This window comes from Thalassophryne amazonica, chromosome 18, assembly GCF_902500255.1.
Source record: "Thalassophryne amazonica chromosome 18, fThaAma1.1, whole genome shotgun sequence".
Taxonomy (NCBI): Eukaryota; Metazoa; Chordata; class Actinopteri; order Batrachoidiformes; family Batrachoididae; genus Thalassophryne; species Thalassophryne amazonica.
This window is the reverse complement of record NC_047120.1, coordinates 8,042,996-8,115,084: the sequence shown is the minus strand read 5'-3', so window position 1 is coordinate 8,115,084 and position 72,089 is coordinate 8,042,996. Positions and strand designations below refer to the sequence as shown.

Here is a 72,089-nt window from a genome sequence, read left to right as displayed (position 1 = left end):
TGAATGTTTTTGAATGTTCACAAAAACGAAACAAGCAAACAAAAAAGAAAACTTATCTGAAAATTTTGGATAAAGGACAGTTAAAAAGCCACAAGGAGTGACTTTACCACGGGGCAGAAACGTGTAAAATATCACTATGATTGTTTGTTTTATGATAAAAGCACCAATTTTGCACAGGCACTGTATGAAAAACATATTTAAAAAGAGTAACTATGTAATGCCATGATCATTTTTCCCCTGAGGGTAATAAATGGCCAAGTCAAAGATGGCCACCATACTGTTCCCGAATATCTTCAGAATGGTCTGTCAGTATTACTACAAATCAGAAACACATATGAAATCTCATTTTCTGTCATTCTGGCACATTGTTACATTGATGAACTGTACTCCAAATGGCCCTTTTTTAATGGGTTAATACAAGATGTCAGGAAGCCAACTGTGGCGTGGTACGACACACAAAAACAAACCACGCAAATCAAAGAATAAATGTGTTTGACAATGATATCATATTTGTAAAGAACTTTTAATAACAAAATCTTTGAAACATAAAACAGAATAATCATTTAGTGTTGCAAATCAATATGATAAACTGGGGGAGACCATCACCTCCCCACCTGTAGGGGGTGTTGGGGTGATGGTCTTGTGGTTAAGTGTTGCGCTTGAGACCAGAGGATCCTCGGTCCCAAAGCCAGTCTGACCAGACTATTCCTACTGGCCCTTGGGCAAGGTCTGTAATCCCCAAGTTGCTGCCGTTGTGTAGTGAGCGGCTTGTATGGCAGCACCCTGACATCAGTGTCTGTGTGAATGTGAGGCATAATTGTAAAGATGGAAACGCGCTACATAAATGCAGTCCATTTATAAATAAATGAATATTTTTGGCACACAAATTATCTGAGAAAGTATGACAAAGTCATGATCAATCAAAAGGACCGTGACACCATTAATAACACATTTGATCACTTTAACTGTGGTTGGAATGGATTCATTGTGTAAGAAACCAGAAAGCAACCCTTCATACATGTCTATATGATATACAGTAATAAAGGCAGAACATTTTGGAGGAATTTGGTAATGGCCTCGTGGCCATCTTGGAGTTTGTTTTTTATTACCCTCAAGGGTAAAAATGCAACGGTATCTGTTTATTATAATTATACACTAAACAATGTCTGTGCAAAGTTTATTGCTTTTCACATAAAAGGCACAATCGTTTCACATTCTGCCCCACTGTGATTCAGCGCAACGTGGATGAAGGTCTCCACCGGTTACATACCTGCAAACAAAGAAACAAACAAACAAACAAGAGTCAAAAACTACTGAAGTCCTGAGACAGAAACTTTGGCATCATTGGGAACTGTTTGTTTGCTTGTTTGGGCTTCATGAAGGAAACAAACAAACAAACAAAAAGAACTCCTCATAGACAATAAGTGTTTGATTCCATTATTTTGTTTGAGGATGTTCAAGGGATTCTTTTTTACTATTTAACTGAGGAAAATTACTTCTGATTGGCTTCTGAATCATGGACACTTTGGACAGAGACACGCCCGATGGACCCCAGGAGCCTCATTATATTCAGCAACAAATCATTTCACGTAACTATACGGAGGTCTGAAGTCCTGAAAGCAACAAGTGACAGTGAACAGGCGAATAACTGAGACATCATTATGCACAAAACACACAAAACGTATGAGCAACAAGAAAACCTCAGTGACACTGACCTTCAGTGGGGATAAAGACTAAATCCAACACAGACACCAGGTCACGGCTTGTGTGGTTTTTGTCTGTCACAGATCAGTTCCCGTCATCCTGATCCAGTCTGAAGAGCCCGGCTGAGAAAAACCCGTCTGAACCTACAGCAATGTTTATTTTTTCTTTCTTGTCTTGGTGAGACGTCCAGCATATTATCAGAAACATTTTGCTACATCATTTACAAATGTATGTCATTTACAGAGTATTTTGTTTTTAAGTATATTTATATAAAACAACACCACATACTGAAAAAAGAGTTGAAGTTACATTCAGCAGCTGAACCAAAATCAGAAACGGATGAATGTGAAGAGGATAAAACATCACACAAGCAGAAACCTCATCGGATGCTGACAGTGCATTGAAATCTGCATCCAAGTTACAAATCAAAGGCAATCTTATGTTAAGAGTTGCAGATCACAAATAGATATATCTATATTCATATATAATTTTTTTTTTTTCTTACTGGTACTACAATAACTACAACATTAGTAAATGGCTACAAGTGACTCTGATCATGCCTGACAGCATGTTATTAGTACGACATTTAGCTATAGAAGGGCCTCACTAGAGAGTCCTATAAGTAGAGATGCTCAAAGACAAAACAACTGTTTTCTTGACTTTGCAGAGGGTTTTTCACCTCTTTCTCTTTGCATTCCCATCTTGGTGGTATGAGCTAAGGATGGGTGTCGAGATGATGGAAGAACATTCCGTCCTGCTCGTGGACCCAACCCGACTCAACACAGTGCACCAAAGCACTTACTGCACAGCACAACACCACGAGGACATATTTGGTCACGACTCCAAGGAAAGCAAACCTCAGGAAGAGGTGACTCACTCCAGACCCACCAACCTCTCTGCTTCGCTCACATGTTGATGAAAGCAGTGCGATCTGCCAATTGTTCATCAGTTCACAGACTGATTCACCTCAGTAGCACTGAAGACCAACAATTACAATTTTCCTCACTGTTGTCATCTACTTGTCATTCTGGTTTTCTGGTAGAAGAAACATCATCCTAGAAGAATAAAGGACATGGCCGACTGACACCCCTCTACAAACTGACCAGTTAGAACATCAGAGTCAAAATATGCCCATGGTTAGGTTGTGAGATCTGATGGGTGCTTTCCCGTTGCCTTATTGTCACTGACATGAGTAACTTTCAGGTCACTGCAACAATCCAAAGAAGCTGTGTGATGAAACATAATGACGCTTCACTGAGAGAAAAACCTAGAGCCCTAACTTAATGACATAAGTGGACTAGTGGAGGAGTTCAAGTATTTCAGTGTCTTGTTCACGAGTGGGGGTGAGGTGGAGTGTGAGACTAACAGATGGATTGGGACTGCATCTGAGCTCCTGTGGACACTGTACAGGACTATCATAGAAAGAGCTGAGTGAGAAGGCAAGCCTCTGGATTCTCCAGCTGATTTGTACTCATAATGACCAAAAGGACAAGGTCATGAATACAAGAGGCAGGAATTAGACTCCTTCTTTGGGTATCCGGGCTCACAGTCAGGGACAGGATGACTATCTTGAATATCCAGGAGGCACCTTGAATACAGCTGCTGTCTGTTCACATGGAAAGGAGCCAAATGAGGTGGTTCAGGCATCTGGTGAGGATGTCTCCTGATTGTCTCCCTAAGGAGGTGTTCTAAACATGTCCAACTATGATGAGGCCCCAGAGAAGATCCATGACATACTAGAGAGATTAGATTTTCCAGCTGGCCTGGAACTGCCTTAGAATCCCCAGGAATAGTTGCTTGGTCTACTGCCGCCTTGACCCGGATAAGTAGCAGAAAATGAATGAATGAATGAATGATTGACCACATTAGGTCATAAGTACAAAAGCTTTGTGGGAGCGTACAGCTGATATTTTCAGGGACAGGTGCTGCAGGACTATGTCCAACTCACAGACTAATGAGTCACTTTGGAGTGGACGGGGCCGGGGGAGTGGAGCTGTTACAGTGGCAGTTGAGATAAATATTTTACTATAAGTAGCAAGATTTTTCAAGGAAATTTTGAAGGGGTGGTTTTCAGTTACAAAACAATAATCCACAACAACTACAACTAATCTGCGCTCAGAAGCAGATCATGGACTTTGTGCTTGATTGTGCTTGAATTTGACTTGAGTTTCTGCACCGTGACACCACTGAATATCATCCAGAGGTGTACCGTGCGCAGCCTAGTGGCATTTATGTGCTATACATGGAGTTGAGGACGCAGGCAATGAAGAAGCTAATGGTAGATGAGAACAGATTTGTTTGAGGAATCTGTAAGCAGGTGACAGTTTCTCTTTGAGCGGGCTGAGGGTCAGTGGACCACAGGTGACGTGAGCTATGAAGTGCCTCCAAACCTGCATCTCATCCCAGCACAGTCACCACAGACTTGACTGATGACTCTGATGCACTGTCCTGTTTTGCCACCTACTTTGTGAGGTTTAAAAGGTTGACCCTCCTGCTAGGATGTTGGATGACTGATGGCAACATTCTTGTGGGTCATCATCCACTCAGCTATAAACCACCACAGGCAAAAGGGGTGAAACAGCTGAAGGCAAATCTGCAGGGATCTGTGGTATTGATATTTCAGGCAGACGTAGCTGTTTTTGTTTTTTTTTTTTCTATTTGGCCCACAGGTAACATTCCAAGAAACTACAGATCCTATCTCACTGGGCTGCGACAGTGTGCAAACGTCAGTTGGGAGGGATTTCGTGTGATGTTCGCTGAGTGGTGATCTTCCCTCACTTGACTCGCAGGGTGTCACACGCATCACACCTGGATTTTGAACATTTCAGAGTTGGAGAGTCAACAAGGGTCCTTGCCACACAGTCTCACACACTCAGTCATGGGGAAGCCCTCTGAGAGTCGTCCCCGCAGATCATAATGTATGAGAACAGTGAGAGAACTTTGTGAGGGGTTGAAAGGATGAAACTACACTGTGAGTGACTGGAGACAAAAATGAGGATCTGACATTCACAGTCACACACGAGCTGCCCTCGGAGCACACCAAAATAGTGGAGATGATCGAGAGAGACAGCACTTCTGGAAGTGGCTGAGGGAGTGCAGCAGCCACAGCTCATGGTCAGCGGGCTGGACACACCTGTCTAAATCAGGACCTCAATGGAAGTAAGTCTTATGCTGACAATCGTGAGCCACGTGCATGCATGGTGAGCATGCACACAGAGGTGGGCTTCAGTACAGCAGTGGACCAATACTGGTCATTCCCAAGAACCAAGGAGGACATCTGTCCATAGGAGGGTGTAGCACTAACAGTGCATGATGGTGCCAGCCAGGAGCTCTTTGATGGTGTGGACCACTGGACATTACATATTAGATCCTGTGGGGAATCATTTTACAAGTGGGTGAGTTTTCGTTCTTCTCCGTGAAGCCACTCTATGCTTTGTTATTATTATTTTATTTTATTATTATTTATAGGGTTGTTCCTTGCTGGTGTACAGTACGTCTCATGTCCTCGGTCTAATTGATAACGTCATATCTCCTCTGGGATGCCATGATGCATACTGTCCTTTTCCTTACCACGCTATACAGACAAAACATAGTTTTGCTTTTACATATACAACGTAAGCAGTCACTGCATATAAATGTCAAATGCAACATTTTTCAACCAATCATATACTTTTACTGATCCACGCGCAGGGCAATGGCCCACCCATCTGGGTGTGGGTCGAGTGCAGGTGGAAGACGTAGGTAGAGAGCAGGGTGAAGGCAGCTTGCAAGCTGTCGTAGCAACTCTCTGTTCAGTGAAGGCATCTTTTAATATGACATCTAAAATTGAAGTCCGTTTCCTGTCAGTCTCTGAGTCTTTCAGTCTCCTGAGTCTCCTGAGTCTTCTGAGTTCGCTCCCCACATGAAACTACCGGGAGGCAGGAAAACCTCCAACACTGGGTACAGTTGGGGGAATTTCCACAGTGCCTATTCACCTACTAGCAGGATAACAGCAGAATAATACCAGCTGAACACTCATAATTTCAGCCGCGAGTGGCATTATACATCCATGAGAGTGACGCATGGCATGTGTGCATCTGCAAAGGCTGAGCTCAACATTCACAGAGTGCCATGCAGCATTCAAGCAGCACTCACCTGATATGTATACAAACATCGTCACCACAAGTTCTTGCGAGACAGCAAACTGTAAATTTGTCGCTCATTCACACGTTTGGTGACTAATCTGCATCTCTAACTACTCACCTAGCAGTCGCAGCCCAGTGAGATAGGACCCTAAGCAAGGAATTGTTGTCACTCTCTAGAACATCTTGAGATGATTGCTTGAACTGCAACAACTACAGTAGCACTACGCTTGCCTAAGGGTCATTGACAAGAGGATCCAATGTCACCTGCTTGCACAGCCAAAAGAAAGGTTTGGCTGCATCCTACCTGGGCAAGTACATATTGATCACATGGTCAAGGTCAAGGTCAACTTTATTGTCCCATTAGGGAAATTTGTCTTAATTTGGTGACTCACAGCCTATCTTCATTTTTGCAGTGTTTGACTCAGTTGACTGGGCTGCTCTGTAGGACATCCTGAGGCTTTAAGGGACCTCCACTAAGTTGCTGGAAATCATAACCACCCTAGCATGGGCAATGTCTCGGCAGCATTGATGTCTGGTCAATGCTTGCATGGACTGACTGTTGTTGATTCCATGACTTGTGTGTCTTTGCCAGTGAAGAAAAATTTACTATACTTTACCTTTGTTGATGATGCAGTGATCTTTATGGAACTGATGGATGTCCAGATTCAAGCACTCAAGAAACTTAATGAGGAATCGAAGTGTTTGGGTTGGTGATGGTCTGAGATCAAGACTGAGGCCCAAACATGACTTTCTACACTTATCTACCAGCAGTATGATGTAAGTGATGAATTTGTTGAGACCTATATTACAGTAGAAGTTACATTCATGTCTCTTGGAGGTTGGTATATGAGGCTGAGAGATGTCTGGGATCGATTTTGGAATAATGACTTCTCTGCACAGAGGTATGTGGCGGTATGGGAGGACGAGTTTCCAAGTCCTTGTAGTTCTGGTTCTGGTTGTAAGACCTGGATAAGTAACCTACAAAAGACAATGATTTATGTACTGCTTGCAGGGTGAGGAAGCATGAGTACTACGGACATGTGATGCTTTTCCTTTTACACGATCCAGGCGCCTTAGTGCCGAAGACTCCATGTGCACTTATAACATGTCTGTGGCAGATAGACACCTACTTTCTGGAAGTGGGGATGGACTGGTGGTCATCCTATTTGCCAATCAGAGTCCATATTGTGGTAAATGGGGACATGTGACACCAAAGAAGGCTCCCAGAACTGGTCTGGTCTGACCTGATGTCACCTGCACATAAAGCACTGCTTTCAATAAAATGTCAAAGGTGTCTTTACTAACCACTCTGCACTTAGTGTGAGCTGCAGATCAAAGGTAAGAATCATCTAACAAGAACATCCCAATCAGCAGCAGCCCAAACCTCTGTTGGAATAACTACTATCAGCACTTTAAGCTTATGTTTTGTTTCTGTTTAAATTCATCTGTAGTCTGCTTTATGTGTTTCACAAAGTTTGTTCACGAACATGTTTTAGTGCCACTCAATAATCTCTGTGCATTCATAGCAAGTTTGCAGCTTGTTGAGAAATTTCCAGACTTATTTGTGGTGTCTAACAGATGTGGGTCTGCAGGCTCCAGAAAGTCAAAGATCTCATTTTCCACTAAATACCAAAAGCTGGCTTTGTGCTGCTGAAACATGTTCATATCTCTGTCCAGATGCACTGCCAGGAAATCCAACCCTGTCTTACTGTTGACTGCAAGTGTTTCCACAAACACAGGGCCCATAATGTTGTTATTTTTGTGTCTTAGAATATTCATATGCTACCTATTAAAAAAGTATCCACAACACAACAGTCTGTTACTGGAAGACAGGAAAACCCTTTTTTTTTCTCTTTGAAGTCTCTTCTGTCAACCAGGAGTGAGGACTGAGTCATCAACATTTAAATCTCTGCCCCCACTCCCCCATCACGCACTTACACGGCTGCCCTCCTTACTGTGTCCCTGCCCTCACTAGTACCGTATTCCAACCCTTGTCATTACTGTATCCCCGCCCTCGCCATTACCGTATCCCAACCCTCACCGTTACCGTATCCCCGCCCTCACCAGTACCATATCCCAATCCTCGTCATTACTGTATCCCAACCCTCACCGTTACCGTATCCCCGCCATCACCAGTACCATATCCCAACCCTTGTCATTACTGTATCCCCGCCCTCGCCATTACCGTATCCCAACCCTCACCGTTACCGTATCCCCGCCGTCACCATCACCGTATCCCAACCATTGCCATTACTGTATCCCCACCCTCACCATTACCGTATCCCAACCCTTGCCATTACTGTATCCCCACCCTCACCATTACCGTATCCCAACCCTTGCCATTACTGTATCCACGCCCTCACCATTATCGTATCCCAACCCTCGCCATTATCGTATCCCTGCCCTCACACTACCATATCCCGTCCTCACCATTATCATACCCCTGCCCTCACCATTACCATATCCCCAACATCACCATTACCATGTCTCTGCCCTCACCATTACCACGTCCCCGCCCTCACCATTACGTATCACCACCCTCAGCATTACCATGTCCCTGCCCCCACCATTACTGTATCCCTGCCCCACCATTACTGTATCACTGCCCTCACATTACCATATCCCCACCCTCACCATTAACGTATCTCCACCCTCACCATTACCGTATCCCCGCTCCCACCAATACTGTATCCCTGCTGTCACCATTATTGTATCCCTGCCATCACCATTACCATATCCCTGCCCTCACCATTATCATACCCCTGCCCTCACCATTACCGTATTCCCACCCTCACCATTACCGTATCCCTGCCCTCAGCATTACCATATCCTTGCCCCCACCAATACCATATCCCCACTGTCACCATTATTGTATCCCTGCAATCACCATTATCATATCCCCGCCCTCGCCATTACCATATCCCCACCCCCACCATTACCGCATCCCTGCCCTCACCATTATCATATCCCCACCCTCACTATTACCATATCCCCACCCTCACCATTATTGTATCCCTGCAATCACCATTATCATATCCCCGCCCTCGCCATTACCATATCCCCACCCCCACCATTACCGCATCCCTGCCCTCACCATTATCATATCCCCACCCTCACCATTACCGTATCCCCACCCTAACCATTGCCATATCCCTGCCCCCACCAATACCGTATCCCCACTGTCACCATTATTGTATCCCTGCCATCATCATTACCCTATCCCTGCTCTTACCATTACCATATCCCCACCCTCACATTACAGTATCCCCACCCTCAATATTAACATATCCCTGCCCTCATCATTACCATATCCCCACCCCCATCATTACAGTATCCCTGCCTCCACCATTTCAGTATCCTTGCCCTGAACATTAACATATCCCCACCCTCACATTACCGTATCCCTGCCCTCGTCATTACCGTATCCCCGTCTTCATCATTACCGTATCTCCGCCTCCACAATTACAGTATCCCCTCCCTCGTCATTACCATATCCCCACCAGCAGAGGGTTGGGCGGTAGGTGGTGGTGCATTGTGGGAATCGCAGTCAGTCGGGCAGCTAAAATCTCTTGAACTTCACTCCTGCTTCCAAACTCACACCCTACCAAGTCTCCCCATTTTTAAACATATTACACGCATAGAATATATAATATTTATGTACACACATTTGTTCTTGTTCTTTTTGGAAATCCTAAACTTAAAAAAGTTTACAAAAATAAAATGTTTTATATTGGCCTCTCTTTGGGCTCTCTTCAATGAGTCATGTTTGTCAGGGGTATAAGCCAACAGGTTCCAGGCCCCGAGTCTGCAGGCTCAATGGTCCAGGCTCAGTGGTCCAGGCTCAGTGGTCCAGGCCTGGTGCACATTTCAGGCCCAGTCACACGCTTGGCTGTCCCTTTCACATCCTCTTTCTTCTTCTTTCTATGTTGTTCTTCCTTTTTTTACTTGTCCATCCTTCTGTGTGTTTTATTTACTGAAAAAGGGGAAAAAGCATGTCAGTATAAATGTTGAACAGTGTTTGTTTGTATACAGAATACAAAAACAAGAGATGACAGTTATCTGTGCAAAGTGGTTGCAAAGTGTTTCTGGCCCTCGACACAAATTCCTAGATTATTTTTTGGCATTTCAAAGCACAAATAAAATACCTCAGGTTGGTTTGAATAAAACACAAAACATAATATACACAATGCATACAAAAAGCCTAATTTTTATTTTTTATTTTATGGCAATTCAATTCAGTTTAGTTCACTTGTATTATATTCAGTTATACAGCACCAAATCACAACATAAATCAGCCCAAGGTGCTTCACAAGGGTTATTATTATTAATAATTTGATATAAACAGTCAGCTGTACGTATGTGGCTCTCCTTGTATTTTTGTCCATCTGTGTGATTACCTGTGGACCTGAATGTGTATCAGCTAATAAGTAGAATGAGATGGAGCATCACATGGTCATGGCACAACATCAAGAGCTAATGCTGAAGAGATCAAAGTACTGATCTCTGCACTGTAACATTTTTATGAACAAAAGTCCTGCTTGCTACACAGAGAAAGATTAAATATCTAAGAGCGTGACAAGGCAGAGAAAATGCAGAGTGTGTGGTGCTTAGAGTGGCAGGGATAGATTCAGATCCCTGATCCAACAGCAGCAACACCAGTGGTGGGCACAGCTAACGAAAAAGTTAGCTTTGATAACAGCTAATCAGCTAACTGAAAAGTTATCTTTTATAAAGCTAAACCAATAAACCACCCCAAAATGTATCGGAAGCTACAGCTAACCGATAACCTTCAGTATTGTCTCCGGTACACTTGCAACTACTAAGCTGATTTTGAGTTTTAACACTACAGTGGCTTCTGGTAGCATTAAAGGCAACCACAGACCCAAACAATGAGTCAGTATTTCTGTCTTTGTGCACCCTGCCCACTGCTGGAAGTACCTGTTTACTACATATTTTGCAGCAGTGAAGCTCAGCTCTACACACATACAAAAAAAACAAAAAAAAAACATCATTATTCCTAAACAGAATATAGCAGTGCCATCGTGAGGCAGAGGTCTTGGAAAATAAAGCAGTTTTGACTTGTGGTTTTGATTTTAAAAAGATGAATCCGGATAGAATAACTCCATTAATATCAATTCTGTCATTTGTACAAAGTTAAAGTATAACACATATCTTTTAATTTTAAATAATGCACTAATTCTGAAGTTTTGTAACAAACACAGACAGATGCCAAAGGGATTATGGGTAAATGAGCCTCCACTAACACTGATTGGTTGACTCATTCATTCTATGTAAAAACCATGTAAATGTGCTTTTGTAAAATATGCCATTTTATTCATATGTAAAAAAAAAGCGCCAAAAGTTAAGTTGTGATTAGACAATCGTCTGATATAACCGGGGTCAAAATGCATAGAACACTGCCATGTACTGGAGCCCAGACCCTCAGACCTTACCCATAATCCTTTGTGTGCCAGTTTTTTTTTTGCACGCCAGAGAGTTGCTGCAGTTTAAACAACAGAATCCACGACAATTGTAAAATGACCATGATACAACCAAAATGTACATTTTAATTCTTTAGCTGCTGCAAGAGGCTGCAACAACTCTCAGGCACGCAAAGGGTTACTGGATATCGCAATACTTAGGGCGAATACTGCCATGAATGCTACCAGCCAGTAGATGGCAGTAGAGACCATGAAAACGTGCCAAACAATTATTCTAAATAATCTGTGTGCTACATTTGATCTGTGTGGAATTTAATAAATGCAAACCAAATTTCAGACACCTTATATATGTTACTCTGGAACAAAGATGACAAACAGTGTTGCAGGACAATAAGCAGGACATTATTGGAAACAGGAATCGATTGCAACTCACAGTGATTCCAACTGAAAATAATGGAGAAGCAACCTGAGCTTCTTCTGGCATTTTTACATAAAACAAACATAATAACGTTTATAAACCGAGAATATATTCACGTGAGTTTTATACACAATATACAAAGAGTTTAATGCTGTTGTCAGTGTGGAGCATGATCAGAGCATCTTAAATGCATTTCTCCTGTCGTGACTGTACTAAGATTACACATAATGCACCTGGACACAGGATGTTCACACTAAAACCTTCAAAATTAATGCAGTACTTTAAAACTAAAACATATAGCTGATGTTTTCATTATATAAAACTTCAGAAGTGATGTTAATTTAAATAACATGTCCGAAATTAGTTTGGTTAAAATTTTAACCATAAGTTAAAACTGTATGCCTCTGGATGACTTGGGTGATATTGCTGGTGAGTTAGTATGGTGTCAAGATTATCTTGTGACCAGTTCTTCTCTGACTGCAGAGGACAGAGCGGTTTCTCCTGAAACCAGCACTTCTCTATTTACAGAGAATAGAGCTGTTTATCTGCTGCAAAACATTTAACAGGTAAGTTCTAAAATTTTTAATATCAGACATAACAAAGGTTTTTAATTGTTTCAGAATATCCACTTCAGCTGCAAAAACATGTTAGCGATCTAAAAATGATCGGACCAAAACGTACTGGAACATAATTGGTCCGATGATGGTTTATGTGAAAAGCTAATCCGATAATGAAAACATTAGCTTCGATGATGAACTGTGTCCACAACTGAGCAACACTAAGGTGGCCCTGAGCAAGGTCGTGAATCCAAAAGGTGCAGCTGAGTGTGTTACATGGTAGCACACTGACATCAGTGAGTGAGTGAGTGAATGTGACATTGCAAAGACAGAAAAGCACTTCACAAAAAGAAAAAAAATGATAGCAAGAGGTGAACATGGAGGGAAGCTCGTCAGCTGAAGGCCAAAAGCCAGAATGGAATCACTTTTAGTGATTCTGCTTGTCAAACAATGACAACATATTTGAAAAGAAAAGTTCTCTTTGAAGAATGGTAAAGAATGGTAAAATAGACGACATTTATATGGCGCTTTTTCATCACATTCACACTCACACACTGATGTCAGGGTGCTGCCATACAAGGCACTCACTATACACTGGGAGCAACTAGGGGATTACGGACCTTGCCCAAGGGCCCTTAGTGATTTTCAGGTCAGGCTGGGATTTGAACCGAGGATCCTCTGGTCTCAAGCCCAACGCTTAACTACTAGACCATCACCTCCCTTTGTGTGTGGTGTTCATCAAGCACAAAAACATGTCTTACTGGTTCACTGGTCTATTTCTTTTGTATTTACATTTGTATAGACATCAGTGAATAATACATTTAGGGGCAAACGTCACAACCCTGCTCCTGAAGGTCACCTGCCCTGCATGCTTTCTGAACTGACCTGCTACAATCACAGCTGATTCATTTAGTCTGGTGTTTCCTGGCCCTCCACTGGCTGAGCACTTGTGACCTACGTAAATAACAGTGGATGATGCAGGGAGAGGCGGAAAACAGGAGCTCTCCAGGAACCCAGTTGGTTATGGACTCAGTCCATATTCAAGGCCTCTATTAATGAGCTGTGGCCAGATGGCTGTTGGAATTTTTCATGAAGGCAACCCAAGAAGCTGTCAGGCTGAAGAAGGAAGCCTTTCATGTGTGGTTGGCACAGAACAAAGGTAGGTAATCCACGCTTCAGTGAGTGAACGTCCTATTACATACAGCACATCCGGAAAGTATTCCCAGCGCTACGCTTTTTCCACACTTTGTTGTGTTACAGCCTTATTCCAAAGTGGATGAAATTCTTTTTCCCCTCACAATTCTACACACAATACCCCATAATGACAATGTGAATTTTTTTAAAGATTTTTGCATATATATATATATATATATATATATATATATATATATATATATATATATATATATATATATATATATATATATATGTAAAGAACAACATCAACAACCAAACAAAACTAAGAAATCACATGTACATAAGTATTCACAGCCTTTGTCATGAAGCTCAAAATTGAGCTCAGGTGCCTTCTCTTTCCACTGATCATCCTTGAGATGTTTGTACCTGTCTCTCCTCTTGTGTGTTGTTTGTCTGTTTTCCTACCAGGTGGCACGCTGCAGAGCCGAGGAACACCTGTGAATCATCTGCTCCTGACTGTGAGCGGGTTACTTAAACCCAGCTTAGGGCTCAGTGTTTGCCAGAATCTTGTCTTTGCTTGCGGCACCTCATTCCTGATCGCCCCTGAGTCTGATGCGAGAACCTTCCGAGAGATTTCCCTGAGACGCCCTCAGCGTGAATTCTGACCGCAGCTTCTCTCTAAGGTAACCTGGCCACTCTATTTCCCGTAATAGAATACACTGATCTTTGGTGTTTCCAGGCACATTCCTGTGCAGCTTCCAACGTCTACTGGTTTTCACGCCACTACCTGCAAACTACTACATCACTTTTGACCACACTGTCCCGTAGACAGTGTTGTCTCAGTCTGCCCTCCCAGACCGTTATTACTGCCAGTGTTCCTTCAGTACGTACAGAGCTCGACAAAAATCTTTTTCTAACTCTGCCCCTTGACCCTGGAGCACTCTACAACAGGATCTGAAGTTGTGCAGTTTGATTCCAATGGGGGATTTTGAACATATTTGAAGGACACTTGAAAACCCCTGGAAAAGTGTTCCGGTTTTTATTATTTTAATCTGCTTCTGTTTGGCACTTTGATTTTACTGTTTTATACTGACACTGTACTATATTATACCTCTGTCTGTAACTGAAACAAGTCTCTCCTGAGAATAACACTTTGTGTCTCAATGAGACAACCTATATAAATACAGATAAAGAAAAATAGGATGCAATCTCAATTCAAACTATTTAACTGCTAACATTGCACCAGTGGACTCAGAAAATGTTCACAACTGGTTTATCACATATCTCACCGACAGAACTGAACACGTCACCCTGGGCAAAGCTAAATCACATACCCACAACATCACTTGTACTGTTCCTCATGGGTCGGTGCTGGGCCCCAGCCCTTTTCACCATCTAAATTCTCCCCCTTGGAAATGCCATTAGCAGACATGGGGAATATTGTTACCTTGTTATGCTGATGACACACAGCTTTACCTCAGGACAACCCCCCTTTTGTGCTCCCTGGCCAACATCCACAATGACTACCTGCCCGTAGGAGACAGAGGAATGGAATTGTTGAGCTTCCTTCAGCTGAATAGCTCCAAAACAGAAGCCATCCTAGTTGGCACACCACATCAGCACAACTCTTCCACCATCATGATGATTTTACTGTTTTAAAAAACTTTTATTGTTGCCACTGTTATTTATCGTGTGATTATTTATTTATTTATTGATTTATTTATTTTATGTCTTTGTACAGCACTTTGGTCAACTTTGTTGTTTTTAAATGTGCTCTATAAATAAACTGGATTGGATCAGATCACAAATATCACTTTCTCTGGCCAAACTATCTCCCTTTCCACATCTGTCACCAACTTCCCAGGAAACAATTTGATGCTTTGAAAACATCTCAGAAACATTTCGGTTTGGTTGGTAAAACATTTTGGGGAAATGTTTTGAAGACATTAAAGTGTAAAATCTCTGAAACATTTTGAAAATGTTTTGTGGCAACACACCCAAAACATTTTGTAAACCTTTCTCAATCAAAAAGACCCTTCAGCTGATCCCTTGTATGCACTCGGGGTTGCCACAGCAAATCCTGAGGTGGATCTGCATGTTGATTTGGCACAAGTTTTACACCGGATACCCTACCTGACGCAACTCCACATTACATGGAGAAATGTGGCAGGGAACTTCTGCACTGAAACCAAGCACACCAACCACTTGGTCACCACCCATACCACAAAATGTCCCCTGATCAATATTTCAATAATAAAATCTCACTGGATTATTGATATTTACCTTTATTATAGTAATTTATATCCATCATTCCAACAAAATGCCGATCTGCACTTGTATGAGTTGTGTGTTTTGTCTCTATAAGAATATTCCATCCATCCATCCATTTTCTTCCGCTTTATCCGGAGTCGGGTCATGGGGGCAGCAGCTCAAGCAAAGCCGCCCAGACCTCCCGATCCACACACACCTCCGGGGGAACCCCAAGGCGTTCCCAAGCCAGCTGAGAGATGTAGTCCCTCCAGCGTGTCCTGGGTCTTCCCCGGGGCCTCCTCTCAGTGGGACGTGCCCGGAACACCTCTCCAGCGAGGCGTCCAGGGGGCATCCGGAAAAGATGCCCGAGCCACCTCAACTGACTCCTTTCGACGTGGAGGAGCAGCGGCTCGACTCCGAGCTCCTCCCGAGTGACCGTGCTCCTCACCCTATCTCTAAGGGAGTGCACAGCCACCCTGCGGAGGAAACTCATCTCGGCCGCTTGTACTCGCGATCTCGTTCTTTCGGTCATGAGCCAAATCTCATGACCATAGGTGAGGATCGGAACGTAGATCGATCGGTAAATCGAGAGCTTTGCCCCCCTACTCAGCTCTCTCTTCACCACGACGGTCCGATACAGCGACCGCATCACTGCAGATGCTGCACCGATCCCTCTATCGATCTCACTCTCCATCCGTCCCTCACTTGTGAACAAGACCCCGAGATACTTAAACTCCTCCACTTGAGGACACTCCACCGACCTGAAGAGGGCAAAGCACCTTTTTCTGATCGAGAACCATGGCCTCGGATTTGGAGGTGCTGATTTTCATCCCGGACGCTTCACACTCGACTGCAAACCGTCCCAGTGCACGCTGAAGGTCCTGATTTGACGAAGCCAACAGAACCACATCGTCCGCAAACAGCAGATTTTCATCCCGGACGCTTCACACTCGACTGCAAACCGCCCCAGTGCACGCTGAAGGTCCTGATTTGACGAAGCCAACAGAACCACATCGTCCGCAAACAGCAGAGACGAGATTCTGTGGTTCCCAAACCAGACCCCCTCTACACCCTGGCTGCGCCTAGAAATTCTGTCCATAAAAATAATGAACAGAACCGGTGACAAAGGGCAGCCCTGGCAGAGGCCAACGTGCACTGGAAACAGGTTTGACTTACTACCGGCAATGCGAACCAAGCTCCTGCTGCGGTAGTACAGGGACTGGATAGCCCTTAGCAAAGGACCTTGGACCCCGTACTCCCGGAGCACTCCCCACAGGGTGCGCCGAGGGACATGGTCGAATGCCTTCTCCAGATCCACAAAACACATGTGGACTGGTTGGGCAAACTCCCATGAACCCTCGAGCACCCGATGGAGCATGTAGAGCTGGTCCAGTGTGCCGCGACCAGGACGAAAACCACACTGCTCCTCCTGAATCTGAGGTTCAACCATCGGTCGAATTCTCCTCTCCAGTACTCTGGAATAGATCTTACCGGGGAGGCTGAGGAGTGTGATCCCCCTATAGTTGGAACACACCCTCCGGTCCCCCTTCTTAAACAGAGGGACCACCACCCCGGTCTGCCAATCCAGAGGCACTGTCCCCGATCGCCACGCGATGTTGCAAAGGCGTGTCAGCCAAGACAGCCCCACAACATCCAGAGACTTAAGGTACTCAGGACGGATTTCATCCACCCCAGGAGCCTTGCCACCGAGGAACTTTCTAACCACCTCGGTGACTTCGTAATGGGTAATGGATGAGTCCGCCTCCGAGTCCCCAGTCTCTGCTTCCTCTTCGAAAGACGTGACGATGGGATTGAGGAGATCCTCGAAGTACTCCTTCCACCGCCCAACAACATCCCCAGTCAGGGTCAACAGCTCCCCAGCCGCACCATAAACAGTGCTGGTGGAGAGCTGCTTCCACCTCCTGAGGCGCCGGATGGTTTGCCAGAATCTCTTCGAGGCCGACCGATAGTCCTCCTCCATAGCCTCCCCGAACTCCTCCCAGACCCGAGTTTTTGCCTCTGCGACCGCATGGGCTGCGGCACGCTTGGCCTGCCGGTACCTGTCAGCTGCCTCTGGGGTCCCACCTACCAACAAAGATAAGTAGGACTCCTTCTTCAGCTTGATGGCATCCCTTACTTCCGGTGTCCACCACCGGGTTCGGGGATTGCCGCAGCGACAGGCACCAGAGACCTTGCGACCACAGCTACGAGCAGCCGAATCGACAATGGAGGTGGAGAACATGGTCCACTCGGACTCCATGTCTCCAACCTGCCCCAGGATCTGGGAGAAGCTCTCCTGGAGGTGGGAGTTGAAGACCTCACTGACAGAGGGTTCCGCCAGTCGTTCCCAGCAGACCCTCACAATACGTTTGGGCCTGCCAGGTCTTACCGGCTTCCTACCCTCCCAGCGGATCCAACTCACCACCTTCCCCTCTCTTCACTCGAGTGTCCGAGACACGTGGCCAAAGGTCAGATGATACGACTACAAAGTCGATCATCGACCTCCGGCTCAGTGGTGTCCTGGTGCCATGTGCACTTATGGACTCCCTTGTGCTCGAACATGGTGTTCGTGATGGACAAACTGTGACTAGCACAGAAGTCCAACAACTGAACACCACTCGGGTTCAGATCGGGGAGGCCGTGCTTCCCGATCACCCCCCTCCAGGTCTCACTGTCGCCGCCCACGTGGGCGTTGAAATCCCCAGGAGAACAATGGAGTCCCCAGTCGGAGCGCTATCTAGTACCCCTCCCAGGGACTCCAGGAAGGTCGGGTACTCTGCACTGCCGCTCGGCCCGTAGGCCGAGACAACGGTGAGAGACCTGTCCCCGACCCAAAGGCGTAGGGATGCGACCCTCTCGTTCACCGGAGTGAACTCCAACACTTGACGACTGAGCTGGGGAGCAATAAGCAATGCGACCCCAGCTCTCCGCCTCTCCCCGTGGGCGACGCCAGAAAAATGAAGCGTCCAGCCCCTAGCCAGGAGTTGGGTACCAGAGCCCAAGCTGTGCGTGGAGGTGAGCCCGACTATCTCTAGTCGGTATCTCTCAACCTCCCGCACAAGCTCAGGCTCCTTCCCCCCTAGCGAGGTGACATTCCACGTCCCAACAGCCAGGGGCTGTGCGCATGGACCGGCCGCCGGGCCACCCGCTCTCGGCCGCCACCCAATCCTCTCTGCACCCAACCCCCATGCCCCCCTCTGCAGGTGGTGAACCCACAGGAGGGCGGGCCCACGTCACTCTTTCGGGCTGAGCTCGGCCGGGCCCCATGGGCTAAGGCCCAACCACCAGGCGCTCGCGCGCGAGCCCCAACCCCAGGCCTGGCTCCAGGGTGGGACCCCGGCTCCGCCATACCGGGCGACGTCACGGTCCTTGATCTTTTACTGGTCATGGAGGTTCTGAACTGCCCTTAGTCTGACCCGTCACCTAGGACCTGTTTGCCTTGGGAGACCCTACAGGGAGCACAAAGCCCCCGACAACATAGCTACTAGGATCATCCGGGTACGCAAACTCCCCCACCATGATAAGGTGGCAGCTAGAGGGGGAGCACTTGTACAAGTGCACCGATCTGCACTTGTATGAGTTGTGTGTTTTGTCTCTATAAGAATATTAGTTTGTCTATATTGTCTGTTTTTTCTACTGATCTCTATATAACACTGGATCGCTCACTGGCCAATATTTTTGAAGCAAACTGGCTGCCATATTGCCACTCCGATGTCCTGCTCTTGAATGTTCTTTTCTATTCACCTTTAATGAGGCGCACAGACTTTATTCTTTGTAATTTATTAAAAAATACCTTCATGTGCAGCTATAAACTGTGCAAATCGCCAGATCAAAGGCTGTGGACGAACATTTCACCTGTGAGTATGATTGACGTGAAGTAATGAACAATAATTTGAAGAGTTCTATCCCTTATTCCAGTATATAGTCAAATATGATAATAATAATAATAATATGTGGCTTATTAACTCAACATCTGTAGCCACATGTTGTGTAGGAGGAACTATTTTAAGATCAACTTGTAAAGTCCAGCAATTGCTCCAGAGCCTGTATTGTTGGTGTGAATAGTGATGCCAACGGCCCGAGTGACCTTATTTTATGGCCGCAATGCAGGTGGCTTGCACGCACAACACGTGTGTGATGCATTCATAATACACCCATAATACTGCCATGATAATCTTAATGTGTCGGATCAGTTTCCTCACTACATGCATTATATAACCGTGATTGTTCAGCATATATTCACTATATATTAAACTATGCAACAAATTTTTATTTTTGTTTTGTTCCTGGGTACACAGTGTGTTTTCCTAACCTGTTATGCCTTAAATAAATAGAAAATAGCTGTTATTCCACAGAAACTTTGCTTCTGTGATCAGGACAATGATATTTTGAAATTTGTATGTTTTCAAGAATATTCTCGATTCACCTTCACTACTACTGAGTAGTCTTCTAGAATATTCTTTAACTGCTAGAACTGTCCAGAATTTTCTAGAAGTTTCCAGAATTATCTAGAAATTTCAAGAAACTTTTAGACCTTTCTAGAATGTAAAAAAAAAATAAAATCAAAGTTTGTGCTGAATGTAGTCATTTTTACATAGACTTTAGACATAAGCAGTTGAAATATAACATTAGAAGCCAGGAACAAAAACTGTGTTACATAGTGTTATTAATATACGAGCTCTATTAGAAAAGTATCCGACCTTATTATTTTTTTCAAAAACTATATGGATTTGAATCACGTGTGATTACATCAGACAAGCTTGAACCCTCGTGGGCATGCGAGAGTTTTTACACACCTGTCGGTTGCGTCATTCGCCTGTGGGCAGGCTTTGAGTGAGGAGTGGTCCACCCCTCCCATCTAATTTTTCATTGTTTAGGAATGGCTCAGAGACTGCCGCTTTGCTTGAGCAAAATTTTTTCAGAAACTGTAAGGCACATCCGAATGGACACCATTCGAGAAATTCAGCTGGTTTTCGGTGAAAATTTAAGGGCTGATGAGAGATTATGGAGTGTTACTGTCGCTTCAAGGACAACCCACGGAGCCGGAGGACGCGCCGCGCTCCGAGCCACCATCGTCAGCCTGTTTCGAGCTGAAAACTTCCAAACTTAAGCCTCTGTTGACCCAGGACGTTGTGAGAGAACAGAGAAGTTTCAGAAGAGGTCGGGATCAGCAGTTTATCCAGACATTCCACTGTTAAAGGAGATTTTGTAATGAAAGACGTGCGGACGGATTCGCGCGTCGGCAGGCAGCCGCTCATGTCCCGGCGCCACAGAGAAACACCTCCGTTGGAAGCATTACGGGACAAGTTTGAACATACCCAGCTGTTAAACAGTTTCTCGGATACTCACTCGACTGAAAACCATCGAAAGCCGCCTGAATTTTACGAATGGTTATCAACACGGAGGTGTTTCTCTGTGGCACCGGGCCATGAGCAGCTGCCTGCCGACGCACGAATCCGTCTGCACGTCTTTCATTTGAAAATCTCCTTTAACAGTGGAATGTCCGGATAAACTGCTGATCCCGACCTCTTCTGAAACTTCTCTGTTCTCTCACGATGTCCTGGGCCAACAGAGGCTTAAATTTGGAAGTTTTCAGCTCGAAACAGGCTGACGACGGCAGCTCGGAGTGCGGCGCGCCCTCCGGCTCCGTGGGTTGTCCTTAAAGCGACAGTAACACTCCATAATCTCTCATCAGCCCTTAAAATTTTCACTGAAAACCAGCTGAATTTCTCGAATGGTGTCCACTCGGATGTGCCTTACAGCTTCTGAAAAAATTTTGATCAAGCAAAGCGGCTTTCTCTGAGCCATTCCTAAACAATGAAAAAATAGACGGGAGGGGTGGACCACTCCTCACTCAAAGCCTGCCCACAGGCGAATGACGCAACCGACAGGCGTGAAAAAACTCACGCATGCGCACGAGGATTCAAACTTGTCTGATGTAATCACACGTGATTGAAATCCATATAGTTTTTGAAAAAAATAAAAAGGGTCGGTTTCTTGTCTAATAGACCACGTATCTGTAATTCATACTGGGACATTTGTCATTTTTGGCCATTTTTGTTGCAGACAACAATGAATGCTGGTACTTTGTGTACTCAAGTCATGGGTAATTAATCCTCTCCCCAGTCGGACAGGGCCCTAAGATAGCATCATGCCACACGAGGTGGAATACTTCTAATTTTGAACTACGCCATTTTCGTTCTAGACCTCTAGCCTTATGCTTGAGGTCACACAAGTAATCATTGAACCAAGGTGACTGTGTTTTGGGGGGGGCATGGTTTTAATATAGGTGGTGCAATCATGTCAAGTGTAGTTTTGAGCATTAACTGTCCACAAGGCTGTCTACTGATTGAGCATTTTACAAATGTGAAGCTAAGATATCAGGCAGTCAAGTTCAGTTATAGTTGAAGAGTTGATGTGTCGCCACAATGATAAATAAGGTTGTTGTTCCACTAAACACGGCAGCGAAACTGTAAACATAAGTAAGTGATCAGAGGCCACTGATGCAAGTGGCATGATGTCAGTATTTGTGACAGCAATACCACGTGCAAGAACCAAATCCAGGGTATTTCCACTCATGTGCGTTGAATCCTGAATGCATTGCTGGGATCCTAATACATCCATAATTTTGATAAATGATTTGCAGTGGGGATTAGAAGGCTTATTTATATGAATGTTGAAGTCACCAATAATCAGAATGTTATCTACACTAGGTGACAAGTTAGAGATGAAACCAAATTCATCTAAGAATTCAGAGTAATGGCCAGGGGGCGTATATACATTGATAAAGTAATACAGCTGATTTTCTTTCTTGTGACCTTGGCAATACGTAGCATCATGGCCAGAGTGGAGAATCAGATGTTCAAATGAATTATATTTGTGACCCCCAACAGCTAATAGACTAAAACTAATTTATTAATCACAGCAACACCCCCGCCTTGCTTTGCATTATGAGGGACGTGACTAAATGTGTATGCCAGTGGGTAGGCCTCAATTGAGGGGAGAACAGCTGTAGGTTTAAGCCAGGTTTCAGATAACCCAATCATTACTTAAGTGATGATCCATAATTACGTAGATCATTAATCAGCTATGATAGAATAGACTCCTGTTCTGACTCCTGTCAATGAAGAGTTTTGGTTCCCTCTTGTGGTGGTTTGAGTTACTGTGGCTTTAATTACCAGACAGTCTCAGTGCTCTGACATTGTGTGCAAGTACTCCTCCACAGAGAGCTGGTTGTCTGAGCCCTGGAGCGGAACCAACAGTGAGTTTTGAATGCAGTTTGTTATTTTAGTTGCTTAATGGTGTTAAAGATTTTATATATATATATATATATATATATATATATATATATATATATATATATATATATACATATATATATATATATGTTATCACTGTTAAACATTTGTACCTTTGTCTTCTTTCTGATGAAAATGTTATTGTGCTGCTTTGTACCTGTCTGTCTTTAAAATAACCCTGATAATGTACTTGTTATTCAACTTTGTCTTAAGTATGCTGAGGTCAGTCTGAACTGGGAGTGAAGATAGTATGCTGAGGTCAGTTTTGACTGTTGTGAATTTATGATGCAGAACAGATGATAAGTGCAACAGAAGAGCCTGCAAGAACGGGATGTGCTGACCTTTGATGATAAGATTAAAGGAAAGAAACTGTTTCTCCACGCAGCTGCACTTATTGACGCATGTGTTTGTTTTACTTGAAGAAACTTGTCATGCGTTCTCCCCCCCCCCTTAGGACAAGTTTCACGCTGTGGGTAGGTTTTCCTAATAAAAAGAGTGAGCAGGCGCAGCAGTCCTTAGTGCTTTCAGTGGTACTACGTGTACGGACTGTTTGCACTCCTCGCGAGCTAAATTTGACTTTCTGTCTCACTGGTGTTTTTTGACTCTGTTTGTCTTGTTAAAAGTTTTAAGAATGTTTGGAGGAGAAAATACCCAACAAATGGCACTGTGGTGTTCAAGACATTTATTTTTAAGTTATAAATTGTGCCAATACAGCTAATGCTAAGTTGCTATGCTAATCTTTAGCAAGATGCTAGCTAAGCTGTTAGTGACTAATTTGTTTATTGCCAAACCTGTTTCATGTGACTTTCCTGTGTGAGCACAGGATATTGTGGGAAGAGGTTTAGTTTAGGTAACAGTGTGTTATACTTACCTGATTTTCAACCTGAAAAAGGAAGGAGAAAAATGTTGTTGTGCTGTCAGTGTTTTTGCACATATTTTATTTTGATTGTAATGTTTGTTACAATTGTAATGATTGTAATGTAATCTGTCCAGGACAGAATAGTAAAATGTTGCCCACTCAAGACAGCTGAACAACTGTGAACAGCACGCAGAAACATCCCAAGATGAGCAGCAGCTGCCAAGAGGAGCGTGAGTCTCAGCTAGAGATAAGATCTCGAGCCTCAACTTCACACAAGTCCTCCAAAGCATCAACCCGGATATCTGTCAGCGCAAGAGCCAGAGCTAAGGCTGAAGCAGCAAAAATTAAAGTGTGAAAAGGAGGCAGCTATGATGAAAGAAAAGGCTTCAATTGAGGCAAGTCTTCATGTGTTAAAACAAGAGAAAGAAGCTACTGCAGCATCAAAAGAGGCAGATATATTCGAAGAAGCAGCAGCAGCAGCACTGGAGCATAAAGAAATCAAATCTCTTGGTGATTTGCAGGATTTAGCTCTTAACGATCCAACGAAACGTACCAAAGACTATATAGAAACACAGCCATTTGATACTCATGTGCCAAAAGAGCTTCAAGATGCTATGCCTCTGCCACCAGCTGTTCATCATGAAACAGTGAATACCCAACCCTTTAGCTACAAGGCACAAGGTTCACTATATGAGTCCTTTCCAGAGGAAAATGCACACAGACCGATTAATACTGGATGCCATTATCCTCCCCCAGCCCCAAAGGTATTTTTGCTAAAGCAAAACTATTCAGCTGTTAGTCCTGACTCTAAAGGGAAAAATACAGCATCTGCTCTTCCAGCCTCTCCAACAACTCAAACTCATGTCTTAGCCCAGTATCTTATGAGAAAGGAGATGGTGAGCTCTGGACTCCTGGCCTTTGATGATTGCCCAGAAAATTACTGGGCATGGAAAGCTTCATTCCTAGCAGCCACAAGGGAGCTAAACCTATCTGAGCAGGAAGAGCTCAACCTACTGGTCAAATGGCTGGGGCCCAAATCATCAGCTCAAGCAATGCGGATAAGGTCAGTGCATGTAAACAATCCAAGAGCAGGTGTTTCTATGGTATGGGAGCGCTTGGAGGAAACCTACGGAAGCCCAGAGGTGATTGAAAATGCTCTACTGAAAAAAACAGATACCTTCCCAGTTATCTCTAACAAAGACACCCACAAGCTCAGAGAGTTAGGTGACTTGTTAAAAGAGCTGCAAGCTGCAAAGGCTGAGGGATTCTTGCCTGGACTTATGTATCTAGACACAGCTAGAGGTGTGAATCCAATCGCTGAAAAGCTTCCCTTCTCACTGCGGGAACGCTGGATCACGGAGGGATCCAGATATAAAGAGCATTATCATGTGCCTTTCCCACCATTCAACTTTTTTGTTGACTTTGTATGTTCCCAGGCTAAGACTCGCAATGACCCCAGTTTTGCATTTAACCTGTCCTCTACCACCAATCAATACAAGGTTGAAAGAGAACAAAAACACTTCCAAAAGTCAGCTGTAACAGTTAAGAAAACTAACGTCACTGCCAGAGTTAACGCACCTCTGGAAAGCACAGCTGCAAAGAAAGAAAAGAAAACTGAACCGAACAAAGAATGTCCTATACACAGCAAACCTCACCCGCTGTCAAAATGCCGTGGGTTCTGAGGAAAACATGTTGATGAGAGAAAAACATTCTTAAAGGAGAATTCAATCTGCTTTCGATGTTGTGCCAGCACTGAGCATATGGCTAAAGATTGTAAGACCACGCTTAAATGCACTAAGTGTGAAAGTGACAAACATGTCTCAGCGATGCATCCTGGTCCTGCCCCATTGTCATTTGGTGGGAAGGCTGGAAACTCACCTGGGAACGAGGAAAGCGGGGAGAGTGAAGATCTTGCACCCCCTGTTGTTACCTCCAAGTGCACTGAGATATGTGGCGATGTCCTTTGGCCCAGGTCTTGTTCAAAAATCTGCTTGGTTAAGGTTTTCCACGCCAATCAACCAACTAAGTCTCACAGAGTGTATGCAGTGCTCGATGACTAAAGCAACCGGTCTTTAGTGAAAACAGAGTTTTTCACTCTATTGAACATTAAAAGCAGTGCATCCCCCTACACTCTAAAAACATGCTCTGGCACAGTGGAGACTGCAGGGAGGAAAGCATGCAACATCATTGTAGAATCGCTTGATGGGAAAACCAGGGTCACACTTCCCACCTTTTTGGAATGTAACTACCTGCCGGACGACCGATCAGAGATCCCAACTCCTGAATGCACCCAGTATTTTCCTCACCTTAGACCAATGGCTGATAAGATCCCTCCGCTTGACCCCAGTGCACCAATTCTGCTGCTGCTAGGCAGGGATATTTTGAGCTTGCACAAGGTACGTGAGCAGCGTAATGGCCCTCACAACACACCATGCACTCAATGTCTTGACCTTAGTTGGGTCATAGTGGGGGAGTTGTGCATAGGTGGTGCTCACAAGGCCGAGGAAGTCAATGCCTACAAGACACATGTCCTTCAAAATGGACGCTCCTCCTTCCTCAAGCCATGCACTAACAATATCCATATCGAGGAGAGGCTCAAAGGAACAACTATGTGCAGTCTTCAGATGCCATCCCACAGTGAGTTCTTCCAAGAGACATGTAGAGATGGTCTGGGAGAAAGTGTGTTTCAGAAAACGCCTAAAAATGACAAACCAGCCTTGTCGGTGGGTGACAATGAGTTTCTGAGGATAATGGAAAAGGAAGTGTAGGGACAATGAAAATCACTGGGTGGCACCACTACCCTTTCGTCTCATAAGCCCCTACCAAATAACAGAGAACAGGCCTTGCAGAGACTCCTCTCTCTCCAGCGCTCTTTCAGAAGGCGACCTGACATGAAACAGCACTTCTTTGACTTCATGCAGAAGGTCATTGACAATCACCAAGCAGAACAAGCTCCTCCACTACAGCCAGGACAGGAGTGTTGGTATTTGCCAACTTCTGGTGTCTACCACCCCCAGAAGCCTGGAAAAATAAGAGTTGTTTTTGATTCCAGCGCTGAGTACAAGGGGACATCATTGAATGATATGCTCCTCAGTGGACCCAATCTGAACAACACTCTCATAGGTGTTCTACTAAGGTTCAGAAGCAAGCATATTGCTGTTATGGTCAATGTAGAACAGATGTTCTATGCGTTCAAGGTCAGAGAGGACCACCGCCATTTCCTTCGGTTTCTGTGGTATAAAGATAATGATCCAAATAAGGAAATCATAGACTACTGGATGACTGTGCACGTGTCCGGGAACAGCCCTTCACCAGCAGTAGCAATATATGGACTGAGGAAAGCTGCCGAGCATGGAGAAGCTGAGCATGGTAGAGATGCAAAACAATTCGTCTTCAGAAATTTTTATGTTGACGATGGACTTGCCTCAGTGGCCAAGGAGGACGAGGCTATCAATCTCCTGCACCGAACTAAGGCCCTGCTTGCTGAGTCCAACTTAAGACTTCACAAGATTGCCTCAAATAGCCCAAGGGTCATGGATGCTTTTCCTGTGGATGAACAAGCAAGTGACTTTAAAGATCTAGATTTGGGAGCAGACCCCTTGCCCCTCCAGAGGAGTTTGGGTCTAAACTGGGAACTCCAGATCGACAGTTTCACCTTCAGAGTGTCAAGAGACATTAAACCATTCACTCGGAGAGGCATGCTGTCCACTGTTAATAGTCTTTATGATCCCCTTGGATTTGCTTCTCCCGTCACTGTCCAAGGCAAAGCGTTGGTGAGAGACGTTTCCTTAGAACAGTATGAGTGGGATACGCCTCTCCCACCAGAGAAAGTGGTGCAGTGGAAAGAATGGACCAACTCCTTAACAGAGCTGGCACAGTTTTGCATTCATCGAATATACATTCCAGTCTCTATGTCATGTTGTAAACGGATAGAACTATGTGTTTTTGCAGATGCTTCGACTTTGGCAATAACAGCTGTAGCCTACTTGCATGGTTTGGATTCTGAAGGAAAATGGCATGTCGGGTTTCTTATGGGAAAATCCAAGCTTGCTCCTTACCCCATGCATACCATACCACGCCTGGAGTTGTGCGCAGCAGTCTTGGCAGTCGAAATGGCAGAGGTCATCCAATCTGAAATAGATGTAGAGATGCAAGCAATCAAGTTCTTCACAGATAGTCATATTGTGCTGGGCTACATCTACAACAGTTCACGAAGGTTCTACACCTATGTGGCTAACCCTGTAGCTCGCATTCGAAGCTCTACTGAACCAAAACAGTGGCACTATGTGCTGACTGACCAAAACCCTGCAGACCAGGGAACCAGACCAATTCCAGCAGCTTGCCTCTCATCATCCAGTTGGTTGCTTGGCCCCCCTTTTTTGAGTCAGCCAAACACAGATGAAGACGGTGAAGCAGAAACATTCGAGCTTGTTGACGCAGACAAAGACAAAGAAGTCACCTGTCTTGTAACAAAGGTCACAAAGCAGTCTCTTGGTTCATCGAGATTCAAATGCTTCTCTACTTGGAAGAGTCTTGTAAGGGGTGTGTCAGTTCTTATTCATGTAGTCAAGTCATTCTCAAGAAGAGAGAAGAGTTATGGTTGTAAGGGATGGCATCACTGCAGTCAGCTACTCACAACAGAGCGTTCCCAAGCAAAGTTGGATATATTCAAGGCTGTGCAAGAAGATGTGTATAAAGAGGAGTTGAAATGCTTAACTCAGGGTACCGAAGTGTGCTGCCAAAGTGCCCTTGCAAGGCTAGATCCCTTCATTGACAAGAGCGGATTGATTAAAGTTGGAGGACGGATACATAGGGCAGCTTTAGAAGACAAAGAGAAACATCCACTCATCCTACCAGCCAGCCATCATGGCTACTACTACTCTTCTGGTTCGACACTTTCATGATAAAGTAGCCCACCAAGGTCGCCACTTCACCAAGGGTGCTTTGCGCACAGCCAGTGTCTGGATAGTAGGAGGGAAGAGACTCATCACTAGCATCATATTCAAATGTGTCACCTGTAAAATGTTGAGAGGCAGGAAAGAGGTTCAAAAGATGTCTAATCTGCCCGCTGACAGGTGGGCAATGGACCCACCTTTTACTCATGTAGGGCTGGATGTTTTTGGCCCGTGGAGTGTTACCACTCGGCGGACACAAGGTGGAGCTGCTGAAAGCAAGAGGTGGGCAGTCATTTTTGCTTGTTTAAGTACAAGAGCCGTGCATCTTGAAGTTATTGAATCAATGTCAACCTCGAGCTTCATTAATGCCCTGAGGCGCTTTCTCTCCATACGTGGGCCTATCAAACACCTGCGTTCGGACAGAGGCACGAATTTTGTTGGTACATGCAGAGAACTTCAAATTAACACAGACGACCCTGAGATCAAGAACTACCTGCAGGAGCAGAGATGTGCATGGACCTTTAATGCTCCCCATTCCTCGCATATGGGAGGAGCTTGGGAGAGGCTAATAGGAGTGGCAAGACACATCCTGGATGGACTGCTAGTGAAGGATGGAGCTATCAGACTGTCTCATGAAGTCCTAACAACCTTGATGGCTGAGGTTATGGCCATCATGAATGCTCAACCGCAGGTCCCAGTATCATATGATGCTGAGGTACCTGAAATGCTCTCACCTGCCACTCTGCTCACCCAGAAGACGAGTGTTAATCCTGCACCCTTGGGGGACTTCGAATTGGATCATCTTTGCAAGGTACAGTGGTGCCAGGTCCAAAGCTTGGCAGACTCCTTCTGGAAAAGGTGGAGATTGGAGTACCTGGCAACGCTTCAACCACGTAAGAAGTGGACCTCAATGAAGCCTGACCTCCAGGAAGGTGACATTGTTTTGATAAAGAACAGTCAAGCGAAATGTAACGAGTGGCCTCTTGGACGAATAGTCAAGGCCATTGCTAGCTCGGACAGCAAAGTTCATAAGGTCATAGTGAAGACTCTTAGTCAATGGGTACTTAAGGAGTTCCATAGGCCCATTACTGATGTTATTTTACTTATGCCACAGAAGAAAGAGTAAATAGTGGTATAACACATTTATACCAAGCGGGGAGTGTTCTGACTCCTGTCAGTGATTAGAAGAGTTTTGGTTCCCTTTTGTGGTGGTTTGAGTTACTGTGGCTTTAATTACCAGGCAGTCTCAGTGCTCTGACAATGTGTGCAAGTGCTCCTCCACAGAGAGTTGGTTGTCTGAGCCTTGGAGCGGAACCAACAGTGAGTTTTGAAAGCAGTTGGTTATTTTAGTTGCTTAATGGCACTGTGGTGTTCAAGACATTTATTTTTAAGTTATAAATTGTGCCAATACAGCTATGCTAATTGTTAGCAAGATGCTAGCTAAGCTGTTAGCTAAGCTGCTATATGACTAATTTGTTTATTGCCAAACCTGTTTCATGTGACTTTCCTGTGTGAGCACAGGATACTGTGGGAAGAGGTTTAGTTTAGGTAACAGTGTGTTACACTTACCTGATTTACAACCTGAAAAAGGAAGGAGAAAAATGTTGTTGTGCTGTCGGTGTTTTTGTACATATTTTATTTCGATTGTAATGTTTGGATACATGGACTCTTCCAAGTCAATGACTGTGTCTTGGACTTAACTGAAAATAGAGACAGCATGGTTCAGCTTATGGAGTGATGAGGTTGCTGGACAGATGTGCTTGATGATGCAAATATCTTTGCAGGAGAACTAGGGAATAACCTTGTTGTGTCTGATGATTTGCGGATGTTCATGTTGGTTATACGGTCGCAAAAGGAGTTTTACGGATATTTGCGACCATAATCCAGCATGAACGTCCACAAACCATCATACACAAGGGGGTTATTCCCATTCTAATCCAATTCCATCATTTGCATGGTTTATATTTCTGTAGGTAATTCGGTCGGCGAGGCTTACCGTCGAGGCAGCGTCACTCCAACAGCACTCGGTAATCCATCAAATGTGAAAATCCATTAAATCCATCAAATGTGAAATGGTAATTCTGTATCAGAATCCACATCAATACTTTCATATGGTATCGTAAAATTACCCATTTAGGCATCGTCGTCGCTATGCAGCTTTCTCTTACTTTTGTTGTGTGGGCCGCCAGAAGAGGAGGTACTGCTGGCCCACCACCAGAGGGCGCCCTGCCTGAAGTGCGGGCTTCAGGCACGAGAGGGCGCAGTCGCCTCACAGGAACAGCCAGGGTGACAGCTGTCACGCATCACCTGCAACAGCTGTTACCCATCATCTGATCAGCAGGGGAATATCAGCAGGACGACGCCTCCACCTCTTTGCCGAGATATCGTTCTACCTGGAAGGTAACGTGCTCAGCTGACTGGTTAACAGTGATCTTTTGTGACTTTTGTGAGTTGTTTAGCTGACTCCTTTTCCAACGAGTGGTGGAGGTAGTTTTCCTGCCGTACGGATTCCTGGGTGCAGACGCACCCACATTTAATCGTTCTTTTGTTCCTCGCCAGCAGTACCAGGTCCGACACGCGAAGGCAGTGGCCACCTGGGAGTTCGGGACTTGGCGGCTCCAGTATTCCCGGGGTCTGGTGGCGGAGGAAATCGTGTGGTTCCGGTTCTGCTTTGGACAGACGTCTCCTATCTTCGAGCCTGCCCACACGACACCTTTTGTGATTTGGCTTTTGTCTGTTGTTGTAATCTGATTGTATTTGTTGTGCCCATTCACAACAGTAAAGTCTTGTTATTTGACCTCATCCATTGTCCGTTCATTTGCGCCCCCTGTTGTGGGTCCGTGTACCTACACTTTCCCAACAGGATATCTCGGCCAAAGTCATGGACCCCGAGGGGCGTCGACCGGCCGTTGAACGGCCAATGGAAGAGCAGGGCGCACAGGCGTCTGCAGGAGGAATGATCGGTGAGTTGCAGCGAATCCTCACCGCTTTTACGGCTCGGCTGGATCTGATGACCGAGCAGAACGTCCTGCTTAACCGCAGGGTGGAGGCTCTCGCCGCGCAGGTGGAAGCGCGCCCTCAGGGCGCTGCTGCGGCTCTCCCTCCTGTCGATCCTGTGCGCAATAGTGACGTTCCACAGGTCGTTCAACGACTCCTCCCACCTTCCCCTGAAGCATACATAAGCCCTCCAGAACCGTACGGGGGTTGTGTGGAGACATGCGTGGAATTTCTTATGCAGTGTTCGCTCGTCTTCGCACAACGTCCCGTCATGTATGCGACTGATGCTAGTAAGATAGCTTATGTGATTAATCTGCTTTGCGGCAAGGCACGCGCTTGGGCTACAGCGCTCTGGGAGCAAAATTCACGGCTCCTTCTGACATATGATGGGTTTGTGAGGGAGTTCAGAACAGTGTTCGATCACCCAAATAGAGGAGAGACCGCTTCAGCCGTGCTGCTGTCAATGAGACAGGGGCGCCGGAGCGCAGCTGCTTATGCAGTCGACTTCCGCATCGCGGCTGCGAGGTCCGGCTGGAATAGCACCGCCCTCCGCGCCGCCTTCATAAACGGACTATCGTTGGTCCTGAAGGAGCACCTGGTGGCTAAGGACGAACCGCGGGATTTGGACGGGCTTATTGATCTCGTTATACGATTAGACAATCGGTTAGAGGAACGCCGTCGGGAGCGAGGCGAAGGACGTGACCGGATACGCGCCGCCCCTCTCCCTTCCGGGTTCGAAAAGGGGCCGCCCTCCCCACGCTCCACAGCCGCAGCGCTTTGTGGGGCAACAGCTCCCCCTGTTGACGTTGTTAGGGAAACGCACAGGGCCAAAATGGGGAGGCTGATCCGTGGAGAGTGTTTTCTCTGCAGCTCAACAGAGCACACACAGAGAGACTGCCCCAAACGGCCAAGACGTCAACACTCGCCCTTAGAGACTGGGCTAAGGGGGGGTCAAGACATTCAAGTGAGACACACACAAATTGCCACACAACTCTCAGTCACGATCCTGAGTGGGGATTTAACCCTTCAAGCCCGAGCACTGGTGGACACGGGGTCAGAAGGGAATCTGCTAGATAGCAGATGGGCAAGGGAGGTAGGGCTCCCTCTGGTGGCGCTTCCTTCGCCATTGCAGGTGCGGGCACTAGATGGCACCCTCCTCCCTTTACTCACACACAAGACACAACCAGTAACTCTGGTGGTGTCTGGAAACCACCGGGAGGAGATTGAGTTTTTTGTAACTCCTTCTACCTCCCGCGTGATTTTGGGCATCCCATGGATGTTAAAGCACAATCCCCGGATCGATTGGCCGTCTGGGGTGGTGGTTCAGTGGAGCGAAACCTGCCATCGGGTGTGTTTAGGATCCTCGGTTCCTCCCGGTTCCCAGGCTAAGGAGGAGGTCAAAGTCCCTCCCAATCTGACGGCAGTGCCGGTTGAGTACCACGATCTTGCTGACGTCTTCAGCAAGGATCTGGCACTCACCCTTCCCCCGCACCGTCCGTACGATTGTGCCATTGATTTGGTTCCAGGCGCTGAGTTCCCGTCCAGCAGGCTGTACAACCTCTCACGACCTGAGCGCGAATGAATGGAGACCTACATCCGGGACTCATTAGCTGCCGGGCTGATCCGGAACTCCACCTCCCCGATGGGGGCAGGTTTCTTTTTTGTGAGCAAGAAAGATGGCGGACTTCGTCCATGTATTGATTACAGGGGGCTGAATGAGATTACGGTTCGCAACCGATACCCGTTGCCATTATTAGATTCCGTGTTCACCCCCCTGCATGGAGCCAAAATCTTTACTAAGCTGGATCTTAGAAATGCGTATCACCTGGTTCGGATCCGGAAGGGAGACGAATGGAAGACGGCATTCAACACCCCATTAGGTCACTTTGAGTACCTGGTCATGCCGTTCGGCCTCACAAACGCCCCCGCGACGTTCCAAGCATTAGTTAATGATGTCTTGCGGGATTTCCTGCACCGATTCGTCTTCGTATATCTAGACGATATACTCATCTTTTCTCTGGATCCTGAGACTCATGTCCGGCATGTACGTTAGGTCCTGCAGCGGTTGTTGGAGAACCGGCTGTTTGTGAAGGGCGAGAAGTGTGAGTTTCACCGCACATCTTTGTCCTTCCTGGGGTTTATCATCTCCCCCAACTCCGTCGCTCCTGATCCGGCCAAGGTTGCGGCGGTGAGAGACTGGCCCCAACCCCACTAGCCGTAGGAAGCTGCAACAGTTCCTCGGCTTTGCAAATTTCTACAGGAGGTTCATTAAGGGCTACAGTCAGGTAGTTAGCCCCCTGACAGCCCTGACCTCACCAAAAGTCCCCTTCACCTGGTCGGATCGTTGCGATGCCGCGTTCAAGGAGTTGAAACGGCGCTTCTCGTCTGCACCCGTTCTGGTGCAGCCCGATCCTAGTCGCCAGTTAGTGGTTGAAGTGGACGCCTCGGACTCAGGGATAGGAGCTGTGCTTTCCCAGAGCGGGAAGACCGATAAGGTCCTTCACCCGTGTGCCTATTTTTCCCGCAGGTTGACCCCGGCCGAACGGAACTATGACGTCGGCAATCGAGAACTCCTTGCGGTGAAAGAGGCTCTTGAAGAGTGGAGACATCTGTTGGAGGGAACGTCCGTGCCATTCACGGTTTTCACTGACCACCGGAACCTGGAGTATATCAGGACCGCCAAGCGGCTGAATCCCAGGCAAGCCCGCTGGTCACTGTTCTTCGGCCGTTTTGACTTCCGGATCACCTACCGTCCCGGGACCAAAAACCAGAGATCGGATGCCTTGTCCCGGGTACATGAAGATGAAGTCAAAGCGGAGTTGTCGGATCCACCGGAACCCATCATCCCGGAGTCCACTATCGTGGCCACCCTCACCTGGGATGTAGAGAGAACCGTCCGGGAGGCCCTGGCACGAAGCCCGGACCCCGGAACTGGGCTGAAGAACAAACTATATGTCCCACCAGAAGCTAGGGCTGCAGTCCTGGACTTCTGTCACGGCTCCAAGCTCTCCTGTCATCCAGGGGTGCGAAGAACCGTGGCAGTTGTCCGGCAGTGCTTCTGGTGGGCGTCCCTAGAGGCCGACGTCCGGGATTATATCCAGGCCTGCACCACCTGCGCCAGGGGCAAGGCTGACCATCGCAGGGCATCAGGACTACTCCAGACGCTGCCTGTGCCTCATCGCCCCTGGTCCCACATCGGCCTGGATTTAGTCACGGGCCTCCCGCCGTCCCAGGGTAACACCACCATCCTCACGATAGTGGACCGATTCTCCAAGGCGGCCCACTTCGTGGCCCTCCCGAAGCTCCCAACAGCCCAGGAGACAGCGGACCTCCTGGTCCACCACGTCGTCCGGCTGCATGGGATTCCAACAGACATCGTCTCCGATCGCGGTCCCCAGTTCTCCTCGCAAGTCTGGAGGAGCTTCTGCCGGGAACTGGGGGCCACGGTGAGTCTCTCGTCCGGGTACCACCCTCAGACCAACGGGCAAGCAGAACGGGCAAACCAGGAGGTGGAACAGGCTTTGCGCTGCGTGACTGCCGCGCACCCGGCGGCCTGGAGTACCCATTTGGCCTGGATCGAGTATGCTCATAACAGCCAGGTGTCTTCAGCCACCGGCCTCTCCCCTTTTGAGGTATGTCTGGGGTATCAGCCCCCGTTGTTTCCGGTGGTTAGGGGATGGGTCGGTGTTGCCTCGGTCCAGGCCACCTACGGAAGTGCCGTCGGGTGTGGCGTGCCGCCCGTTCTGCTTTGCTAAAGGCCCGGACGAGGGCAAAAGCCCATGCAGACCGTCGGCGGGCCCTGGCCCCTGCGTATCGGCCAGGGCAGGAGGTGTGGTTATCCACAAAGGACATTCCCCTCAAGGTGGACTCCCCCAAGCTACAGGACCGTTACATCGGCCCATTTAAGATCCTTAAGGTCATCAGTCCAGCCGCGGTGAGGCTTCAGCTTCCGGCCTCACTGCGGATCCATCCTGTGTTTCATGTGTCCCGAATAAAACCACATCACACCTCACCCCTCTGTACTCTGGGTCCGGCACCGCCTCCTGCCCGGATCATCGATGGCGAGCCGGCTTGGACTGTACGCCGGCTTTTGGATGTCCGTAGGATGGGGCCGGGGCTTCCAGTATTTGGTGGACTGGGAGGGGTACGGCCCCCGAAGAACACTCCTGGGTGAAGAGGAGCTTCATCCTGGACCCGGCCCTCCTGGCCGATTCTTTCTAACCGCCGCCACCCGGACAAGCCTGGTCGGGCGCCAGGAGGCGCCCGTTGAGGGGGGGGGTCCTGTTGTGTGGGCCGCCAGAAGAGGAGGTACTGCTGGCCCACCACCAGAGGGCGCCCTGCCTAAAGTGCGGGCTTCAGGCACGAGAGGGCGCAGTCGCCTCACAGGAGCAGCCAGGGTGACAGCTGTCACGCATCACCTGCAACAGCTGTTACCCATCATCTGATCAGCAGGGGAATATCAGCAGGACGACGCCTCCACCTCTTTGCCGAGATATCGTTCTACCTGGAAGGTAACGTGCTCAGCTGACTGGTTAACAGTGATCTTTTGTGACTTTTGTGAGTTATTTAGCTGACTCCTTTTCCAACGAGTGGTGGAGGTAGTTTTCCTGCCGTACGGATTCCTGGGTGCAGACGCACCCACATTTAATCGTTCTTTTGTTCCTCGCCAGCAGTACCAGGTCCGACACGCGAAGGCAGTGGCCACCTGGGAGTTCGGGACTTGGCGGCTCCAGTATTCCCGGGGTCTGGTGGCGGAGGAAATTGTGTGGTTCCGGTTCTGCTTTGGACAGACGTCTCCTGTCTTCGAGCCTGCCCACACGACACCTTTTGTGATTTGGCTTTTGTCTATTGTTGTAATCTGATTGTATTTGTTGTGCCCATTCACAACAGTAAAGCGTTGTTATTTGACCTCATCCATTGTCTGTTCATTTGCGCCCCCTGTTGTGGGTCCGTGTACCTACACTTTCCCAACAGCTTTGAGCTGACACCGCCATTATTGACATCTATGTGGCAGCGCGTGTGAAACGGTCGAATATTTTTCAACCTTACACCCAAAATTATATGGTCTGAAATCTCACACGATGAACCAATCAGATTTGTAGAAAAAATGTAATTGAATTAGAATGAATGAATTAGGATCCTGGGGCCTAATATAACCATTGTGCACACAAAACATGAACTAGAAGATGCGCACAACAATTGTAATGCATTCATTATGATTTTTTTCATTCCGTTTCTAAACCCACTTACTCCTATCAAGGTGGTAGGCTGGAACTTATCCCAGCAGTCACTGGGTGAGAGCCACGGAACAGACTGAACAGACCACCAGTCTATCACCAAGTCACATGTAGACAGACAAACACACATACGGCCAATGTAAAGTTTCCAGTTCAACTAACCTGAATGTCTTTGGAAGTGGGAGGAAGCTGGAGCATGTGGAGGGAACCACGCAAAAGAACCAGGCAAGAAGTGATCCCACAACCTTCTTGTTTAAAGGCAACAGTGCAAACAGTCACCGTGTCACCACATGATGATTTAAAAAATAAATTTGACAGCAAAATGCTCACATATGTATGTAAACTGTGACCCATGACCCATTTTGGAGAGGGTTAAAGTGTGAGTCTCAGCATTTTGTCTTAATGAAGCCATCTCTGTCCATTTGGCATGTGGTGTGCCGAAGGACACCATGTCACGTGGACTATAACCTATGTGGTAGACGTGACATTAGCCTTGCCAGCTGGCTGATCACAAAGGTCACACAGATAATTTCAGATGGCCCAGCCTGGCCATCGCTGTGTGCGCTGAGACGTGGCTGTTGTTGATCCAAAGGTGATTTCTTTTGTGTTTTTTTTTCCCCATGTCGTCATTGTTTACACACATCTGTGCACCACAGTGCGTTGTACATGGGTGGTTGGAGCACATGTGACGGTATGTGTTCCCCAGCTTTGCTTTGTGCTGATGCGGTGGGTGCGATGTGGAACAGTGCAAAGAGCAGCAGGAATATACCTGCACTCACAGTGTAAACACATCTCGTGAAGTATAGACAATAAGACAACATCGGGGCACAGCAGAAGTCCATCACAGGTGTTACACCTCCTCTAGATAACCCTTTCAACTTGGGAGAGCGTGTAATCATCATAATCACCCGTGAACTTGCTAAATTAATGCCATCCACATCCTCACTTTGCCATTGTTTACATGCGCTGTGAGACACCGGAACTCTGCTAACACCACGGTGCATTCTGGGAAGCGCAGGTGGCGGCCAGGGGCATTATGGGAAATGCTGAACCACCGAATGGTAGGGTTTTTATTTTTATCTCTGTTCTGGTGACGTGGGCACATTGCTGCCCGTAATTCCACCTCCACAGGGACATGTATATGTCATGGTGGGTGTTTGACAGCTCTCATATCCCCCTCAGCTATGTCTGGTGGCAGTGCACCAGACAGCATGTGGCCCTGTCACATGCATTGAATCGCCGTGGGCAGGCAGCACGCTGTGTGCACCTGCACGTCTTGTATTACAGTTGTGATGATCATGATGTCTCAAACACATCATGTAACCCATGGGAGGGAATGACAAAGCATGCATTAAATGATGTCCATCATGAACCTGACAGCCTGTCCAGGTGTGCGTGCTGCGCAGGTCAGCGTTCGCATTGTACTCTGGCTACCGTTCGAGCTTTCGCCACCCGGATGCACCTCAACAATGTTGGATGGGGGGAGACAAGACACACTCGCATGCCATTCGTGATACTCGGTGGGTGAGGGGAACATGACACACTGAAGGCTCTTTGAGCTGTCCCCACTTTGACCGTACCTCAACAAGTGCTGTCCTGGGCACTACATTTGTGCTGGGCACACAAATGGGCCCGCATTTTCTAAGTGCTCTGCGACTGCTGTTGCAAGTCCTAGGGTGGCACCTCGACTCTGGCTGAGTGTGGGTCAAATGGGCATTCACCCACCACCTGCCCTCTTTCAGCCGCTGGTGTGAAGGCTGGGTCGATCGCGACATTTGGCCAGGGTTCTGGCATGACAGTGGCAGCTTCACCATTAGAGAGTCTCGTCCACAATGACCACAAAAGCCTCCAAGCTGTATCTGATGTTAAAGGGGACAACACACGGTATTAAAAAGCGGGGGATGTAAACTTTTGATCAGGATCATTTGAGTAGTTTCTGTTGTTATTACAATTTAAAAAGTGTAAAAGTGTAAACACAGTTGTTTGACAATAAATGGCTTCACCCAACCACTAACCATGAGTGGAAAAAGAGTTCTTGAGGGAAAGGGATCCAGGCTGCAGAGCCCTAGGACAAGGGGAACCAGGACAGCAGAGGGGCGCAGAGGCACCCACCAGAGCCACTAGAGTAGCCAGAAAACCACTGGGCGGGGCATTCCAGGTGCAACCTCAATGCACCCAGACTGCTCCCCCCCACGGAGGCATAGGAAACACATCATGGCACAAGGGGAAGTGTGCAGGGCACTGGCAGTGGCCCACAGGGAGGTGCCCCGGTGTCGCTGACTGAACGGTCCACTGCAGCAGAGTGGCACTCTGATTGCGTCTCCCATCTTTTATGATGAAATAATGCTGAATTTATGTGGAAATAATTGTTGTACAAAAGCTTCAGATATCTGGTGCTGAGACAGATGATGACTGGAGGCAATTTGAAGCAGGAATGAGGCGATAATTATTGAAGTGCTGCTGATGCTCTGAAATGGCGCAACAAAGGCAGGACGGAACGATCTTTAGGGGAGACCATTCGGTCGGGGACATCGGGGTCACTACACCACACGGGCCACGACCCCATGGCATTTTGTTCCATGTTGGATTAGCAGCCAGAGATAGGCTGTCATCTTGCCCTTCCCAGAATCCTTTGCACAAGTCTGGGGATCCTTATCCTTCAGGAGAGGTTTTTATTCATTTTTTCAACAATGTGAATTTTGATGATATTGGTGATGTCATATTTTGAATCCCCTATTTAAAGGCTCAGAAATAAAATGATAGTGGAGCCAAAGAAAATTCTTTTCATGTCTTAAATCTTAGCTTCTTTGCCCTATACCATTAAAATAAAATACGAGGTCTGTTAGAAAAGTAACGGACCTTTTTTGCAAAAACTATATGGATTTGAATCATGTGTGATTGCATCAGCCAAGCTTGAACCTTCGTGCGCATGCGTGAGTTTTTTCACGCCTGTCGGTTGCGTCATTCGCCTGTGAGCACGCCTTGTGGGAGGAGTGGTCCAGCCCCCTTGTCGGATTTTCATTGTCAGGAAATTGGCTGATCGACTGCCGCTTTTCTTCATCAAAATTTTTTCAGAAAGTGTGAGAGACAGCCAAGTGGAAACCATTTGGAAAATTCAGATGGCTTTCGGTGAAGATCTTATGGGGATCACACAGATTAAGGACAATTACAATTGGATTAAAGACAGCCCACAGCGGCGGATGACGCACCGCGCACTGAGCGGCGATCAACAGGCTCAAACGACCAGATCATTTCCAAAGTGAAGGCTTTGTTGATCCGGGACGTCGTCTGACTACCAGAGAAATGGCAAGACAGCTGGACATAGCACTTTTTCGGCACATTCCACTGTTACAGGAGTTTTTGTAATGGAAAGAGGAGCGGAGTTTGTGGGCCAGATATGAGCCATGTGCATGTGCAACCCACACACATACGCACCACACACACACACACACACACACACACACACACACACACACACACACACACACACACACACACACACACACCACACACACACACACACACACACACACACACACACACAACTTGACTTGAATATATTTTTCTGAATCCTTGACATATATGCAACATGAAATTGAGAACAGTTAATAAACTGGGACAAACAGGGTGTTATAACTGTTTTATGGAGTACCCTAGTGGAGGTCAGGCATCAACCAACAGCAACCCAGTTTTTCACAGTATTACAGTATTTTTCTCAGCCAACTTACAGGTGGCAGTTGTAACAAGTGAGGGGTCACCTAAGAGTCTGTTCATTGTACAATGTTGGGAAAAAAATATACTGTGATTTGGTGCTATATAATAAATTGAATTGAATTGCTATGGAGTGGCAGGGTGGATTAGTGGTTAGCACTGTTTCCTCACAACTAAAAAGTTGTGGGATCACTTCCTGCCTGGTCCATAGCAAATAAGAGCGTATAAAGTAGAGAAATACTATGTAATAGTGTAACCAGTGAGTTCAGTGTGAGTACAGTAAAACAGATTGAATAAAGTTTGTTGACCTGAGATATACAAAAGTAAACATTTTATTCCATGTAGAGGAACCTAACTGGATGTGTGCACTCCTCAGCATGTGGTGTTTCAGGGGTAGGAAGCATGTTAGTTTTTGCTGCCCATGACTGGACTGCTGATGTGTATTTAGTGTATTGGACTGCAGCTGTTTGTTTGTTTGCCTGTTTTGCTGGGGAATGGGAAGGGGCCGTGTCTCCCTCTGTTCTAGTAGGGAGTGAAGCGACTGCAGCCTCCTCTGTAAAGGCTAGCCTGCAACATCAAAGATGAAAAAGTGCCAATCAGTATTCAATGTGCAAACGTCATGCTGTTCAGATGAAATCATTTTCTCTGTTTCCCCAAAATCACTGTTCCTCCCCTTTTCCACATGTATCTTTGATGCTCACTGTATTTGCTCAGTAGTCTAAAACTATGAAATGAAGACATGTGATTGTGAGAGAGGTGTTTTACAACCGAGTAATCTGCTTTTCTTCATTCAATTCCAAAACTTCAGAACATTTCCAAAGTATTTCTTATGGGTCAGATCACAGTGCAGATTGTTTTAATGTATATGTTTGTCAGCTCTTACTTACTTACTTTCTGTCATTGATCTGAACATCATGTTAGTAGCTAACATCGGTGTGAAGGCAGTATGGCACGGAAGCTGTCACGTGCACATGATGCACATGCACTGATTAACAACAGTAAAAATGCTCACTGTGTCTGCTAAGTCAGCTACATGAATCAGGTCGTGGATTACAATCACCCGGTGCCAACAACATTCCATCCCAGCCTCCCAGTCATCTATCTGTGGTACTGCTGTTTCCAAACCTCTCTCCTTCCACACCTCTCTCCAGGAATTTCATGAATCCATAAGCTCATCTGAGGTGTCTCTTCATTTCAAAGACCAAGCACCCAGTGTTGTGAATGTCAGTGGTGAGATACGTCAAACGCTCTACAAGCTGATTCCACAAAGATCACAGTGTTCTCTGCAAAGCTGTCAGTAATCCTTTCCTCACCTATAGAGACAGCTAACCTACTGGACATCTCAACCCTATCGAACACCACGCCCATGTAGGCACTGAACAGTGCAACAGGTAGAGCACATCTCTATTAAATGCAGTACTTCCCTGAGAAGAAGTCGGTGATTCTGCCCTCATGTGACACAAGCTTGGGACTTTGGCAAGGACGGTCACATTCCTCCCCTCTCCTCTCCTCCTCACTCCCCTCACCCTGGCTTCCTCTCTGCTACCTCGAAGGCAGCGCTGTTTTTACTGCTGCAGCCTTCAACTCCCGAAGCTGGGTGGTGCGGGCCCCTCCTGCTGCAGCCTTCACCCACTTTACCTCAATTCGATGACAGACTGCCTCAACTTTAGTGCACATAAACAATGTCAAATGTATATATGTTGTCTTTCATTCTGATGTGTGCCATTATTACAGTAAAAAAGTAATAATTGTGGATTAATTGCTGTATCTTGTCTGAGGTAATTGGAGTGTAAACGTAATTTCGTTGTTGTTGCACTCGTGTAATGGCAATGACAATAAATCTCATATCATATCATGTGCTTGATGGCTTGCTTTTTGGGTGTGAAGCCAGACTGTTCCATTCATTGAGCAGTAAGTAACTCCAATTGAATCCTTTTCAGAATACTTCTTGCAAACACCTTTTGGAACACAAAGCGATGTGATACCCCTGTGAATATCCTTTGCAGAGAAAAAAACTTTATTCCTGTAAGTTTGAATGATTCTCACCTCTCAGATTGAAACAATGACCGTTTGCAATGCAAGGAGAAGTGCACCCTGAACCACCTGGAGGAGTTCCTCTCCAACACTGCAGACCCTGATGCAGAATAATGAATTGCAAAACTATGCAGTGCAGGTGAATATTCAGATGGTGATTACTGAAAAGGGGGAAATGATGGCAAGAAAGCAATGAATGGCCAAGTCTGTTCATTGTGCAAACACCCACAAATATGAGAGGAGAGAAATAATATCTAATGTCAAAGCAACCTGCCATGATGAATTCTTCCACATACACCCAGAAGCTGGCGCTGACTTACCGACTCTGGCTAACTGTCATCACTGAAGAAAACAAACTGTTTTTTCAGGATTTTTTCGAAATGGAGCTAGAAAACCTAAATTTTGGGAAAATGAAAGTAGGCAGGACGTATCCATGGCTGGATGAGCAAAAGGCAAAGAACCTCATGCAAAAACATGTGCATGGAAATGTTCTCACTCTTCAAAACCTCCAGATTGCTCACACGTGTGCACCAGCAACTTTTGTTCTCACCACCGTGTGTGTTTGTCAGAACCATTCTGAACTGAGTCCTCCAGCTGCAGTCTGCACACTGCCACGCCTCTGTTTCACGATACAAGGTCATCTACTTGGTGATTCATGATGAGCACACTGTGCAGAACATCAGTGAAAGAAGTTGAGTTATGAATAAGAGATGACTCCAAAGAGTTCACACAGCAGAAACTGAACTAACTGTGTCGGAGTTGTAAATTGGTTTGCGTGACCACAATAATCTAATAACTGGGAACACATGTAAGAGTCACAATCTGATCGGGGGGGGAGGGGGTGCAGGTTTGAGTCAGTCAGTCAGTGAGTTGGATTTCTGTCCATGTTTGTGACATCAAACGGGTATTTTCAAAACTTCCTACCAAGACTTTACTTAATATTCAGTCAGAACATTAATAAATGGAGTTTTGCTGTAATCGTGGGCTTTAATTAAAACAAACAAGCAAACTAACAAACAAACACCAGCCTTAAGCTTGCATTAGGGTTTTATATATATATGCGCTTGGTTTCAGTGTGGACGGTCTGATGAGACAAAGACTGAACTCTTTGGCATCATGTTTGGAGGAAACTAGGCACCATCCCTACAGTGAAGCATGGTGGCAGCAACATCATGCTGTGGGGATGTTTTTCAGCAGCAGGAAATGGGAGACTAGTTAGGATTGAGGGAAAGATGAATGCAACAATGTACAGAGACATCCTGGATGAAAACCTGCTCCAGAGCACTCTTGACCTCAGACTGGGGTGACAGTTTATCTTTCAGCAGGACAATGACCCTAAGCACACAGCCAAGATAATAAAGGACAACTCTGTAAATGTCCTTGAGTGGCCTAGCCAGAGCCCAGACCTGAATCCGACTGAACATCTCTGGAGAGATCTGAAAATGGCTGTGCACCGACGCTCCCCATCCAACCAGATGGAGCTTGAGAGGTGCTGCAAAGAGGAATGGGCAAAACTGCCCAAAGACACATGTGCACCAAGCTTGTGGCATCATATTCAAAAAGACTTGAGGCTGTAATTACTGCCAAAGGTGCATCAACAACATATTGATCAAAGAGTGTGAGTACTTATGTACATGTGGTTTTAGAAGAAATTTGCAAAAAACAAACAAACAACAACAACAAAAAAACACTCATGTCATTATGGGGTGTTGTGAGTAGAATTTTGAGAGAAACTAATTTACTCCATTTTGGAATAAGACTATAACGTAACAAAATATGGAAGAAGTGAAGCGCTGTGAATACTTTCCGAGCGTATTGTACTTTGAAGGATCTAAAACATATTCTGGATTGTTTAACACTCTTTTGTTTACTGCATAATTACTACATTTGGGTTCCTTCATAGCTGTCTTCAGTATTAATCTGCAATGTAGAAAGTAATAAAATTAGAGAAAAACTAATGAATGAGAAGGTGTGTCCAACTTTTGACTCTCTCTCTCTCTCTCTCTCTCTCTCTCTGGTGGCTTAGTGGTCTTTCTGTGTGGACTTTGCATGTTCTCCCTGTGTTTGCGGGTGTTCCTTCCAGGTGCTCCAGCTTCCTCCCATGTGCATGTTCAATGAATTGGAAATGTTAAATTGACTGCACAGGACTTAATACCATGTTTTGTTGTAAAAAAAATGCTTTTTGTTTGTTTGTTTTGGTTGGAAGAGGAATGTTTGGCCATTTCCAATGAGATTTCTTACATACAAGGGGCAATTGAGAAGTAGGGCATGGTTCTCCATCTTTTGCATTCTGAGAAACCACTGTTGGTTTCCAATCACCCCTCATACTGAATTCAAAAACATCAAATGCAACATTTTTTTATCAAATTTGTCGGGTACCTTATATTCTTCTACAGTACTTGATGGTAGAGTTGGACCAGTTGAGACCTTTTCACTTAGTCTCATCACAGTCTCGTTTGAACCCCTGCGTGACATCGTAGGATTTGACCACATAACCATCAAATCAGATCAAATCAAATCAATTTTATTTATATAGCGCCAAATCACAACAAACAGTTGCCCCAAGGCGCTTTAAGGCAAAGCCATACAATAATTACGGAAAAACCCCAACGGTCAAAACGACCCCCTGTGAGCAAGCACTTGGCGACAGTGGGAAGGAAAAACTCTCTTTTAACAGGAAGAAACCTCCAGCAGAACCAGGCTCAGGGAGGGGCAGTCTTCTGCTGGGACTGGTTGGGGCTGAGTGAGAGAACCAGGAAAAAGACATGCTGTGGAGGGGAGCAGAGATCAATCACTAATGATTAAATGCAGAGTGGTGCATACAGAGCAAAAAGAGAAAGAAACACACAGTGCATCATGGGAACACCCCAGCAGTCTACGTCTATAGCAGCATAACTAAGGGATGGTTCAGGGTCACCTGATCCAGCCCTAACTATAAGCTTTAGCAAAAAGGAAAGTTTTAAGCTTAATCTTAAAAGTAGAGAGGGTGTCTGTCTCCATGATCTGAATTGGGAGCTGGTTCCAGAGGAGAGGAGCCTGAAAGCTGAAGGCTCTGCCTCCCATTCTACTCTTACAAACCCTAGGAACTACAAGTAAGCCTGCAGTCTGAGAGCGAAGCGCTCTATTGGGGTGATATGGTACTGTGAGGTCCCTAAGATAAGATGGGACCTGATTATTCAAAACCTTATAAGTAAGAAGAATAATTTTAAATTCTATTCTAGAATTAACAGGAAGCCAATGAAGAGAGGCCAATATGGGTGAGATATGCTCTCCCCTTCTAGTCCCTGTCAGTACTCTAGCTGCAGCATTTTGAATGAACTGAAGGCTTTTCAGGGAACTTTTAGGACAACCTGATAATAATGAATTACAATAGTCCAGCCTAGAGGAAATAAATGCATGAATTAGTTTTTCAGCATCACTCTGAGACAAGACCTTTCTAATTTTAGAGATATTGCGCAAATGTAAAAAAGCAGTCCTACATATTTGTTTAATATGCGCATTGAATGACATATCCTGATCAAAAATGACTCCAAGATTTCTCACAGTATTACTACAGGTCAGGGTAATGCCATCCAGAGTAAGGATCTGGTTAGACACCATGTTTCTAAGATTTGTGGGGCCAAGTACAATAACTTCAGTTTTATCTGAGTTTAAAAGCAGGAAATTAGAGGTCATCCATGTCTTTATGTCTCTAAGACAATCCTGCAGTTTAGCTAATTGGTGTGTGTCCTCTGGCTTCATGGATAGATAAAGCTGGGTATCATCTGCGTGACAATGAAAATTTAAGCAACGCTGTCTAATAATACTGTCTAAGGGAAGCATGTATAAAGTGAATAAAATTGGTCCTAGCACAGAACCTTGTGGAACTCCATAATTAACCTTAGTCTGTGAAGAAGATTCCCCATTTACATGAACAAATTGTAATCTATTAGATAAATATGATTCAAACCACCACAGTGCACTGCCTTTAATACCTATGGCATGCTCTAATCTCTGTAATAAAATTTTATGGTCAACAGTATCAAAAGCAGCACTGAGGTCTAACAGAACAAGCATAGAGATGAGTCCACTGTCTGAGGCCATAAGAAGATCATTTGTAACCTTCACTAATGCTGTTTCTGTACTATGATGAATTCTAAACCCTGACTGAAACTCTTCAAATAGACCATTCCTCTGCAGATGATCAGTTAGCTGTTTTACAACTACCCTTTCAAGAATTTTTGAGAGAAAAGGAAGGTTTGAGATTGGCCTATAATTACCTAAGATAGCTGGGTCAAGTGATGGCTTTTTAAGTAATGGTTTAATTACTGCCACCTTAAAAGCCTGTGGTACATAGCCAACTAATAAAGACAGATTGATCATATTTAAGATCGAAGCATTAATTAATGGTAGGGCTTCCTTGAGCAGCCTGGTAGGAGACATATAGACATGTTGATGGTTTGGAGGAAGTAACTAACGAAAATAACTCAGAACAATCGGAGAGATAGAGTCTAACCAAATACCGGCATCACTGAAAGCAGCCAAAGAGAACGATATGTCTTTGGGATGGTTATGAGTAATTTTTTCTCTAATAGTTAAAATTTTATTAGCAAAGAAAGTCATGAAGTCATTACTAGTTAAAGTTAAAGGAATACTCGGCTCAATAGAGCCTTGACTCTTTGTCAGCCTGGCTACAGTGCTGAAAAGAAACCTGGGGTTGTTCTTATTTTCTTCAATTAGTGATGAGTAGTAAGATGTCCTAGCTTTACGGAGGGCTTTTTATAGAGCAACAGACTCTTTTTCCAGGCTAAGTGAAGATCTTCTAAATTAGTGAGACGCCATTTCCTCTCCAACTTACGGGTTATCTGCTTTAAGCTGCGAGTTTGTGAGTTATACCACGGAGTCAGGCACTTCTGATTTAAGGCTCTCTTTTTCAGAGGAGCTACAGCATCCAAAGTTGTCCTCAATGAGGATATAAAACTATTGACGAGATAATCTATCTCACTCACAGAGTTTAGGTAGCTACTCTGCCCTGTGTTGGTATATGGCATTGGAGAACATAAAGAAGGAATCATATCCTTAAACCTAGTTACAGCGCTTTCTGAAAGACTTCTACTGTAATGAAACTTATTCCCCACTGCTGGGTAGTCCATCAGAGTAAATGTAAGTGTTATTAAGAAATTATCAGACAGAAGGGAGTTTTCAGGGAATACTGTTAAGTCTTCAATTTCCATACCATAAGTCAGAACAAGATCTAAGGTATGATTAAAGTGGTGGGTGGACTCATTTACATTTTGAGCAAAGCCAATCGAGTCTAACAATAGATTAAATGCAGTGCTGAGGCTGTCATTCTCAGCATCTGTGTGGATGTTAAAATCGCCCACTATAATTATCTTATCTGAGCTAAGCACTAAGTCAGACAAAAGGTCTGAAAATTCACAGAGAAACTCACAGTAACGACTAGGTGGACGATAGATAACAACAAATAAAACTGGTTTTTGGGACTTCCAATTTGGATGGACAAGACTAAGAGTCAAGCTTTCAAATGAATTAAAGCTCTGTCTGGGTTTTTGATTAATTAATAAGCTGGACTGGAAGATTGCTGCTAATCGTCCATCTCGGCCCGTGCTACAAGCGTTCTGGCAGTTAGTGTGACTCGGGGGTGTTGACTCTTAAACTAACATATTCATCCTGCTGTAACCAGGTTTCTGTAAGGCAGAATAAATCAATATGTTGATCAGTTATTATATCATTTACTAACAGGGACTTAGAAGAGAGAGATCTAATGTTTAATAGACCACATTTAACTGTTTTAGTCTGTGGTGCAGTTGAAGGTGCTATATTATTTTTTCTTTTTGAATTTTTATGCATAAATAGATTTTTGCTGGTTATTGGTGGTCTGGGAGCAGGCACCGTCTCTACGGGGATGGGGTAATGAGGGGATGGCAGGGGCAGAGAAGCTGCAGAGAGGTGTGTAAGACTACAACTCTGCTTCCTGGTCCCAACCCTGGATAGTCACGGTTTGGAGGATTTAAGAAAATTGGCCAGATTTCTAGAAATGAGAGCTGCTCCATCCAAAGTGGGATGGATGCCGTCTCTCCTAACAAGACCAGGTTTTCCCCAGAAGCTTTGCCAATTATCTATGAAGCCCACCTCATTTTTTGGAAATAACCATGTGGTCAAATGGCAGCCTGCACAAGCACGGGAGAGACTAAACCCCGGCGGAGTGTGGAAGTTTCAGCCCAAACCATTCAGCACGGCTCTTTAAACTTAAAAGCATACGTGCCGCCACCTAGTGGACCTGCCGGTTTAAGATGGGCCGGTTTAAAATGGTTTCCACTGAAACTACCATTCTCTGAATCGTTTGTGGTGACGCCCACACTCCGCCTGAGGATTAGTCTCTTCCCACAAACAACGTCATTTCTCACGGAAAAATGGTGTTTTATGTTTGGCTGTGATCACTGAAGCAGTGGCGAAAAGTGCAGTTTTTTTGCTTTCCAGTGGAGAAAGGAAGATGAGGCAAATAGGAGACGCCGTGTCAGTAAATGTTAGCCTACACAGCTAATCATAGAAGCCGCATTCTCTTGCCTGCAAAACCGTCTCGACACGTTTGAGCTCCACCGCATCGTAACTTTTTCTTTGTCTTTGTGTTGTAATTTGCCCAAAAACTCAGAGAAAGTGCAGTGTTTCTGATGGAGACAGCACTTGTCTGTTACCCCTTTATCACCCGCTCTCAAACAAGACAAGCTGCCTAATTCTATTCAATGTTGACTGTTGGGCTAGAATAAATGCACACATTAATTAAAAATTATAATAAAAGCAATAAACTGACATTGTGTTGGTTGGTGCTATATTTGAGGAGATCCCATAATACATTGCTCTCTTGAATCTGTTCGTCCCACTGAGCATCATGAATCATGATCTGCTGATATTAAAGTTTTAATTACAATAACCTCATTTGCAGCATGAATTCCAAAAATAAGCATTTGCAGAATATATGTTCTGTCATGTATAAGGGGAGGAGATGGTCTAGTGGTTAAGCACGTTGAGACCAAAGGCGCCTTGGCTCAAATCTCAGCCTGGATGGAAAATCACTAAGGGCCCTTGGGCAAGGTGCTTAATCCGCTAGTTGCTCCTGGTGTGTAGTTTGCACCTTGTATGGCAGCACCCTGACATTGGGGTGAATGTGAGGCATTATTGTAAAGCACTTTGATTGTCTGATGCAGACGGAAAAGCGCTATATAAATGCAGTCCATTTTATGTATTCATCAAGGAAATGTCAGGCACCACATCAAATTTCCAGCATAACCGAACAGTATGCCAAAAATCTTCAGTTTTGGTATGCTTCTTTTTTGGACCTTCTGTCCTTATACATTGTTTAAGTTGACCAAAGGTGAACTGTTGAACTCGTCTCCCCAACAGAAACTTCTCTTTTGAATATAAAGAGGTGTGATGTTAAGTCAACTTGGTGCTGTCCTGTCCAAAATCTCATAGTCTTGGTCTTGACTCAGACTCAATATAGATAGTCTTGTCCCCATTCCAACTCAATGGCTGTTAAATATGTATAAATATGTAATGGTAAGTAAAACCATTACATATTGTAAAAATATGTAAAACAGGCGGACAAATGGTACACAGCAAGACATAAACGAGAAAACGTGAACACTATGAAAAAAGGATGGAAATGCTGGAAAAACGATCTGGCAGAGTCTGGAGGGAAACACAAGGATTAAATGCAGGTGATAATTAGAGGAAATGTGCAACAGGTGAGAAGGAAGCGCAGAAGCAGGGTGTGGCAAAAAGACAACAAGAACGACATGCCCCAGCCCCAAACACCACAGACAAAGAACAAGAGAGTACAGGAAACGAAAAACCAATTACATACAACAAACAATAAAAGTCCAACAAACACCCCCGCAACCCCAAGCATGACAGTGTTTTGGTTCCAATTAAAATCTTGAACCATCATCACTCTATGTGCAATGTCTTAAAAGTGCTTATAGATAAAATGTTGTTTTAGCAGGAACAACAGATAAATATTTTTTCTGATTTAAGAATTATTAAGGAAATTGTTGATACTAGAGAACTTGATTGATTTCTAGACACTAAACCAACAGCTTAGTCTCAGGGAATCAAATCCATATCACGCATACATGTCAGTGTGTCTTTGAGCAACACACTGAACACAATGAGGTAAATTTATCCCTGGGACTACACTTACCAGCCTAGAAACCTGGGAGCAGGATTAGGACTCCAATCACTGTGAAACCATTCACCAGCTTCTGCACATGGATTGAACCAAGTGAACTACAATATCATCCTCCTTATTCACTGTTTCGCAGTTGTGAATCTTGCACCATCTCACGGTCCGTGACTCACGCGAGAGGTCAGTTTCAGCAGAGTTCCGGTTCAGGGCCCAATGTAAGCACACCTCGTGAAATATGGACAACAAGATGACATCGGGGCACAGCAGAAGTCCATGACATGTGCTACACGTCCTCCAGATAACCCTCTCAACTTGGGAGAAAGTGTCATCATCAGTGCCATCCACATCCTCGCTAGCCATTGTTTGCATGCACTCACGCGGTGCATTCTGGGAAACACAGGGGGCTGCCAGGAGATTATCGGAAACGTTAAAGTACCAAATGACTGTGGTAATATACAATACGAAGTGTGCACTCCTCAGTCAAGCTCAACCAGCACTGTGTCCATCTCTAAAATACATTACAATCTGTAACAAAGGACAAAACCGAACTAACAAAGAATGTGCTTTCCCCTCGGAAATACTCAACAGTCCAAATCTCACCGTGTGTCCTAAGCAAAAAGTTGTTGCAACACTTATAGAAAAAACATTTTATTTATATTACACTCTGGTTCTAGCTAGAACCATTTAAGTGCCAGGTAAATTATGTGATCATGGCTTATGGCTGGCGATGAAGGGGGTAGAGCCCCCTGAAGCTATACGGTTTTATACCTCTAAAACATTATTGGCAACCCCTATTTGAACTATTTCTGAGTGGTTTTAGATGCACTGAAAGCAAGAATAATAGACAAAAAATGACATTTATGTTGTAATATTTGTAATAAAGTTATTTTTTAAATGCTTCTGTCAAAGTCTAAGTTAATAAAATAAATAATGTTGAAAAGGTTAAAACACATTACTATTTGATGGGCATATAGCATTTGCTCTCTTCTGTGTGGGACCATTACTGTAACAAAAGTATTTGCAAATATGTGTTTCGATCCACAAATGTGTAAAAAAAATGTGTGTGTGTGTGTGTGTGTGCATGTGAGTAACCAGATCCACAAATGTGTAAAAACAAATCTGTGTGTGTGTAACCTTGTGTCTGTGAACATCGGGCCACTTGAATGGATGTGTTCTTACACATGACTTTTGCTACACTTCTGCCGTGGAAGATCCACAAATGCGTGCAGCGATTTGTACCTGTGTGGAGACCAGCCACCAGGGGGTGCAAGCACCAATGATATCAGTCAATGCTACCGTTTTAAGCCTGGCCGGGCCCTCGAAGAACATCTTTGAGGGTGTGATGTTTTTTTTTTTCCTGTGTTTCAGAGACCAGGATCATGAATGGATCTTCTTGCGACTTTTAATTTTAAATAAACACAAGAATAAAAATGGTAATAAGAAAATGTTGATGGCCCCTTTTAGCCAGCTGCATGTCAAGACCCGTGTAAATCATAAATCATTTTGGGGAAAAACAGTTTTGTTCTTGTGGAATGTTTGGAAAGACGTGTTATTTGATTTAAAATGGTGATTCACTTTGAAGTTACTGATTCCAGAAGAATTCCTGGCTGGACGCTTTTTAGACTGGGGGTCCCGTGCCCCTCAATGGAGGTATTTCACTCATCCAGGAACACCTTAAGAGAAAATCCACACTGTTTCCGATCACAGTGTGCTATCATCATCTAACCTCTGTCCGTTTCTTGCCCCCTTCCAGATGTCCAGCTCTCGTAATTACAACTCCAATTCCAATGAAGTTGGGACGTTGCGTAAAATGTAAATTAAAAACACAAAACAATGATTTGCAAATCCTCTTCAACCTATATTCAACTGAATACACCACAAAGACAAGATATTTAAGGTTCAAACTGATAAACTTTATTGTTTTTGTGCAAATATTTGCTCATTTTGAAATGGATGCCTGCAACATGGTTCAAAAAGCTGGGACAGTGGTAAGTTTACCACTGCGTTACATCATCTTTCCTTCTAACAACACTCAATAAGCGTTTGGGAACTGAGGACACTAATTGTTGAAGCTTTGTAGGTGGAATTCGTTCCCATTCTTGCTTGATGTACGACTTCAGTTGTTCAACAGTCCGGGGTCTCCGTTGTCGTATTTTGCACTTCATAATGCACCACACATTTTCAATGGGCGATAGGTCTGGCCTGCAGGCAGGCCAGTCTAGTACCCGCACTCTTTTACTATGAAGTCACGCTGTTGTAACACGTGCAGAATGTGGCTTGACATTGTCTTGCTGAAATAAGCAGTGACGCCCTGAAAAAGATGTTGCTTGGATGGCAGCATGTGTTGCTCCAAAACCTGGATGTACCTTTTAGCTTTGATGGTGCCATCACAGATATGTAAGTTGCCCATGCCATGGGCACTAACACACCCCCATACCATCACAGATGCTGGCTTTTGAACTTTGTGCTGTTAACAATCTGGATGGTCTTCTTCCTCTTTTGTCCAGAGGACACAATGTCCATGATTTCCAAAAACAATTTGAAATCAGACCACATCACACTTTTCCACTTTCTGTCTGTCCATTTCAAATCAGCTCGGGCCCAGAGAAGTGGCGGTGTTTTTGGATGTTGTTGATGTATGGCTTTCACTTTGGATGGTAGAGTTTTAACTTGTACTTGTTGATGTAGTGATGAACTGTGTTAACTGACAATGGTTTTCTGAAGTGTTCCTGAGCCCACGTTGTAAGATGCTTTACACAATGATGTTGGTTTTTAATGCAGTGCCGCCTGAGGGATCGAAGGTCACGGGCATTCAGTGTTGGTTTTCCGCCTTGCCGCTTATGTGTAGAAAGTTCTCCAGATTCTCTGAATGTTCTGATTATATTATGGACTGTAGATGATGGAATCCCTAAATTCCTTGTAATTGAACGTTGAGAAACTTGTTCTTAAACTGTTGGACTATTTTTTTCACACAGTTGTTCACAAAGTGGTGATCCTCGCCCCATCCCCATGGGGATGCTCCTTTTATACCCAATCATGACACTGACCAATTAACCTGTTCACCTGTGGAATGTTCCAAACAGGTGTTCTTTGAGCATTGTTGCCCCTGCCCCAGCATTTTTGAAATGTGTTGCAGGCATCCATTTCAAAATGAGCAATTTGCACAAAAACAATAAAGTTTATCAGTTTGAACATTAAATATCTTGTCTTTGTGGTGTATTCAATTGAATATAGGTTGAAGAGGATTTGCAAATCATTGTATTCTGTTTTCATTTAAAACGTCCCATCTTCATTGGAATTGGGTTTGTACAAGATCAGGATTTTTCTTTTATCTCGTGAATGTAATGCTCTTCCATAGGATACAGTCCTATTTGTGTTATACATTTTCTTATTACCATTTTTATTCTTGTGTTTACTTAACATTAAAAGATGCAAGAAGATCCATTCATGCAGTTAACCAAAAGATTAGCTTTGATAACAGATAATCAGCTAACTGAAAAGTTATCTCTTATAAAGCTAAACCGATAAACCACCCAAAAATTTATCGGAAGCTACAGGTAACCGATAACTTCCAGTATTGTCTCCGGTACACTTGCAACTACTAATAAACTGATTTTGATTTTTAACACCATGATTGCTTCTGGGAGCATCAAAGGCAATGAGCCAAATCTCATGATCATAGGTGAGGGTCGGAACGTAGATCGATCGGTAAAACCACATAGGAAATAGTTGTGCAAAAAGCTCAGTGCATCCCACACAAGAAAAACGACATTAGACAGACATGAAACAAATTATCACATAAAGACACGTTAACATAACACTAACACTGTGAAATACAAGATACGGAGATCAAGTTAAAAAAGTTAAAAAGTTAAGATCAAATAAATAAAATAAAATAAGGTGCTGTAGACTTAAGGTGCACTATTCAGGCTAATCACAGCTTGTGGGAAAAAGCTCCTAGCATACCGAGACGTCTTACACCTAATGGTGCGGTACCTTCTTCCCTCTAGAAGAAGGTGCAGCACCATTCAGTTCAATGTGGTTATGGCTTTGGGGAAGAAACTGTTTTTCAGTCTGTTTGTTTTTGTCCTTGTGAGCCTGTAGCGCCTCCCTGAGGGCATCAGGTCAAACAGGGCAGAGCCAGGGTGAAAGCAGTCTTTGGAGATCGCTTTGGCTCTGCTGAGGCAGCGGGAGGTGTAAATGTCCAACAGGGAAGGGAGAGGCCGGCCAGTGATCTTCTGTGCTGCCTTAACAACCCTCTGCATTCTCTCCCTGTCAGCAGAGGTGGAGCTGCCAAACCATACTGTGATGCAGTATGTCAGCAGGCTCTCAATGGATGAGCGGTAGAAGGCCAGCAGCAGGTCGGTGTTGAGGTTGTACTTCCTGAGGACTCTCAGGAAGTGTAGCCACTGCTGAGCCTTCATGAGGATAGAGGAGATGTTGTTGGACCAGGAGATGCAGTCTGAGATGAGAACGCCGAGATACCTGAAGGTGTGGACCCTTTCCGCACGCTCGCTGTTGATGAGAAGGGGGGCAGGGTCGGTGCAGTGTTTCCTGAAGTCAATGATGGTTTCTCTGGTCTTCCTAGTGTTCAGAGCGAGGTTGTTCTCTGAGCACCAGGTTGCCAGCTGCCGGATCTCCTCTCTGTAGGCAGCCTCATCACCTCAGGAGATGAGACCGACCACTGTGGTATCCTTTGCAAACGTGACGATAAGGTTGTTCTTGTGGGCTGGTCTGCAGTCGTAGGTGTAGAGGCAGTAGAGGAGGGGGCTCAGCACGCAGCCTTGTGGAGAGCCGATGCTCAGCGTGTGGGTGGAAGAGAGGTGAGGGCTGAGTCTCACAGTCTGGGGACGGTTGGAAAGAAAGTCTTTAATCCAGGTGCATGTGAGAGGGTGGAAGCCAAGAGTGACCAGTTTTGTGGTAAGTCTATCCGGGAATATTGTGTTGAAGGTAGAACTATAATCCACAAAGAGCATTTGGATGTAGCTCTGTGGCTGCTCCAGGTGGTTTAGAGGAGAGTGGAGAGCTACGGCGATGGCGTCCTCTGGCAATCTGTTTGCCCTGTATGCAAACTGGTGAGGGTCGAGGTCTGGGGGAGGTGGTCCTTGATGTGCTGAAGAACCAGTCTCTCAAAGCACTTCATGATTACCGGAGTGAGGGCCACAGGGCGGTAATCATTCAGGCTGGTGATGGGAGACTTCTTCGGCACAGGGATTATGGTGGAGGTTTTCAGGCAGGACGGAATGACTGCTTGGTCCAGGGAGAGGTTGAAGATCCTGGTGAAGTTGGGGGCAAGCTGGTTGGCACACACTCTGAACACCTTGCCAGGTACTCCGTCTGGGCCAGCAGCTTTCCTGGGGTTCACTGTGAGGAGCACTCGCCTGATATCATGCTCTTTTACAGTGAGTGGAGTGGTGCGGGGAACAGGCGGGGGCAGGGGGAGGGCAGGAGCAGGTGAGTGCAGCTGGGAAGATCCGAACCGAGCAAAGAAGCTGTTTAGCTCCTCTGTCAGTGGTGCACTCAGGTCCGCTGTTGGAGCATCACAACCCCGGAGGTTTGTGATGTCATGTATTCCCTGCCACACCCTCTGTGCATTGTTGCTAGACAGATGGGACTCTATCTGCATCCTGTGGTCTGCCTTTGCTCTTTTTACTCCTCTCTTCAGGTCAACTCTGGCAGCACTATACAGAGCTCTGTCACCTGACCCGAGGAGTGAGCGGACCTAGCTGGTCATCCAGGGTTTCTTATTTGGGAAAGCCCGGATGGCTTTTGTCACAGTCACATTCCCGATGCAGAACTGAATGTAGTCCAGAACCGTTCCCGTGTGTGTCTCCAGCTCATGATGTTCAAATAGGGCCCAGTCTGTCTGTTGGAAGCAGTCTTGGAGTTTGGAGAATGCGTTGTCAGGCCAGATTGTAACAGACTTAGTTGCGGGCTCAAGCCTGCATCTGAGGGGGGTGTAGGCTGGCGTGAGCAGGAGGGAAAGATGGTCTGACTGTCCGAGGTGGGGGAGGGGTACGGCTCTGTATGCAAGTTTGACGTTGGAGTAAACATGATCCAGTGTGTTCTCCCCTCTTGTAGCACATTTCACGTGCTGGTAGAAGTGAGGCAGTACAGTCTTTAAGTTGGTCTTGTTAAAATCCCCTGCTAAGATGTGTACTCCGTCTGGGTGAGCCCGCTGCTGTTCGTTCACGGTGCTCAGTAGGAGAGAGAGCGCTGTGTTTACACTGGCGTCGGGTGGAATATGCACAGCAGTGATGATAACAACAGTTAGCTCTCTCGGGAGGAAAAAAGGCCGGCATTTTACAGACATGTACTCTACATCTGGGGAGCAGTGACTGTCTATGATTGTCCCGTTGTTGCACCAGTTATCATGCACATAAATACAGAGCCCCCCACCTCTCCTCTTTCCGGAGTCCTTTGTCCTGTCTCTGCGTAGCAGCGTGCCGCCAGCTAGCTGCACGCTAGCGTTGGGTATGTCTGGGTGCAGCCAGGTTTCAGTGATGGATGTTAATTCTGTCATTTGTACAAAGTTAAAATATAACATATATCTTTTAATGTTAAATAATGCACTAATTCTGAAGTTTTGTAACAAACACAGACAGATGGAAAAGGATTATGGGCAAAATGTACCTCTGCTAACACTGATTGGTTGACTCATTCATTCTATGTAAACACCAATACGTTAATGTGAAGTGTGTCATGTGTTGGTGTTTACAGATAAATGTGCTTTTGTAAAATATGCCATTTTTATTTGTAAAAAAAGGCATTTTCAAAAAAAAAAAAAAAAAAGCCAAGTTGTAATTAGATAACCGTCTGATATAACTGGTGTCAAAATAAATAGAACACTGCCATGATCTACTGGTGCCAGACATTCAGTACTTCAGCTGGGTTTACACTGTGCGAGTTTTGGCCCTTTTCAGCCAATTTTTCACTCGTGTGAGAATTTTTTGGATCGCGCCGAGTTTCAGGTTAGAGAGATCATAAACAGTGATCATCTCTTTGGGAGAGCAGCTTCTGTTTCTTTTCCCCCTTTCTTCAACTCATGTAAAGTCTTGTAATTTTTTTTAAAACTTTGATGTCTCCTATCGAGAGTTTTTGTAAAAATAAGAAATGTAAATAAAGTTTGAAAAAAAAATCTTCTGTTTACGTTTTGCTTCTGGAAACACGAGTCTGACGTGTGGTTTCTGAATGTACAATGTGTGTGAGAACATAAATCGTGCACCCTGAACTTTTACACCGTGCGGTTTTGTCGTACAGTTTGAGCTGTAGCCGAGTACAGTGATTGAAAATATTGTACAGTGTCTGCCCAGCTTTATGGCGAATACTGCCATGAACACTACTGGGCAGTAGAGACCATGAAAACTTGCCAAAACAAAACTCCAGATAATCCATGTCTGCTACCTTTAAGATGCGTGGAATTTAATAAATGCAAACACAAACGCAATAACAACATCTATAAACTCAGTCAGAGAATATACGAGGTCTGTCAATAAAGCAACGGTCATTTTTATTTTTTTCAAAAACTATATGGATTTCATTCATATGTTTTTACGTCAGACATGCTTGAACCCTCGTGCGCATGCGTGAGTTTTTCCACGCCTGTCGGTGAAGTCATTCGCCTGTGAGCACTCCTTGTGGGAGGAGTCGTCCAGCCCCTCGTCGGAATTCCTTTGTCTGAGAAGTTGCTGAGAGACTGGCGCGTTGTTTGATCAAAATTTTTTCTAAACCTGTGAGACACATCGAAGTGGACACGGTTCGAAAAATTAAGCTGGTTTTCAGTGAAAAATATAACAGCTGATGAGAGATTTTGAGGTGATTCTGTCGCTTTAAGGACTTCCCACGGTGCGAGACGTCGCTCAGCGCTCTCAGCCGCCGTCGTCAGCCTGTTCAAGCTGAAAACCTCCACATTTCAGGCTCTATTGATCCAGGACGTCGTGAGAGAACAGAGAAGTTTCAGAAGAAGTCGGTTTCAGCATTTTATCCGGATATTCCACTGTTAAAGGAGATTTTTTTAATGAAAGACGTGCGGACGGGTCCGCGCGTCGGGACGCAGCCGACGCGGTGCGGCGACACAGGAAAAACACCTCCGTGTTGATAACCATTTGTAAAATCCAGGCGGCTTTTGATGGCTTTCAGTGGAGTGAGTATATGAGAAATTGTTTAACAGCAGGACATGTTCCAACTTGTCCTTAAGGCTTTCAACAGAGGTGTTTTTCCTGTGGCGGAGCGTCGCGTCGAGCCGACGCGCGGACCCGTCCGCACGTCTTTCATTAAAAAAAATCTCCTTTAACAGTGGAATATCCGGATAAAATGCTGAAACCGACTTCTTCTGAAACTTCTCTGTTCTCTCACGACGTCCTGGATCAATAGAGCCTGAAATGTGGAGGTTTTCAGCTTGAACAGGCTGACGACGGCGGCTGAGAGCGCTGAGCGACGTCTCGCACCGTAGGAAGTCCTTAAAGCGACAGAATCACCTCAAAATCTCTCATCAGCCGTTAAAATTTTCACTGAAAACCAGCTTAATTTTTCGAACCGTGTCCACTTCGATGTGTCTCACAGGTTTAGAAAAAATTTTGATCAAACAACGCGCCAGTCTCTCAGCAACTTCTCAGACAAAGGAATTCCGACGAGGGGCTGGATGACTCCTCCCACAAGGAGTGCTCACAGACGAATGACGTCACCGACAGGCGTGGAAAAACTCACGCATGCGCACGAGGGTTCAAGCATGTCTGACGTAAAAACATATGAATGAAATCCATATAGTTTTTGAAAAAAATAAAAAGGACCGTTACTTTATTGACAGCCCTCGTATATTCACAAGAGTTTTAGGCATAATATACAAAGCGTGTAATGCTGTTGTCTGTGTGGAGCCTGATCAGAGTGTCTCAAATGCATTTCTTCTGTCGTGAATGTACTGAGATACCCATAATGCACATGGGCAGAGCATCTCTACACTAAAACCTTCAAAATTAAAACTAAAACATATATCTGATATTTTCGCTTTATAAACCTCAGATGTGACGTTAATTTAAATAACTTGGCCGAAATTAGTGTGGTTAAAATTTTAACCATAAGTTAAAAATGTATGCCTCTGGATGACTTGGGTGCTATTGCCAGCGTATTAGTATGGGGTCAAAAGGAATGAGTTTTTTTTTCTTTTTCTTTTTTTGTGACCAGTTCTCCTTTGTCTGCAGAGGATAGAGTGGTTTCTTCTGGAACCAGTTCTCCTCTGTTTACAGAGGGTAGAACTACAAATCTGCTAAAAACATTTAACAGGTAGGTGTTCAACTGATTTTAAATTTTATAAATGTTTGTAGCTATTCAGCTTTGTATACCATATACGTTAGTGGTCTAAAAATTATCGGACCCAATCTTCGCAGAAGATAATTAGTCCAATAATGGTTTTCAAAGTTATCTGAAAAGCTAATCCGATAATGAAAACATTATCTTCGATAATTAGTGGTTAGCGGATTAGCGGAACTGTGCCCACCACTGCATTCATGGTACTGGTCTCTGAAACACAGTAATAAAATATGCCCTCAAAGATGTTGTTCAAGGGTCCGACCAGGCCTTTGTGGATCTTTTGTGGAAGAAGTGCAGTAAAAGTCACATGTAAGAAGAACACATCCAATCAAGTGGCCCGATTTTAACAGACACACGGTTACACACACAGATTTTTTTAATACATTTGTGGATCTGATTACACATTTGCAAATACTTTTGCTTGAATCATGGGCCCATAGGGTTGACTTATTTTATGCCAGATGCCCTTCCTGATGCAGCCCTACTCATTTATCCGGGCTTGGGTCTGGCACTTAGAGTGTACTGGCTGCACACCCCATGTGGCTGAGTTTGTTTCAGAGCAATTCAAAAAACTGTAAAATCACTCACAACCTGCTCTCAATGTCATCTGCAAACATCATATTCCATGGAGACTCCTGTCTGATCTCATCGGTCAACCTGTACATCATCATTGCGAACAAGAAAGGTCTCAGATCTGCGCACCCCATGTGGCTGAGTTTGTTTCAGAGCAATAAATAAAAAGTAAAATCACAGGAATATGACTCCCCAAAACCCTGCACAAAAAGTGTCTTAAAAGGGACCTCTTGTAATTTTGTTTTGGTATTATACGTAGTGTCATTCTGAGTATTAAATAAAACAAATTTTTACAGTTATTTTCAAAATTAGCATTTTCAATTAATAATTATCACGCTAAACAAATTTTCTAAAAATAAATCGCTGCTAGACCAGAAGTTTGATGTAAGCGTGTGGGGTAATGTGTTTACAGTATAGCAGCAAGACATAAACTCTGCAACTCTTTCACTTCTTACACGGATGCCAAACAGAGTAATTGAACATTTTTAATTTTTTTTTTTGTTAAATTTTTGTTTTGGTTGATAATGGGGTTTCTTTCAGTGCTGTGACTCTTAAGTTAATTTTCTTGTGGCACAAAGCGCCGGCGTTCTCTGGTTCAGGCTGAAAACACAGATGGACTTCTTTTAAAATGTTGCAATTCTTCAGCCCCTGACAAGGAACTGTTATCAGACGTCGTCCAAAATCAGGATGCTTATGTGGATACGTTTTTATCAGGCTGTTACGATGAATTGGCCTGAAACAAACAGGTAAGATAAGATTTTATCATCTTTCAGGGGCTCATGTTGACTGTGGCTCACCCTGCGTTTACACACTTACCAAAGTCAAATAATGTTGGGACTGCAGTGTCTTTCAACAAGTTTTTTTGGTTTCAAACCCATTCTCAGCGGGACAGGTGAGGAATTGTGGGTCGCTGCCACGTTACTGGTTGCGTTTGTAACTGAGTGAGTCAGACCTATTTTTAGACAAACGTATAAACAGCCGGCTGAGTCTGAACCAGACACACAGACGCTGTTTGTGACGAGCCCACTGATCGCACCTGAACTTTGTGAAATTTTGTCAGTCCGTCTTATCGACATTCTCCCTCACGTGCACATAGAATTCAGTATGGCTACAAAAAGGCGGAATCTTGGTCCCCGCACACATACGTCATAAAACTTTTGACCAGTCAGACGTGTTCTTTATAATATTTTATTTTATCAATTTATTAGTAAGTCCCTTTGGCTGCTCCCTTGTTTGCACTCAGGGTCGCCACAGCAAATCTAAGGTGGATCTGCATGTTGAATTGGCACAGGTTATACGTCGGATTCCCTTCCTGACGCAATTCCACATTACATGGAGAAATGTGGCAGGGGTGGGATTTGAACCCGGAGCCTTCTGAACTGAAACCAAGCGCATTAACCACTTGGCCACCACCCCTGCTTTATTTTATCAATTTATTAATTACCAAAAATAAAAAAAAACTCAAAAGAAGGGTGGGAAATGCATGTTTTTATTATGTTTTATCAGAAAAAAATAATAATTATATTTAGGCTAGCCCTTCCAGCCTAAATAGTTTAATTATTCCCCAAAGTCAACATGATGCAACTTCAGGGGGGAAATATTCCACAATCTGACAGTAACTGGGATGCACCTTCACCATGGAGCTTCATTCTGATGCACAGAACTGCACGACTCTGCTTTAAAGATCTCAGAGGCCATCCAGTGGTGTGGTAGTGTGCAAGGTCACAGAGCCACAAGTGTGAATGATGACGAAAATAATTCACAGACCCGACAAGAAGTCAGTGGTGGAGAGACAACATGAGCAATGTTTGGATGGAGTGAAAACGGGCTTGAAGCTGGGCTCAAACTCAAACTGATCTGCTTCAAGGTGTAAACATCGAGTTGAAGTAATTTGTTTTCATCTCCAGCCCAGAGCTCTAAACTCTGAAAAGTTTTTCAAACAGAAGTAACGGCTGTGACTAAGTGACATAACGATGACAACAAAAGAGAGGTACTGATTAAATGTGTCTCCTGAGATGAGAATACGTGCCAGAGTGGAGGATAATTTCTGCCTCATTTACTGGTTAAAGAAAACAGGTCGGTGTGAGGAACTGAAAACCTGCATCATGGGCACTCAACTGCTTTTGCAACTTACTCTTAACCAAATCTTTGCTTCAGTCACATCATTAATCTGTCTTACTCTATGGTTGTGAGACTTGGATGCTAACGAGTGACCTAAAGTGACGACTGGATGTCTTTGGTACCAAGTCTCTTTGTGTAATGCTGGAATGACTTTTTGTTAAAGAAATGGCTGCTAAGAGTCTTAGATGACGATTTTCACTCGCATTCTGGAGCAACATTAGCACCTACATTTTGTCCATGTGGTGTGTTTCCTCTGTGTATCATCCACCACATACGTAGGTATCTCAGTGATGAGGACTCCAGCAGCTGGAGAAGGCCAAGAACTCGCCCACACTTCACCTCATAGTTGATGGGGTTTAAATGAACAATGAGCAGCATTAGACTAAATACGGAAAGAAACACCACTCAATGAATCGATGATGTGGGCTTGTGAAAGAATGTAAAATAGCAACAGGACTGAACTGAGAACTGTGCCTTGGGGTACACCACATAATAATAATGCACTGGCAAAACAAACAAGGAAGCAAACAAACAAACAAATAAACAACAAGAAACCATCTACCAGACAAATGAGAGTAAAAAGAAAACTGCAACATAGTTTGAACAGAAACATGAAACTCAGGAGGAGACTGCATGAGTCATGATGACATGTAAATGTCTCCTCCAATGAGAACCTTTTGATCCTACCCAGCTGACTTCACAAACTCAGTACAAATTAGATCTGAGTTGACTTAAAGTCTCGTAGTTTTAATGTAACACCTGACAAACTGTGTTCTTGGAGTGTGGAATTTAGATTTATTTACTTTTGAGTACAGTAAGAATCATCATGTCTGGGTGGAGATGGGGGGAAAAAAGGAGGACAATTTTGAAGAAAAAGAGCATAAAGTGCAGAGGAAACCACAGGCCACTGTTTGAGTTAAGTAAATGAAGAGGAAAACGGTCATAATTAATGAAGGCTTTTAGCTAGCAGCTGCACTCAGAGATATACCGCAAGGCCGTGGAGCATTTGATGCGCATCAGCGCTCTGCGTTAACCCTCTTCTGTCTGGAGCTAAAGTGCTGCATCACACTGTCTGCACACGCGGTCTGTAACGTTAGTGTTCCACGACATCACCAGCGTGGCTTCCCTTTGTTTTCATCTTTGATGCTAGCTGCAAAGCTAGCTAAAAACAAACATTAGCCATTTGACGAGCTCCCCGTTGAAATTTTCAGACACTGTTTCCTGTGGTCTCAGGTCAGATTTCAAGCAAACGGCTTCAGGCCAATGGAAATGTTCAGGGAGTCTGAGAGATCCTTTTTCATTTACTGAAGTGGCAACAATTCACACTGAACATTAAAGTCATTAAACACAGGCAAAGAACAACCACAGGTCATTGAGCTGGAGAAGGATGATGGTGGCTCCAATACTAAGTCTTTCATGCCCAACATACTTTCAGTCATATTCTTGCCCATCTACACCTGATTAGCCAAATCAGGTGTAGATGGAAGTTACAGCAGGTCCACCTGATCAAATGAACGCATCTAATTGACCTTTTGGTCAGATTAGCTACATGAGACAGAGGCAAAGCGACCAGCTGCTGTTCATTTTCAAACAGAGTGGATGTTTTACAGCAACGAGAGACAAGTTTTTGCTCTGCCAGCTAGACGGGGCCAAAACAGATGAGCAGTCAATTTTGTGTAAATGTTGAGACATGCAACAGGGTGACTGCCGGTCCGGGTGAAGGCAGCGTGACATTGATTGGTTGCTGACCTTGAAAAAATGATCCAAGATGGCGGAATACACTCGATGTTTGCTTGGAATTTTTTCTTATGTTTTGTAAAAGGTAATGAGTAATAAATACTTTTAACTCTGGAATCTTTGTTTTTGTAACCAGACAATACCTATGATGTGGCCTATGATGTGGCTAACTAGCGATACAGAAACATTACTGTGACTCACGTTGTACTGAAACAAATCAATAGGTCGAGCACGGAGGAAAGACTCATGGTGACTGTGTTGTAACACCAAGTAACCACAAGTTGGCCACACCCTGGGAACACCCGTCAAGCAACAAATGTGAACTAATTGCTGCCCTTGTGCAACTAATGTCACCGTAGGGTGACAGTAACCAGTCAAGTCTGGGTTATGAAAGAGCAGACTTAAAATAAAATATGCAGGACAGGAAGTCTAAAGACTGTACAGGAACCACTGTCCTTTTAACCAGCTTAGCAAAATATGTACTTTCATATTTGCTGTAAATAGTTCAGACATTTTGTTTTATTACATCTTTTAATTTATTTATTCTTCCTGTTGTGAGCTAAAATTGCTCTTCAGTGTCATTAAATGTGTACTGTCTAAAACAGGGCTACTAGCCCTGCTCCTGGAGGTCACCTGCCCTGCATGTTTTCTACATGTAACTGCTGCAGCCAAAGCTGGTGAGTCGTCTGGTGTTTCCTAGCAGTGATTACCTGAGTACACTGGACATAATTAGAAGAGGGCGGAGCAGGGAGAGCTGGAAAACATGAACGTGATCTCTAGGAACAGGGTTGTGACCATGGCACAGTTTTAGGAAGAAGATATAAAGAGCCTACAGAAACAGAACCTGCTGGAACTGTTCTGAGTACCTGATGTTTGGATTGTGTACATCAGAACTTACCATGGTTCCCACACTGTATGTGGCTGCAGGACCGATCGTGTGGTGATATGGATCGGCTGTTGCATAGACTCTGCCATAACTACAGAGGACAAAACAGAAAATATTTTCTGTGACAAGCAATAATAACTCACAGTCATTGACAGAAAAAACACAACTGAAAGAAAACCTGCATACTTCCACACTTACAGAAGGAGGCTTGACAGTGTCTTTTACTACCCAATACCGTATTCACACATTCTGGGCAGTTACAGCCAGTGTACAATATAATTGGTTAAACTACATTCACCTTGTCATTACACCCTCCCAATGTAACAGTGAGTACAAAGTGTGCTTTGCCGTCCTGGAACACAGGATGGCAAAGGTCTGTAACAGCAGTAACTGGAACATGCCATGACACAGCAGAAACTCGCTGGGGATTTGGAGGCACTCAACAATCCAAACAATCCACCAAAGACAATAAGACAGGAAGACACTAAAATACTGGAGAGAGATGAGAGCAGTTTGAGCCAATTACCAAAAAGACTCTGACTGAAAATATGTGAAGACACCAGAGGGAGCCAGAGACCAGGTTGAGAGAGAGAGAGGAAGCATTCACAATCACATGAACACACAGGCTAAAGAACAATGAAATACATGTAGCAAACAATATGCTAGAGATAGAATAACAAGGAGAATGAGAGCAAAATTGCTAACAGACAGACAGGCAGACAGACAGACAAATAAATAAACCCAGGTGATGTTATTACTTCCTTGGTGGATGTAATAACAGCATAAATAGAAACAATGCAGAGAATATATTCAAACATCAAAACGTGACCCATTGTTGTGAAAGTGTAGGAACACGGACCCACAACAGGGGGCGCAAATGAACGGACAATGGAGGAAGTCAAATAACAACGCTTTACTGTTGTGAATAAGCACAACAAACACGGCAGATCACAATAGTAAGCAATGAAGTCAATTCACAAAAATGTGTCACGTGGGCAGGCTCGAAGATAAGAGATGTCCGTCCAAAGCAGAACCGGAACCACACGATTTCCTCCACCACCGAACCCCGGGAATACTGGAGCCGCCAAGTCCCGAACTCCCAGGTGGCCACTGCCTCCGCTTGTCGGATCTGGTACTGCTGGCGAGGAACAAAAAACAGTTAGATGTGGATGCGTTTGCACCCAGCAACACGTATGGTGGGAAAACCACCTCCACCTCTCATCAGAAACTGGTAAGTGCAGGAGTGTGAGTACTTATCAAAGAGGTAGGGAAAAAGTCCAACACAGTCTCCAGCTGTAAATACTCACTGTCTGCTACTAAACACACAAAGCAACAAAGTATTATTGTCGGGAAGACAACACAATCGGCTGAGCACTTTACCTCCTAGGTAGAGCGATATCTCGGCAACGAGGTGGAGATGTCGTCTTGCTGATATACTACTGAAGATCAGATGATTGGTGACAGCTGTCGTAGGTGATAAGTGACAGCTGTCACCCCGGCTGCTCCTGTGAGGCGGCAGCGCCCTCTTGTGCCTGGAGCCCGCACTCCAGGCAGGGTGTCCTCTGGTGGTGGTGGGCCAGCAGTATCTCCTCTTCAGCGGCCCACACAACACCCATGACACCTTGTTATGTTCGTTCATTTAAACATACAAAAGGTAAACTGGCAGTATTTGGTGTTTTTTTGGTGTTGGTTGAGCTGATTTTTATTTCATGTTGATATAGAGACCTGTAAATCACTGATAACACATTGTTTAAAATAAGTAATTGATTTTGAAATTCCATGTCATATGCTTTCGGAAGAGGAGCATAATGTTTTGCGAATCTACACTACATTACTTCACAGCATTTATCAAAATCTGTTGACAAAAATTTGTTTGCTCAGCTCTTTCATCACCACAATGATCCAGTATAGCATTTGCAGAACCAGAGGTTCAGCCCCAATCCATCTATCCATCTTACCCCCACTCATGAACAAAACCCACATGTACTTGAATGCTTCTATTTGGGGCAGTAAGGCTCATATCTCACTGGTCTGCGGTAACTTGCAAATGGCATCGGTGAGGCAATTTGCATAATTTTGCTTGCCGTTTGCACCTGTTAACAGCCGTTTGCTGTCCCCTCGCCTGAGCCACAGGGTGGCACTGGTGTGTTACTTGATTTGTGAACAGACCATAAAATTCACGTGACAAATGTCCTCACCAAGTAGTCGGGTGCACGTGTCTTGTACCTCTTTCCGTGTAGTCTCTGTGACTGAGAACGTGCACAAAATGTGAGACAACTTGTGAGGGGATGACATATATATGATTGGGGAGGAACAGCACTTCTGGAAGTGGCCAAGTGAGTCCAGCAGCCTCCAGTCACCCAGCTCTGTAGCCAGGCCAGCACCCACACACCGTGCACAAATGCACGGCCGGGCTGTGAACACGCCCAGCCCACTGACGTGTGTGCACAGCCCGACTGTGCCTTTACAGCCGGGCTGTGCACACATCAGCGGGATGGACAAGTCCTGCAGTGGAGAGGACAGCAAACACTCTTCTTTTGCTGCAGTGCCTTTTCACCAAGAAAATCCATTGGGTGCATTGTTTCCACATGTCACACACACACACACACACACACACACACACACACACACACACACACACACACACACACACACACACACACACACACACACACACACACACACACACACACACAATGGATGTGTGTGCAGGATGAGCCTGATTTGAAAAAACAGGTCTGAATGCTAGAAAGTGAGCTGGACTGCCAGCCCCAGTCTGACCAGGGTCTTCGAGGTGTCCACCCTGTTTTCAGACTCATGATGTTGTGTCTTTTATGCATTTAACTTCCTAGTTGCAACTTACGGCGTCTGAGGTAACTGGAATGCAGCATATATGGCTTCATACATACAGCTTCTCATTCTGCATCATTAAATACACAAACAACAAAAAAGGCAATTAATACCCCCCCAACCCCCCCAAACTCACTCCTGATGAACATCAGTGCTGTCAGAACTTCATGGACAAACTATTAGTTAATTGTTTCAGTGTATTGGACTGTCCTATTTTGTGCTGAGTCTCCCAGAAGCCCTCTCCAGTGAAGCTGACTTTGAACAACTCCTACTCTACATTTATCAGGCACTACAGCACTCACCATGGTTCAACTTTCAATTTCAATTTATTTTCATTTATATAGCGCCAAATAACAACAGAAGAGTTGCCTCAAGGCACTTCACACAAGTAAGGTCTAACCTTACAAACCCCCAGAGCAGCAGCGGTAAGGAAAAACTCCCTCTGAGGAAGAAACCTCAAGCAGACCAGACAAAAACCTCAAGGAGACCAGACAAAGAAACCTCAAGGAGACAAGACAAAGAAACCTCAAGGAGACCAGACAAAGAAACCTCAAGCAGACCAGACAAAGAAACCTCAAGCAGACCAGACTCAAGGATTAGACTCAAGGATTGTCAAGGATCACCATCCACACATTGACTGGCCTCCAGAGAGCTTTATTTACTGGCATTTGGACCTTTTAACTCCCTGTAGACCTGCTTCATCTGTCAGTTCCTTACTGGATGGTGAGGTCTGGATACAGAACATATCCAGGCCTCACCAATGTCTCACATTGATATCACAACCTTAAAGAGGTTTTTAGGAAGGTCAATTCTACCCCTCTACTGCCAAAAACAGTTTGACTGTGCCATTTATCTACACCCTGGCAAGTTTCCTCCAAAAGGCTGGCTCTACTCACTGTCAGTTCCTAAACCCTTGGAAACCTAAACTCCAGTTTGTCTGACTCGTGCTCTGGGCTGTGGCTGTGGACGGCATGCTGGCACACGTCTGGCAGGACAAAAGTGGTCTGCGGTGCGATCCAGCTGGCTGCATGTAGGGTGTTCACAAAGAACACTGGAGAACGGAACTCAGACGTCACATCACTGCCGTGCCCATTCAGTTTAGCAATTAGAACTAATATCATTATTAGTATTTGGAATACAGCCTTCAGTTCATCAAACAACATCTGGTTTAAAAACTGCTGTAGTTTCTTACTGTATTGATGAACTTGAATTGTGTTCAGTGAGCAAAGCTGCCAAATAATTCATCATATGGTGATTCCATAAATATCTTTCCATTATTCGGTGCTATTATTGGTTCTCCGTTGTCGTTGTGTTTGGTTCAGTGCCCGTCAGGCTCATCTCCACAGCTCCCTTTGCTGTAACAAGAGGCCTGATTAAACCAGGCTGACTTTCACCCGGTGTGGCTTTCTACACGCCATCTTCAAAAGCTGGTGCAGAATTTGGCTCCTGAATTTATCTGACACTTTCCCATCTCCAAGGTGATTAGTCCCACTGCATACTGCAGCTCAAGGACCTGAGGAGCGCATTTCACATCAAGACCGTCGTGGACAGTTCCCAGGGCCGTGCCTGGAGGGGTATAGTCCTGAGGAGCAGTCATGGGTTCCAAGCCAGTATATCCTGGTGGGCTGCTCAGTTCATGTTCTTGTCAATTTTCTGCACCTTTTTTGTTGACTTTTTCTTTATTCATGTTTTGTTTGTCTACCTTCATCTTGTGCTTCTCATCTCAGAGCCCCGACCTGCTCTGCAGTAATACGTATATATCATGTCTGTGCCTCCTGATTCTCACCTTCCCTCATGTATATAGACGGTGTCTTTTCTGCTGTCACTTGCCACTTTGCGCTTTATGTCTTAGCGTTTCACTTTGCCTCTCTTCTCCTCTAGTCAGGATTTTTTGTTTCTCTTTGATTTTCACTTCATACCTACTGTTTTTCTGCCGAAGCCGTTTTCGACACCGTACAAGTGAAGATTAAAGACTGACTACTTTTTTTTTTTAACCTTCCTGTTTCAAGTTGTGCAATTTGGGTCCGTCTGCCACTGGGACTCTGATACACAGAGGAAATGAACATCATACTTACCCTTGAAACTATCTCGAATAAAATGTTTTGAAAATCTTACAGTCTCACAGGATCTGGTATAACATCAAGTAAAATGAATGATCATCTTTGTCTTCTGCTGAAACCCTGACATGCATAATGTGCATATGTGCTCACTCCTGCTTAGCAGAAGGTCCTGAGTAGTCTTAGCCACTGGGCCTACAACAAATGATAAAGGAATGAGAAATTGCATGAAGTCAGAACTGGATCGGTATCGAAACACAGCAAAATCAAATTGTCCATTGGATTGTCCATAAATCTATGGGTTCTATCTCGAGTGCTCTACAGAAACACTTATGTAGACCTTTTGGTTGTATGTTTGCTGCCTGAGCGACCATATATGTTCATCAATCAAACGTTGGGCCATGTAGGTGTCAGAACCACACTGTGAGTGACATTTGGGCTTTTTTTTTCTTTTTCTAAGCCTAACACGCTGCGGCTTCAGTCAACCTGAACTAATGAAAGGACATTTAATTAGTCGTTTCTAATTGTTTTTCCTTTCCTCGACTTCAACACAAAGACATAAAGCTTGTCGTGTCGGCTTTGATTGAGCAGGTGGTTTACTGAATATAACCCCATGGCTTAGATGGATATGGCACAGGGTCGTCGATTTTAAATGTGGGTCTGAAGATCTCCTCTTACTCACACAGACAGGCTTATGGCATGAAAATCCAATCACCGCCCCCCTATAAATGTATGCTGTAAAAGCAAGAGTGATTGCAGTGATTTGTTTTACCTGTTTCACTTTAGGAGAAAAACAGATTTAAAAAAAAACTTTTTTAGATAATAGGGAAGGATTTGACAGTCGTATCAGTCAGACTCGGAGGGTACAAGACTCAGAAAGGTTTCAAGAGGAAAAGCAATAAGGTTATGGCAAAGAAACAAATGACAAACTGGAACCTGCAAGGTGTGAAAAGACTGAAAGCATGTGATTAAAAAGAAAATAAAAGTTCAGAAAAAAGAAAGAAGATAGAAATTTAAAGAGTGATAAGAAAGGAATGAAATGGAGAGATATAGCGGACGCTGAAAGGGCAGAGTGCCACACAGGGAGGAGCTCAGGGACCTCAGTCACGGGCACCTTAGGGTTCCTTCCTGTCTGATCAGGGAACTGAACAGATGATCATCTGGGTACAAGCCCACTTCTCCATCATCCAGACAATATCTTCAAAAGCTTCAAAAGCATCCAATTTTTTAAACTCCTTCTCTTCTTCCCTTATTTGTGGGTGGCTCCCTCTAGAGTCCACATCCACTCCTGATATTTCTGTCTCTCTTGTGAGGGAGTTTACTGACACGGAACTAATCCCTTCCCTCAACATTCGTTCATTCATTCATTTTCTAAAAATAATTATTCCAGTTGAATGTCAGGAGGCGCAGTCACTGAGCAAAACTACGGGGTTCAGCCTGCAACGGCCACAGATACACATAGACAGACAAACACATTCACACTCTCACTCACACTTATGGTCAGTTTGGAGTCACCAGTTCACCTAACCTGCATGTCTCTGGAAGCGGGAGAACGATGGAGCAGCCAGTGTGAACCAAGATGAACACAGGGAGGTCATGTACACTACACACAGAAAGGACCAGGTGGGAAGAAAACCCAGGACTTTCTCGCTGTGAGGCAACAGTGCTAACCACTAAGCCACCGTGCTGCCCATGATCACAGCAATTATTCT

General features: G+C 44.9%; 2 long non-coding RNA genes across 2 annotated transcripts; both read left to right on the top strand.

Moving 5' to 3' along the window:
• The first annotated feature begins 42,860 nt into the window (after positions 1 to 42,860).
• LOC117531293 lies at positions 42,861 to 61,809 on the top strand. Its single transcript, XR_004566602.1, has 3 exons — positions 42,861 to 42,870; positions 45,944 to 45,948; positions 61,724 to 61,809. It is a non-coding gene; the product is annotated as an uncharacterized LOC117531293 (long non-coding RNA).
• Positions 51,912 to 56,313, top strand: LOC117531291. The gene is made up of 3 exons (XR_004566600.1): positions 51,912 to 52,082; positions 55,834 to 55,837; positions 56,302 to 56,313. It is a non-coding gene; the product is annotated as an uncharacterized LOC117531291 (long non-coding RNA).
• Positions 61,810 to 72,089: the final 10,280 nt, after the last annotated feature.